Raw genomic sequence first — 54,999 nt, 5'->3', positions numbered from 1 at the left:
GTTTATTCACATCCAACAACACAAGGACCAAATCTCTCTGTACTTTCTAAGAAAAAGAATGTTCAGAGTAGAAATAGTAAAGCTACTAACAATGCTTCTCATTCTTCATTAACAAATGTAAGTATTTTTTTAAAAAATATTTTAATTGTCTTTTTTGAACTGTTTTGTATTATATATGTTTAATTTCATTTTTCTTTCTTTTAGGTTTTTGGTGATGGGTTCAAAACTGGTTCTCAAGCTTCAAATGGAAAAGGATTCAAAAATAGTAATCCTTCAACTAAATCTACTCAGCAATCTTCAGCTAATGTAATTTTTATTCTGTTTTGAACTTAAACTGTCGTTGTTTTGAACTTTCTATGTTATATTTTGAACCTTTTAATTTTGTAGTTGTTTGAAGGTGAATCATCCAACAATTTTGCAAGACCTAATTCTTCTCAGCCTTCCTCATCAAAAGCTTCAAATACAACTAATGTTCAGCCTTCCTCTGGAAATATTTCAAGAGCTACTCATCCATCTTTTTCAAATGTAATTTTTTTTGTTGAATTTTTTTAATTTTTTCTTGAATTTTTGTTTTATTATTCAAAATTAACTTGAATTTTTTGTAGGTTTTTGGTCAACAAGGTTCAACTAATTCTTTTCAGCCATCCTCATCAAAAGCTTCAAATTCTTTCCCAACAACTAAGCCACCTTTATCAAATGTAATGTTTTTTTTCTGAACTTTTTGACATTATTTTTGAACTTTTCTTTTCAGTTTCTGAATTATTTTTAATTTCTTGTAGGTTTTTGGTCAACAAGGTTCAACTAATTCTTCTCAGCCATCCTCATCAAAAGCTTCAAATTCTTTCCCAACAACTAAGCCACCTTTATCAAATGTAATATTTTTTGCTGAACTTTTTCACATTATTTTTGAACTTTTGTTTTCAGATTCTGAACTATTTTTAATTTCCTGTAGGTTTTTGGTCATCAAGCTTCAACTAATTCTACTCAGCCATCCTCATCTAAAGCTTCAAATTCTTTTCCAACAACTAAGCCACCTTTATCAAATGTAATTTTTTTTGTTGAACTTTTCGAGATTATTTTTGAACTTTTGTTTTTAGATTCTGAACTATATTTTGAACTGACAAATGTTTTTTTTGAACTATTAACTTTAAGTTCTGAACTAACCTTATTTTTCTTTAGGTTCATGGTCATCATGTTTCAACTAATTTTCCTGCAACTGGTTCTCAGTCTTCTGCAAGAAATGTAACTTTTTTGTTCTGAACTTTCTTTCATTTAATTTGAACTTAAGGCATTGTTTGAAGGTGAATCATCCAACAATTTTGCAAGACCTAATTCTTCTCAGCCATCCTCATCAAAAGCTTCAAATACAACTAATGTTCAGCCTTCCTCTGGAAATATTTCAAGAGCTACTCATCCATCTTTTTCAAATGTAATTTTTTTTGTTGAATTTTTTTAATTTTTTCTTGAATTTTTGTTTTATTATTCAAAATTAACTTGAATTTTTTGTAGGTTTTTGGTCAACAAGGTTCAACTAATTCTTTTCAGCCATCCTCATCAAAAGCTTCAAATTCTTTCCCAACAACTAAGCCACCTTTAACAAATGTAATGTTTTTTTTCTGAACTTTTTGACATTATTTTTGAACTTTTGTTTTCAGTTTCTGAACTATTTTTAATTTCTTGTAGGTTTTTGGTCAACAAGGTTCAACTAATTCTTCTCAGCCATCCTCATCAAAAGCTTCAAATTCTTTCCCAACAACTAAGCCACCTTTATCAAATGTAATATTTTTTGCTGAACTTTTTCACATTATTTTTGAACTTTTGTTTTCAGATTCTGAACTATTTTTAATTTCCTGTAGGTTTTTGGTCATCAAGCTTCAACTAATTCTACTCAGCCATCCTCATCTAAAGCTTCAAATTCTTTTCCAACAACTAAGCCACCTTTATCAAATGTAATTTTTTTTGTTGAACTTTTCGAGATTATTTTTGAACTTTTGTTTTTAGATTCTGAACTATATTTTGAACTGACAAATGTTTTTTTTGAACTATTAACTTTAAGTTCTGAACTAACCTTATTTTTCTTTAGGTTCATGGTCATCATGTTTCAACTAATTTTCCTGCAACTGGTTCTCAGTCTTCTGCAAGAAATGTAACTTTTTTGTTCTGAACTTTCTTTCATTTAATTTGAACTTAAGGCATTATAATCTGAACTATATATTTCTTTTTAGGTTTCAAGTGGTTCTCAGGCTAAAAAAAGGAAGGTATCTGAAGTGAATCATAACAAAAGTTTTCGATATGAAACTAGTAAATGGGCTCAAGTAAGTGTGAACATTTTTATTCTGTATTATTGTTTTTTTGTATAAATTTTTTTTTTTTTTATTATTGTTCTTTTAATTTTTGTGTTTTTAGTATTTTGATGCCGGTCGCAATGCAAGGAATGAAGGGTCTCATGCTTCTGGATCTTCGAATGTTTCAAGTTATGATGCAATGTTATCAATTTTTGACAAGACAAGTAATTCATAATTTTTCAATATATGTAATAATATTCAAATTCTTATATATTTTCAATATATTTGAAAATTTTTGCATGATAAAGTTTTTGTTATTATTTTTTAATCAAATTTTATATTGACAAACATGTTTTATAAAATGAACTACTAAGAATTAATTTTTGAACACAATGTTAATGTCAACATTTACTACAAATTTTACATATTTATGTCAATTTCAATCCAAATTAAAAATTCAAACAACATTTGTCTTCATCAAACATCAAATTCAAACAAATTACATAAAATCACTGTCTTTTGAAATGTCAATAAATCTAAATTTTAATTCTCCTCCATTCTTCTTCTTGCTGCCATTTTCACTCTGTATCCTTCTTTGTTGGTGGGGCTTAATATTATTTCTGAACAATATTGAACTCTAAGCTTCCTTATTTGATCAACCTGAACATTAAACCCGAAATTATATAGTTTTGAACAATATATGAAATTCGTTGAACATAACAAGAAAACATTTGAACAGTATTTTTGATACTCACATTATTTGCTTTCAAATCACAATTCCATTCTACCAAAGGCTCTGTTGTGTATGTTCCCATATGATTCATCAAGTAAACACCACAATTTTTAGAATCCAAATTGCTTCTCCATTTCATCTTGATTAAATCAGTCTTGAAACTTAAGACTTTAGCAACATCGCTTCCTGTATAATCCTTTGTTCGCATAAAATATGCAAAAGCTTCTAGCTGTAAAATATAAAAATATACTTTTTGAACATCTCAACTGAATATACTGAACACAGTCTAAGAAGAAATTGAACAAAAAATAATTTAGTACTTTACCATTTTTTGAGGATTATCTTCATATTTGGTAGATGCTTTGATATTCATTGGAAGCTTCCTGTTATCAATCAAATCCACTGTGCTATTGTACATGTTGATACATAGCAAGTAGAAGTGACCAAATGCAGCCACGGGAAAGAAGAATTCCCTATATTTTTTTGTGTTGGAGATACCACTGTTTGCCAATTCATAATTCAGTCTCTCAACAAACTTCTCATGTCTTACTTCTTTTGTGGTGTTCACACTTTCACCCTTGTTTGTGCAGACAATCAACTGCAATTAACCATTAAAATAATGAACAGTTATTATAAATATAATGAACACTTGTCAAAATATACTGAACAGTTTGTAGCAAAATATTAAATAAGGTTCATTTAAGAATATTGAATATATTTTTTCTTACGTATGGCATTGTGGAGAAGTAAATGCTATGTTTTTTGTCTTTGGTGTTCAGAATATGAGCCCAAGCATCGATAACTGCAGTGTCCACCTCTTCATCTGTTCCAAGTGTCCTCATTTCTTCCCTATTGACACTAATTTCTCCATCATGGTACAGTACTTCACTGCCAATACAAGAAAAAAAAAACAAATTAAGTTAAGCTTCAATTTATTATTTGAATTATATAAATAAATATTTGAACAAAGTAAATTAATTTTTGAACAACGAAATTATTTTAGAAAACTTACTCTTTAGGACCTTCACTGAATGCATAATCAGATAAAGTTGCTTGCATTGCACTAACATTTTTGAACAAATCCACATATTTAATCATGAATGGGGATTTTAGGCAAGCTGGCAATTTTGTAACTTCTCTTCGTGGTCTTTTGTTTGCATCCACAACCTGTTTTGTTTTTGGTCTATTGTAACAATATAAAAGTATTGTTAGTTTTTTTGAACTATACGTTTATAAAAATGAACTGTATGTGAATTGCTAATGAACTTCTATTGAATATATATGCTCTTATACAGTTACCCCTTTGATTTTTCAGAAACTTGTTTTTCTTTTCCTGCTTCTTCTTTAGATCTGTAGATTTGAACATACAACAAAGACATATGAGCATCTCATACAATTATTTGAACACAGAAAAATAATATAGTAAATATATCATTCAATAATTCATAAATACATATGTATTTGTACTTGTTCTGATTTCATCCAAAATATTTATGCTGACTTTTTCAGCTTCTATCCTAGTTGTCCAAAAAATTACAGATTCGTTACATTACTTCCAAAATATTTACATATGTTTTTCTTTTTCTTTACTACCCTACTGCCCAAAAAATTACACTTAGATGTTCAGATAGAATTACATTACCCTTGATAGTGAAAGTCCTTTGAAAGTGGGTTCCTCAAAATATCATCAAGTGTTGCATCATTGGTTTCAAATATATTGGTAAAGTCAGTGGGATCATCAAATATGTCTTCAAAAGGCACATCTGTTGACTTTCCAGGTGCATCAGCTGCTGCCATTTCAAAAGGCACCTCCTTTGCCTTTCCCTTTCCACCAATATCAGGCACTTTTTTCTCATGACCTTTCTCTCCTCTGCCTATGGTAAGTGTTAGGTCAAGAGTACTTTTCCCAACAACAGTACTCTCTTCCCCTTGATCTGCACTTTCCATAGAAAAAGGAGCAGTTGGTGTTGGAGGAGTTTGAAGTTCCAAATTAAAAGCACTTTCCATGTTATAATCCTCCCCCATCTTCTCTTTTGCTCTTTCTCTTCTTTTCTCCTTTTCTGTTTTTTTCTCAGCTTCTCTTCTTTCTGTTTCTTTTTTCTCAGCTTCCTTCTTCTCCAAATACTCTCTTTCAATCTGATCAATAGCCTTCAAGAAAGCCTCAGTTCCAAAGAAAGCCTCATCTTCACTCAAATTGGAAGCATCACTCATTCTTTTCCCAATAAGACCTTCAACACTTTTGATTATCATGTTGTTAGGGAACAGATTTTTCCCTAGCTTCAGCTTCTCAGACATTTTTGAAACACAAGTTCCCAAAGTCTTGACAATCTCCATCAAATCATCCATAAATTCCTCCTGTTTTCAATATAAAATCATTCACTTAAGTTTACAGTGTTTTGAACATGCATTATAAGTTGATGAACATCAGAAATATAAAGAATGAATATGTAACTGATCTGATTATCAAGTATTAAAGTGTCCTTTATTATTTGAACTTTATACTAAATCATTTGAACATTTATCATAACAATCTGAACAATTATAAATAAAATTTGAACAGAAAAGTAAATGGACTTAATTTAAAGTATTCTTTAATGATGTTATGACTGATTTTATAATTCATTATAAGTTGACGAAAGCATTTGAACATGTTTCATAACAATCAGAACTACTGGAAAAGAATTTTGAACTGAAAATAAAATGAACCTTGGTTGGCAAATTCTCATATGATTCAGCACTTTCTTGTTGTTGAACTTTTGGTTGTTGCTGTCCAGGTATTTGTATTCTTTCTAGCACACTTCCCAATCTAAATGTAGACTTTCCCTCTAATTTCATTCTCTCTTGAATCATATCTCTATTCCAAGTTGAAATTATTGGGTATGTCCTTGGTTGCTCAATACCTCTTTTTTGCACTCGATCACAATACAACAACTGTGCCATGACAAAAGCATACCAAAACATTATTTCCATTACGAATTTTTAAAAAAATGAAACCAAGATATGCAATAACATCTTGAACAAACATAATTAAAAACCTTGAATTTTTAACATATTAATATATTGCATTAAAATTTTGAACACTCATAAGAAAAAACCTTTAAACAAACACAGGAAAATAAGAAATTAAATTTTGAACAGTCATACAAAAACTTTTGAACATAAGAATAAAAGTTATAATTTAAATTCTTTAATAAGGCAAACACATTTTGATCATATGCGTTTTTTAATTTTGAACTAATAGGTATAACTTTTGAACATTATGCAATACAATATGAACAAAAAATTTTAAATAACAAAAGTCAGAAGCATACCAACAGGAAAGGCAGTGGTCCCTTGAAAAAACCCTTGGTGTTTTGTTTCCACTCAGGCACTGTGGAAATCAGACTTTGTAGAACATATTTGCACCAATTCAATTCCTTTATTTCATCACAATCTTGAATTGAGTGTAGGAATTTGTAGTGGCAGTGAAGGTTTTGGCTTGTTTTCATCATTGAGTTCACAGCAAGCACAAGGAAATCTATTTTGAACATTTCAGTTGCTTCCCCTGTGTTCTTCTCTTTCGACTCTATGTCTGCCGCGACATATTTCCTCCTGTGCAAAGCTTGCTGATCCCTCTTGTTCTTCTTTTCTTCCTCACTTTCATACTTCTCAAATATCCACTGTGTTCTAGGGCTTCCAGTTTTGCACCCCCACATTTCCCTCCACCTCATCAATGGTGTCACTAACTCCAAATCTTCATCTTCTTCTTCTGTCTTCTTTGGCTCTTTTTCTGTAACAACTTTGTTACCTCTAGGTACTCCATATACAATCTGAACATCTTGTTCAGTGATCTCCACTGTTTTGTTAAGTGGAAAGTAAAGAGTGCTGCTGTTTTCTTCAAAATGTTTTAACAGCCAAGCACAAAATACTGCATCATTTTGAGGCAAATTCACAGAAAGAAATGCCCCAAATCCCATATCCTCAACTGCTTGTTTTTGTAGTGGGGTTAAGTTACTTACAAACTTCATAAACTTAACATGACCCACTCTAACAGTTAGCTTATCATCTTCAACCTCCTCATCATCACTCAAGTTCACTACATTATCATCAATCAGCTCATCTTCATCAACTTTTCTCTTTCTCTTTTTCTCAATCTTCTCAACTTGTTTTCCTTTGTCCTTTTTTTGAACTTCTTCAGCCTTTTTCTGAACTTCTTTTCCCTTCTTCTGAACTCCCTTTTTAACAACCTTTCCTGAAGGTTGTCCTCCTTCCTTTCCACCAGTTTTTTCTCTGATCTGAACCCCCTTCTGTGTTTTTTGAACCCCCTTTCTAATGTTTTGAACTCTATTAAACTCTGATTCTGGAATAACCTCTGCTTCAACAGGACTTTTTGGCCCTTCTAGGGTACTTTGGCTGCGCAACACTCTTGTTGTTGTAGGTGTTGTAGGTGTTGTGTTCTTCCTTTTTTTGTAGCTACGTGCTTCCTTCTCCTATTTAAATTATTTATATAAGTTAAAAAAATATTTACATTTATGTATTTAAATGAACATTACAATATAATAAAATGATCAAAAACATATTAATAATTTACCTAGGCTTTGGCTGACTATTATTGTCACCATTGCTTCCATCTGGTTCAGAATTTCCTGTAGGTTGGTCACTATTGGGCTGACCATTATTGTCACCATTGCTTTCTTCTGGTTCAGGATTTCCTATAGGTTGTTCAATATGTCCTGTAGGTTCTTCAGGAATTCCTGGTTCTTCAGTTGGGACCATAGAACTTGTTTGAGGTTGAACAGGATTTCCTTGTTCTTCATTTGGGACCACAGCACTTGTTTGAGGTTGAACAGGATTTCCTTGTTCTTCATTTGGGACCACAGCACCTGTTTGAGGTTGAACAGGATTTTCAGAATTTGGTTGAGGTTTTTCAGAAATTTCAGGTTGGAGTTCAGAAGTTCCTTTTTGTAGTTCAGAAATTGTTGATGAGGGTACAGAAGTTTCTAGTTGATTTTCTGATGGGATTTCAGTCATTTGTGGAGGTAAATCAGAAGATTTTTTTGGTTCTTGGTGTTCAGTGGGTTGGTATGGTAGTTCAGATGCTTTAGGATGTTGTTCAGATGCTTCAGGATGCTGTTCAGTGGGTTCTCCAGCATTTGGACTGTTAATAAAGTAAAATTAATTATTATCTATAATTCCATTACAAAGTTAAATGAAATATGTTCAGTGGCTATTCATTGTTGTTCAAAAGATTTTTCTGGGTTGTTCAAAAATATATCAATACATAATTAAAATTGATAAACATGCATGCATATATACAAACATAAATGCAAAATTCTGGGTTGTTCAATGTTTGTTTTTTATTGTTCAAAATTTTTTAAAGGGTATTCATCTGAAAACTTAATAATTAATTATTATCTATAATTCCATTACAAAGTGAAATGAAATATGTTCAGTGGCTATTTATTGTTGTTCAAAAGATTTTTGTGGGTTGTTCAAAAATATATCAATACATAATTTAAATTGATAAACATGCATGCATATATACAAACATAAATGCAAAATTCTGGGTTTTTCAGTTGAGTATTTATAATTCTTCTTCAAAAAAATAACATATATTCACATTGAACAGGAATCATATGAATTAAAAGTTCAAAATATACCTGTTTGATGGACTTTCTAAAATTACTTTGTTTAATTCTTGCAAAATTTTGTGATCAACAATTGGACTTGCTTTTATATCTTCCAATTTCTTCGTTTTTGGTGTTTTCGTTTTGAACATCTTAATTAATGTCCTGTTCAACAAAATTTTGTACCAAATTATTTTTCAATTTCAAAAATTAGGGTTTAAATTGCTCGTTTTGTTAGTAATTAGAACAAAATATTACTTACATATTATCGTCTTCATCATCAGACGAACTTTGTTGCGATTTTCTACAAAAAAAAAAAAACAAAATTATATCTATTATTTAACATTTCAAAAAATTAAACAATAAAAACTTAACAAATTGATCAAAATCGAGTAAAAATCAAAGTTATTGGAGATATGTTCACCTTTTTGAAGGTGTTTTCGGTGAATCTTCTTCGTTCGCCATGGAATTGCAGTAGTTTTTAGAGAGAGAAATTTAGAGTTGAGTGAGAAAAATGAAATGAGGAGAGAGAATTGCAAATGAATTTATTAGATGAAGCTTTATAATTTATGAGAAGAGAGAGAATGATTTAAAATGATTAAAAAAATAAAGTGGCGGTTATTTTAAAAAAAAAAACTGAAAAACGGAACTCCATTCAATCAGCTGAAAAAACTGAAAAATAAAGTGGGTTGGGCGTGTTTTTTGTTTGGGCTGTGTTTATTGGGCCGCGTGTGGGCTGGAGCATGTAGTTTACTGTGCACCATGGTGCATAGAATACCAATTGGACCCGAAGTATCACGTGACAAAACAACCAAGCAAAAGGCGCTCAAATTTTCCAGCCCAACCCACTAACCCTTAAACCCCAAATTAAACAAAAGAACGAAAAACACGTTGAAATCTTTTCCTGCAACTTCAGCATTGATGCCATTTACAACTAGAGCTCGATTTTTTTTTTCTGTCTCCTTTAAATCAATTCTAGGGTTTATAATTTCTCCATAATTTAATCAACCAATTTCTGCAAAAATCATGGCGAATTCTTCTATACACATTCAATTGAAATTGATTTAAATCGAAATATGCTGGACAATACAGAAAACTTTGATATTAACACAATCAATCTCATACATCACCAGCAAAGGCAGGAATCAATGAAGACATTGGTGGTCGTTTATTTGGTGAAACTAGATAAACTTTGAAGGAAATAAAAAAACATGATTATATCACAAGAATCATGTTAATATTAATATAATAAAAAAAATATAATGATTTTCAGTTCATAAACATAAGGCACTTACATCTTTTTACTTGAGCCATATATCTTCATCGGTGAGACTATTGTCAGATAATTCAAACTTGATGTAAATCTTTCCCTTTGAAGGACGCTTGATAGAGTCATTGAATGATTGAATGATTTCAACTCCAATCTTCTGACTCATATTAACGTGTCCAAAATTCTTAGAAACAGGATAAGTACAATCCAAAATGCCATTTCCATAACAATTTGAATCACGTTCCAATTTTATTCTTTTAAGAACTTTATCAAGATCCCAATGTTGAATCAATGGTAGCGAGAAAGGAATAGTTGAATTTTTCAGGAGGAGAGAGAAGGAAAAAAAAAAAAAAAAAAAAGAGGGAGAGCTTCCAAAAAAAAAAAAAATGCCTCACGTGATTTTACTCGGTCCACAATAATATTAATGTGGACCGGGTTTATTATACTCTTTGTCCTTCTCATTCTACCAAAAGAATTACAAGTAACAAAAACTTGTACAACATTTTGGCAAAACAAATTAAACCCATCATTAAGCTTTAAAATTAACAAAGACCCAACTTATAATAGTTTCATCAAAGACAAAAGGGTGTACTACTAATTACAGCAATAAAAAAAAAATTTTTTTTTTACTCGATCAAGATCAAAATTATTTTTTTTACTACCGACAGATAAACCCAGTGAAAACGCTCCTTTGAAAGACGCATATTATCGAATCTGCCATCGGATTTTCATTTCAGACCGTAAAAATTGAGAAATTCCAGATGTTGATCGTTGCTCTTTGTGTTCCAACCACATACACAAGCACAACATGAGCCAAATTTGGGTCTTGAATAGCGTAAAGCTAAAAGTCATTATATTCAGAAAGACCAGAATCATCAACATTGTAGTAACACCGGAGATGGATCTAAAGTAGTGAACACTAAAAACACCGGAGGTGGACACTAAAAACTTATATTTTTTTGTAGTGAACACTAAAAACTTTAAAAATATATTAATGTCCTTCATTGGAAGTTCTGCTTTAGCAACACCGGAAGTAGATCTAAAGTTAAAGTTTTGGGTCAAATAATCTCATTTAATTTTTTTTTCTTTTTTTAAAAAATTTGTTAAAATATTTTTTAAAAAAATAAATTAATTTAACATTGAATTATTTAATATGAAAAAGATTATATAAAAATTATGAGTAATCTAAAATCTAATGTGTATTAGTACACAAAATTTTATATATATTAACAATGTATAATATAATATATGTGTAGTTTTACGTAATTTGTTAATTTATGAATAATTTAATGTAATTTTTTTATGATATTTGAATCCACTTATATAAAATGCCTCTCGGAAGCTTCTTCAGCTTATAAAGAATAAACTCATGAGATATTTCCACAGCCATTTCACCAGAATAATAGGCAATTAAATTAACTTGAGCTAATATTAAGTTGAAATAATTACATTAGTCGCATAAGTACAAACCCTTCATTAATAGCAAGAAGACGATGAGAAACTCCGGCGGTGGCGCACTGAAGAAACGGCAGTGGCTAGGGAGGTTGTTACGGCAGAGAGACTTGATCTTGCCATAAACGTGGCCATTTACTGAGCTTAAAGTACACGATAACTCATTCTCAAATGTAATAATGGTGTAGTGAAAGAAAGTGCAAAATGGGTGATGAGAAGATAAATAGAGTAGAGAAAATGAAATTAAACCCATGGTTAAAGAGTTGGGGTTTATGATTTGACTAGAGTTAAGAGATGAGTTAAGGCATGTTTGTTATGGTTAGTGAGGTGGCGCCATTGGATTGGTTAGTGGTTAGTGATGATACTTTGGACGTTGCAGAGAGAGAGAGGGGGTGGAACTTGGATGTTGGTAGGGGTGTGTAGTGCAGGAGATCATAGTACAACTTTTTTCATGCAAATCTCTTCTTTTTTTGGACGGATGTGAATTGTGATGTGGCAATTGATGAATGCAACTTTTGAGTCACTTTTTTCACACTTTTGAATTCTGATGCAACATGAGCTTGGCTACAATTGGGGTTGAACAATTTGAGTCACTTTGTCTCCACACATTTTTAATTTAAGTATACGTTTACTTTAGTTTAGTACATTTGCGATATGAGATCTGTTTTGGTCAATTGCATTTTGATTATTAGGTCAACTCCATTTTTGGGTTTCGGGTCCTTAGGGTCTGTTCGGGTCAAGTCATTTTGATATCGAGTCAACTCTGTTTTCGGGGCCTTAGGATCATGTGCGGGTCATGATTGACAGGTTTACGATATTACATTCTTATACTTCGTATTTAATTACACAACCCCCTCAATTCAAACATATTAATTCAAAGTATTAAATTTTTTCTCCCTCAATTTCAAAGCTTCCTCTGTTTTGTCATTTCACGCTTGCCGGGTGCAATATTTCAGCTACTAATATTTTTAATTACAATTAAATAAAAATTATAAAAATTGATATAAATCACAAAATATGGTCAAAGAAGGTTGTTAAAAAAAAAATTCCTCGTTAAGGTGGGTATTAATTGGTATTCGTCCGGCTAGACAAGCAAATTTCACCTTCCTCACTAAGTAAATCATGTCACCACTTGTCAAATGTTATTGGTTTTCTTCACTTAAAAATGTTTGAGAAATCACCAACATCGATATCATTTTGAAAAATGTTTCAATGAATATAATGAAATGAGAGGTAAAAACCCTCTAAGAAAAGTACGTAAACCCAATACAATTTTTTTCTTTTGAAAACAAGGAAGGATTGGCGAGTCCATGTGATCAAATGTTGATCAAATGACAATGTGATCAAACATGGATACTACTCCGTATGATGCAAATGAGTTGCTACTTTATAAAAAGTAAAAAGTTGTTATGGGGAAATTCCCTGTTTCTCATGGTGAGAAACGAAATTTGTTTCTCATGGGGCATTTTCGTGAATAAATCAACAACTTTTTCATTATTGTGGGCTCCACAGTTGAATAAAGTTATTGGTTTATTTACGAAAATACCATGTGAGAAATAAAATTTGTTTCTCACCATGAGAAAATAGGGCATCCTCTTTGTTATGAACACATGTTTCTAAAATAAATGGACTAGCTCCAATTAAATTAGATCCCTCACCTGACCACCACCTCACCTCACCGACCTCACCAGGAAACCCAGCTAACCCAGCCCCGAACACTCGACCACCACAACCCCAATGACCAATACCACCCCAAAACCCCACCAATGAATCAAACCCCCACCAATGGTAATCGAACCCCCCCCCCCCCCCCCTAAACCATAAGATGGGAATAAATATCCATAAGCGGAATATTTCAGAAAGAATAGCTTAGAAATGAGATGTTTGATAATAAATAAATAAATCAACAAATCAAGGAACATTGGGGCTTATAGGTTCCAACTGAGAATGAGGAATATCTAAATTGATATTAAACTGATATATTAATACATAATTCAGGCATATAATCATCAATAAACAAAAGTCTCTCAAGGTAGGGGTTTTCACTTTTCAATACAGATTTTGATATGGTAGACAAGATAGTTGACAGCAGCATCAACCTCTTGAGCAACCTAATGGTTTGCTTGAATTGCATTGCAGAATGTCGTGGATTAATCAGTAATCATCCCCATGAATTCCCGATTTTTGGGGAGACGGACGTAATAGCATATCTCGCAGTCATTACATTCCTCGGGCTCATCTGCAAGAGATCAAACACAACCAAAGTTGGCCAAGTATAATGTCATAGTCATCAGTTCCATTCCAATCAACAAAAACAAAGAACTAAAAAAGATACACACAACAGAATTTGGCAACAGTCTAAATATAATCACAAGTAAAGAGTCGTACCAGAAAAGGATCTGGTGATCCCCAGGCTTTCACAAATGTCAGCGGAAACCGCAATATCTTTATCCCAAGGAACCAACACCTGGGCGAAAAACAGCTCGGCTGGAGCTTGAGGATCATCAACCCGCTTAGCTTCAAAGTTTTTATGTAAGAAAATCTAACCACCACTCAGCCTCCCCCTTTTCTACGACCACCACCAGCCACCCCCTCGTCGGCTACCGGCGAGCGCCCTTCCGTCGCCGGCACCAATTCTTCTCTTGCCGGTGACCCAATCTAACGTTCCGACCATCACCGGAGCTCCAAAAACTCGTAATCCTTACTGCTTTGGCTCGAGCATTGCCGATTTCCTCTACTTCGGCGCCGACACTGGACATTGACTTGCTCCCTCCCCCACGATTGACGTCGCATGCATGTCATCCCTTGGACTTTTGGTCTATCTCTCTTCCACTTAAACAACCATCCTGAAACCCTAAATCCCCAAAATTGAAAATTCTAGGGTTTTGAATTTTTGATTTTGGGGTTTTAGGATGGTGGTTTATGGGGGTAAAAGGGTGGAGATGGTTGGGGGAGGGGAGAATTACCTTCGTACCGGTGCAGGGGGTGGGGTTTGGGTGTCGTCTAGGCGCTGACCATAGGGGAGAGAGTTGTTTTGCAAGTGGAGGGAGGGGTTTTAGGGTGGGGGGGAAGGTGGTTTTGGGAAGGAGTGGGTGGTGACGGCATAGGGTTAGGGGGGAGGGTGGCCGCCGGGGCCGAAGAGGACGTTGGTCGCCGGTGGGGGTGGGGGCAAGGGGTTGGGCTGGCGTAGGGGTGGTGGTGCGATGGGGAGAGTGGTTGGGGTTTGGTTTTTTTTGTTTTTATTTTTTTGTTATAAAATAATAATAAAATGAACTAATTAGAATATTCCATGTGGCATAATTAGCCTTGATGACTGACGGAGTTGACGCCCGTTAGTCATTTGGGTATTTGATGACATTTTTAAGAAAGTGATGAGTATTTGGTGAATTTGAAAATTTTCATGGGTATATGGTGAATAAAAAAATAACTCAAAGGCATTTGATGAAATAACCGTAAAATTAAAGAAGCTAATATGCAATAGGATTCCTATTATTATCATAAATTTCCTATTTTACCCCTGTTTTTAATGTCCTTTTAGTTTTGTTTTGGGGTTTTGACTAGCGTTGTTTTGGGCTTCTCCGTATCACTAGAAATAAAAGTTTCGATGCTTTTATTTCTAGTCAAAAGGCCAATAAAAACTCGAAACTTCAAGACCGTCATACATCAATTTCAACACGTTGTCATCATAAAAAAAAAAAAAAGAAAATATAATATCCAGGAGAAAACTCTAGGGAAGAGACCCGCGAAATCAATTTTTTATTTTTAGCAAAAAGTTGATTAGGGAGCAAAGTATAGTAGGGAAGTCAAAGCGTTGCCAAAAAATGTTACCATTAGGGTCCTTAAGAACAAGGTTTCCGGAATCGAGTAGCTCAGCTCTATCAACTGCAGTTGCGTAAGTATTAGTATCTCACACATTTGAGCCACCATAGTCTATCAACACCAACACACCATATTTCCTTAGGGTGAGCATCGAGCCTCGACTGTTGACAGGATTGTCGCGATTAGCCGTCCAAACAAGGGTTTTTTCCTTAGAGTTGGTGAACCAAATTGCGAAATAATAAGCATTGATGGTGTCACTAAAAGTATAGAAGCCACAAAGTTAAGGTTTTGTCAGGAGAAATGTGAAAATTTGAAGCAGCATTTTTAGTAGTTAAGGAAGAATCTCTAGGAAGATAATTTGAAAATTTTGTTGCTGATACTAAATTTAAGAAAAAGGTGTCAAGAATAGGTAGATTATGGTTTGGGTTTTCATTGAGATAGTTTACTGCATTAATGAGAAAGTGAAGATTATGTTTATGGTATTGAATATTGTTATATCTAGTGGTTTAATTTATACGAGTAGACAAAGTTAAGGAATCTTATAAATTTGACTTTATTTTTTCGTGACAACCACGATCCACTATTTAGAATAGTTATTGACTTGTATTATTTTCCAAATTTTATTTCGCATGTAGGGATAGTAGATTAACCAACCGAGGTGATAATAGGGTTGTTTGAGTCTATTTTAGATGAGGTTAAAAATGACTAATGGAATGCCGAGTGTAATATGTGGTCGGGTTATTGGGTGTTGATCAATTTTGATGAAGTGGTATTTACACAAATCACGCTACAACTCATGCATCTAAGTTTCGAATAATGATCTTTGCAAAAGTCAATTAACCAAATCAATCACTTTTTTTTTTTTTTAATTTTTTATTATACAAGATGGATAGCTAACTCGCATTTGATATTATCTTGTTTATGTCAACCTGTTAAAATAAACAAGAATAGCAGGTCAAGTCTAACCTAGCTACTTGTAACTATTCGAATGATTTCATAAATTGCTGTGCAAACCCGCCTTTCTCGTGGCCATGAGGCAAAATTAGTTGGTGGCCTGGTCAGGGACGAGCATCTTTACTCACCACTCAATTTGTATTTCCTGTTTCTTTTGTGTGTAAATTGACCAATATGGTCTCTTAAAATGACCACAAAAACAAAAGAAAGAGTGTCATACTCATGCTTCGAAAGTGTGAAAAAGAAATTAAGTGGATGGGTTCTACTTCATAGTTTCTACATGTATGGAAGAATTCTATTAGAGCCTACATATATTGTGTATATTGTATAGCTAACCGGCCTATCTCATGAGCCCTAATCTTTTGTTAATTAGGTTGTATAAATATACTTCTCATACTCTAATAGAAACTACGGAAAACCATTTCGTGACATGGTATCGGAACCAATTAAATTCTAATCCCTAAAATTCTAAATTCTAATCCCTATTATTAAATTCTAAATTCTAATCCCTAAATTTCTGAATTTTTAATTCCTAAATTTCTGATTTTTTTTTTCTACTACTTCTCCTACTTGATCACTAATGGTGATTGACAACAACATGATGTCTTCTTCTATCACTACCGCACACACTGATGATTTGCCCACTAATTTTCTACATAAGGAACGACCCAAGTCGAATTTATATTGCACTCATTGTAATCGTACGGGTCATGCACTAGTGGAAAAAAGGCCATCCGTAACGGGTAAAAAGGGCCCATCCGTAAGGGGCAGCGGTCGTTACGGATGGCCATTATTATTCGTAACGGGCATTGTCCGTTACAAATAATAACTTATTCGTAACGGACATTTCAAATGTCCGTTACGAATAATGAGTTATTCGTAACGGGCGTTTCAGATGCCCGTTACGAATAACTCATTATTCGTAACAGACACCTTAAATGCCCGTTACAAATAAGGTTTTATAGTAATAATTAAGTACTTATTTGTAACGGGCAAAAAAAATGTCCGTTACGAATAAGTGCTTATTTGTAACTGGACAAATCTCCTGCCCGTTACAAATAGTCATTAAATTAAATTTTTTTTTGATTAAATTTCGGCATCATGTATTTATATATAATTAATATATATTAATTAAAACCTGTTATAATAAACCTGTTCCTGTAAATAAACAATTATAAAGAACAAAATTTCGTAAAAATTAATACGACATAATATAAAAATTTAAGTAGTAAAATATTACAAAAAAAAACTTGTATAAATTTATCCAACACATACAACAACACTAATAATATTACTTTGTTCCACCTAAACTAATACTTATGCATTCAATAAATATTTAGTTCGAAAGTATTGCGCCCACTGTTCTCGAACAACATTCAACTCGTCAACATCATACGGGGCTTTCCTTGGACAAAATCCTTTAAAAAAAACATATGAATGAGGTTAGAAAATAAAAACAATCCATAATAAAAACAATCATTAGAATAAATGTGATGGTCCAAATTATAGAAATAAAACTCAAAATATAGAAATAAAACACATAACATCCATAATTAACTTACATTTTGGTTTCTATGAATTGAAATCAATGAAATAAGACCATTTACTCACTTTTGGGAGCATATGAAGCCAAAAAGGTTTCAAAATTGCCTAATGGACTTCTATCTTTCCCATCTTTCATGTTTTGGTCCAAATTATAGAAATAAAACACATAACATCCATAATTAACTTATATTTTGGTTTCTATGAATTGAAATCAATTAAATAGGACCATTTACTCACTTTTGGGAGCATATAGAGCCAAAAAGGCTTCAAAATTGCCTAAAAGACTAATTTTGATTACGAAGAATGTGATTTTGATACTATTTTGATTTTAAATGTTTAATTTTAATTACTATTGAGAGATATTCTTCCTCTTCTAGCCTAGGTTGTCTGAGTCCTAAGTCTACCATACAAAGAGATCAATTGTTAGAATACAGGAAAAACAATAATAAACACAGATTTCAAACAATAAAAAATTTCAAATGTACAATGATATTTATTAAAGAGATAGAACACATCATTCAGTAAGTAGGGCAATTTTACAAGACCAAAAGTCCCAGGTATTCACTAGGTTAGTGACTATTAGCTGCATATGTGTTGTCATGTACTCTGTAAACTTTACCAAAGAAGTAATACATCACTATTCCAAAATATAATATTGAGAAAAATTTTGTGTAACATTGCAAAAACACAACAGAACACTACACCACTGAACCTTCCAGCTGAAAATAACTGAGAATAAAGTAGACACTGCATGCAACATGATATCTATATAAAGAAGATCATAGAGAACAGAGTCTATTGGTTATTACTTACAGAGAGGGTCTCCCAGAAGCTTTTGGTTGTTAGTACCCACATCGAGCATAACTGGAAGTACCTGTTAAAAATGAAAGTTAAAAGTGTAAAATTGACTTATACACAAATCAAGATGTGGTATAAAACAGGATATGGAGAAGATATAATTGAACAGAAGTATCATAGTCATACCCTCTGTGGGTTCATTCCTGCAGCAGCAACATATACATCAAGTTTACCAATAGGTATGCCAATTCCCTGAACTCCAAGATCTCCAAAACCGAGAATTCGGCTGCCATCTGTGACGACTATCATATCAACCTGCAATTGCATGAGTAATTAGGGCTATCAATTTCATTCACAACTAGATATAAGTTTAGATTAGTTCTAAAGAGGGCTAGATAAGTCTTGATAGGGGGTCTTCAGGTGAAAAGAATGAAGCCTTAATGGGACTGACCCTTGAAGAGATATAGGGAATGTAAATTGCAGAACTTTTCACAAAATTTTCATTACTCAGTTGCTCTAATGAACCAATGTTACAATAATAGCATATCATCCTCTTGTAGCAAATCAAGTACCAGGATCAATAGGTTTAAAAAAAAAAATCATGGCAAGGTAGATGACAAAGGCTACAAAATTAATTAAGCTATAATTTTATAATGGTGATCAAAGCCAAAGAGCTAATCACCTTCCATTGTAGCCATTGAATATCCTTGCCCTCATACACATAGGCCATTCTAGTGCACTATTATACGAAGATTGGTACAAGTTTAAGGCAACTCACAAGTAATACATGTATTCCACTCGAATTTTTACATCAACAAGACAAATTACTTTCCACATTTTCCAGAAATTATTCACTACTGAAAAACGACATCAAATCAATCACATTCTTCGTAATCAAAATTATTACAATCAATCAATCAAAAAATTTAACAACAAAATTATAAGACTACTAAATGTTTAATTTTAATTACTAATTTTGATTTCCCAGCAAAATCAAATAATCAAATTAAACATGTAAAATCAATCAATTAATTTGGGGAAAAAAAACCTATAATTAAGTAATTGCAATTAAGCAAATTGAAACAAGGGTTACGAAATTGGGGGAGGAGAGAGAAGGATAGCATCAAATTGAGCTTACAGGAAGCTATTGATGGGAATTTCTTGAGCAGGACCGAGCTTACAAGACCGAGAACTTGAGAGCTTGAGCTGCTTCAATGGAGAGAGCTTGGGAGTGAGAGAGGGAGTCGCGACGAGAGGGGCCACCGGAGTTTGGAGAAGACCGAGAACTCAGAGTGCGCTTCAATGGAGAACTCAAAGTGCGCTTCAATGGAGGATGCTTAGGAGAAGAGTAAGGATGAAAGGAGCAAATTAAAAGTAGGAGAGAGAAATAGGCGACCCGAAAAGACCGAACTGAGCTTGGAGCTGCTTTGATGGAGTTGAGGGAGGTAAGGACGACGCGGGAGCTGGTTCAATATTGGAGAAAGAAAGGGGAAATATTTTGAGAGAGAGTGAGTGAGAAAGGGAAAATTAAAAATTTAGGGTTTACTTTGAAACCTTATTCGTAACGGACACTCCTTGTTGGTTACAAATAACTAGGTCAAAATTTTGTTGACTTTTCTATTTGTAACGGGCAAGACTTGTTGGTTACGAGTAGTCGGTTATTCGTAACGGGCAGAATAACGCTCGTTACGAATAACAACTTATTCGTAACGGGCACCAATTTGTCCGTTACAAATATCTCTTTTCCTGCACAAGTCACAACTTTTTTGTAACGGACATTGAATTTACCCGTTACAAATGATGTAATTATAATAGGAATTCATATGCCCATTACGAATAGCTTGTTAAAATAAGATTTTTTCCACTAGTGATGATTATGATGGTTGTTTTCTTCTTCATAGCCTACCCGAATGGTGGCTGAACAGATATGGACACCACGGACGATCGGCTGTTGCTCCATCTAAGAACGTTGCTGCTGCATCATCTGAGAACGCTGCTACTGCTATACCTTCGCCTGATGTGTTGCTTCTGTGTCGCAAGGTCTGCCAGGCCGCGGGGACATCCCGTGACCCTGTCCCGCGGCTGCTGCCTCCTTCTCGCAGCTTCTGCCAGGCCGCGGGGATATCCTGCGCCTTTGCCCCGCGGCTGCTACCTCCTCTACCTTACCGCTGCTCCCTGTTTCTGCCATTACCCTTATTTTGGGTGGTATGTTCGGTCCACCTATAGATTATATTGATGATGATTATTTATCATCGTCAAGGATTATTGACACCGGTGCATCCCATCATGTTACCGGCAATGAGAAATTTCTACAAGATGCTCACTCAATCATTTCTTGTCCTGTTGGTCTTCCCGATGGTGCTAAGGCCATGGCTACTAAGGAGGGTCGTGTTGTCTTGGCAGATGGCATTACTCTTCAACATGTTCTATTTGTTCCGCAATTGAATTGCAGTTTGATTTCGGTGTCTAAGTTGATTGATGATTCTAATGGTTTTGTCCGATTCACTAATTCTCTTTGTGCTATACAGGATCAACCCTCGGGGAGCTTAATTGAAGGCGGTGAACAAATAGATGGCCTATATTATTTCCGCCATAACCCAAAAGTATGTGCAATCACGGGTCCAGAGATATCTACTTTTGAGTTGTGGCATCGTCGTTATGGGCATCCGTCGGAGAAAATTTTCAAATTGCTTCCTGCTATTCGAGGTAGTACTGGTACTAAGTTTTTACATAAAGCATGTGAAATTTGTCTTCTAGCTAAACAAACCCGAGACAGTTTCCCTGATAATGATAGTCATGCTAGTCGTATTCTTGAAATGATACATTGTGATTTGTGGGGACCGTATAAGACGACTTCTACTTGTGGTACTCATTATTTTTTAACTATAGTGGATGATTTTTCAAGGGGTGTTTGTGTTTATTTGCTGAATAATAAAACTGAAGTTTATTCTTCTTTCTGCTGTTTCTTTACTATGGTTAAAAATCAATTTGATGTTACTGTTAAGTGTGTCCGGAGTGATAATGGAACCGAATTCAAACACATGCTTCCCTATTTTGATGAACATGACATTCTTTTTCTAACCTCTTGTGTCGGTACCCCTCAACAAAATGGTCGGGTAGAGCGTAGACACCAACATATATTGAATGTTAGTAGAGCATTGATGTTTCAAGGCAATTTGCCAATTGGTTTGTGGGGAGAGTGTGTTCTTGGGGCGGTTTATGTTATTAATCGCACTCCTTCTATTTTACTTGATAAGAAAACTCCATATGAAATGTTTTTTTGGTAAACCACCTAATTTTGATGCATTGTGTGTCTTTGGGTGTCTTTGCTTTGCTCATAACCAAAAAGCTAAGGGTGATAAATTTGCTCCTAGGAGTAGGAAATATGTGTTTGTGGGTTATCGTCATGGCAAGAAGGGTTGGAAGATAAAGACTACAAAGACTTTGAAAATACAAGGAGTCATACAAAGACTTTGAAAATACAAGGAGTCATACATTGATACATGTATAGTTCATTTTATTTTTCTTTCTTAGAATTTTTCTTGTCTTTCCTAAGAAGGGGAGATTCATAGATCTTTCGTTTCATAAAAATTTCAATATAATGTGAATTTTAGATATTTACCAAAAAAAAATTAAAAATAAATAAAATAAATAATAATAATAATAATATTATTATTATTATTATTATTATTTTATTTTTGAAAAAAAAAAATTATTGTTAGATTGTTGGATTGGTCTAAATTTTTATTTTTCACTAAAAGATATTAGAGATCCAGTTAAACTGCTAAAGGTGAGTGTTAGCACAGGTAAAAGTCAAATTGATGTAATTTTATGAAATGGATGAAGTATGTAAAGCTAGCACATGATAATATAACAATCATTATATTGTACTCTGCAAATCTCCTTACTCCGAGTGAGGCAATGATCGATGTCCACCTAAATTACTATTAATTAATAATTACTAAATTACTTTTAATTAATAATCATGTGCATGTAGATGTAGTGTACTACTAGGATAAGTTAATTACACATTAATTTATATTTGGAATTAGAGGAAAAATCATAGGAAGTATAGATCTTTTAACCCTACATGTAATCACAACACCTTGCACACAACTGATTATATGACACAGTACCATTAGTACTTGCTTGTTAGAATTGAATTTGATTGCATGATTGAGTACTAGTTACAAAACAGAGCAATGCACAACTAAACTAAAGTTACATAGTTGCTGCTTTATCTTCACACTCGGCAAGAACTTGGCCAACCGTATCCATTATTGGGCGCTTCAACCGGACGTTCTTCGCACATGGAACGATCATTATCTGATGAGTGTTGCTAATACTAATTTACGTAATACTCTGTATTCATTAGTATAAGTTTCAAAATTATTCTTTAATTTAAAAATTAAATCCTATAATTTACACAACTTTTTATTACTCCGTATTATGTATGTAATTATAAAAAGTTGTGTAAAATGAGTAGAAAATTAAACTTTAGTACTACTGAAAATGCAAGTACATTATTAGAAGTTGCATTTAAATTAAATGAGTACTACAAATATAAGTCACACATAGCCTGGAGTATCTACTGTTGCAGTTTCATCTTGACAGTCTGCAAGAATTTGTGTAACTGCTTCCATTGTTGGCCTCTTATTCCTGTCGTCGTCCACGCACAAAAGTCCTATCTCGATCAACTTAGCAGCTTGATTCTTGCTGAATTTTCCTTCCAACCTTGGATCGACCATGTCTTCCATCCACAAGTCCTCTCCATCTTGCAATTTTGTTTTCGCCAAGCTTACAAAGGTTGAAAATTCTGTAACCTCTTCTTCACCAAGGTTATCATCAACTGCACAACTCGTTAGACGAGTTCCTTTCACAAGCTCTAGTACCACAACCCCATAACTGTATACATCAATCTTTGCGGTGAGTGGCAGGTTCGTTGTCCATTCAGGAGCCATATAGCCTTTTGTGCCTCGGATTTGTGACAAATTTGATAGTCCATGACCTCCTCGTTGACATAATTTTACAAGGCCAAAGTCCGAGATTTTAGGCTCAAAATTGGAGTCTAAAAGTATGTTTCCGGGCTTCACATCACAATGGATAACCCATTCGAGGCACTCATGATGAAGGTAAGCCAAACCTTTCGCCGTGCCTAATGCAATTTTAAACCTCTTATCCCATTCAAGAACAACAGAGTTGTTAGAGGACGAGAACAAGTGGTTGTCCAAAGATCTATTCGCCACGTACTCATAAACCAAGAGCCTGTGTTTCCCTTCGGAACAAAAGCCCCAAATTCTTGCTAAGTTCATGTGGCTGATCCTGCCAAAAATGCTCACTTCTGCCCAAAATTCTTCCTCTCCTTGAACGACGTTTTCCAATTTCTTTACTGCAACCACCCTTTCATCGGCTAAAACACCCTTGTAAACGGCTCCAAACCCTCCTTTTCCTAGAACTTGATTAAATTTTTCGGTTGCCCTCTTGAGCTCGTCGTAGCTAAAATTCCTAAACTGAGTAGTAAGTATATGATACCCCTCCTCCAAAGAAGCCGAAATTACATGTTTTCTAAAAAAGAAACACCAACTTGCAACCAAAATCATGACTTCGATTGTCCCAATAGCTCCACCAAATGAGTATACATACACCCACTTAAAGCTTCGAGTTGAGGCATCATTATACGAATTAGGCAAGAGTACTACCTTCGAATCCCCACAAGCCAAACGCGACACATTAAGAATAATTCCATTAACCTCTAATATTTTTACCCTTGTTGGAATTCTAAGGTACAAACTATCATCTGCCATATTATACCCATTAAAAAGATCACCTTTCGTGTAACAAGACCATGACTCACCTCTTGTTACATGTTTAAATGCTCGACAATGACAATCCCCTAAGCATAATTGTTGACAATCATTAAATATAACGTTTCTTCTATAATTGAGATCAAATCCATAGTAATCGACATGGGGTAACTTAAGAAATTGAGAATCGTTACACCCCCTTTCGAATTTAGGCTTGCATCCCCTGCTCCAATCACTCGAATTTACGGGTTCATAGTATGGAGGGCACGCACATTTTGTGTCCGGTGTATAAATACAAATCCCATTCCTACCACATAAACCATGAACATTACATTGTTTAGCAATAGCCTGCCATGTTACCACCCATAATCCCGACGAATTATTCAAGCTATATAACCTCAAATTACCATCATAATCCATTGTTAACCTTCTTTTAACCCCCAAACTCGAATCCAAACTACGAAATTCTAGCGAATCACTAGAAACAAAGGTTCCTATATCATTAAAACTTGCAACCCTACTACTATAGTAACTAGTCCTACCATTACCCCATATAGTATCATCAGGATTAGGCCAATATATGCTCGTAAATTCGGGGCCATCATAAACCATTTTAAGCACATTATCATTATCAAAAAAGAAACTATAATATCCGGGATTAAAAACAAAGGGTGATATTCGAGAAATCAATTTATTGTTCTTAGTAAAAGGTTGATTAGGGAGCAAAGTATCAGTAGGAAAATCAAAGCTTTGCCAAAGAATATTACCACTTTTGTTCTTAAGGACAAGGTTCCCGGAGTCTAGTAGCTCGACTCGGTCAACACTTGTTGAGGAAGTGTTTGTTTGCCAAACATTTGAGCCATCGAGGTCAGTTAAGACTAATGCACCATCTTTCCTTAGGGTGAACCTCGAGCCTCGGCCATTGACGGGTTTTACGGGATTAGCCGTCCAAATGACGGTTTTATCCTTGGCGTTGGTGTACCAAATTGAGAGATAGTAAGCATGGGTGGTTTCATTGAAAGTGTAGAAGCCACAAGTGAAGGTTTTATCAGGGGAGAAGAGAAGGTTTGAAACCGATCGCGAATTTTCGACTAATAAGGAAGATCCTCTTGAGATATAGCTTGAAGATGTTGCTAAAATGAAGAAAAAAAGTGGTGTTAATTGTGAAGATGAAGATAGTTAGGAGGCCCATGTAAGAGATTTCTTTTTTTCCCAAAAAAGGAAATAAGCTAGCTAGTGTTTATAATGCCCAAAATAGCAAGTACTTCATATTTATAAGTTATTTCATTTTAACGGTTCACATTTGGTCATTCTCCAACATAAAACCAACTCAAACTTCGTAAATTAAATCTTAATATTGTAGTTAATTTTCAACTCGTATGAGCAAAAATTATAAAGAATTAATACAATGAAACATTGAAACTAATGAAATTAATGTAATAAAATCTAATGCAACTGTGTTTATTATTATTGTATTTGTATATGTAAATAACGTGGAATATGCGAGTAATGTTACGAATAAATAAATAAATAAATAGATAAATTCACATAAAAATACAAAGGAAGTATGTATGTATGTGGTTGCTTATGAGTGGTATATGAAAAGTCTTGTATGTGGTGCAAGCATATACAACTGACACGTTAGTGAAGTTAGCCAAGTAAATAAAACTCATCGAAAGTCATGGTAAGAAATCGAAGTCGGTCTATTCAACAATTGCAAGCACTATAGTATTAATAGTAGCACACCAAATACGAAACTTCAAACTTCATTTGTTAGATTGATTTTGTATATTGTATATTTATTTGTCTCATTTAAAAAATATTCTATTCACATATAGAGTAAATGTAATTTTGATCATGAAATTATTCATCAATTTTAACCAAAAAAAAAAAAGGACGAAACATGATAAACGGACCTGGGTCACACCCGTCACAACTGTTCACTTTACAAGACCAAAGAGGTTCCACCGCAAAATCATACGGCAATGAGGCGAGTAGCCCCTTAGTGGACACAATTATCTTCTTCTGGGATACACATTCCAATACAAATTCTCACTTATAAATTCAACCGATATGGGACAACACACCACTCACATGTGGGTAAGCTCATGGGCTCAACAAAACATGCTAATTTCCCTAAATTCAAAATGTTTAATTTAACACTATTTTGTTAGCCTATATGTGCAGAAATTACGTCAATAAATCTAATACAGTACTACTATACACTTCGTATAATGTAGTGTATCTGTGTATATTACTTTTTTTTTTTTTTTTGACAATTCTGTGTATATTACTTGAAATGAGTAATAATGCTTCTGTCTTCAAAATAAAAATAAAAATAAAAAAAGAAAAAAAAAAGTACTAATGCTTCTAGATTCAGAGGACGAATGACGACGTTGAAAAGGCCACGCACCGAATATGCTGTTGTCATTTATCAACCAAATATTTTTGGTCCATAATAAGTTGATAGTCTTCCCAAAATCTCATATAGAAATCCTTTTTAATAAGATTTTTTTAAAAAATTATATTTTTGTCATTATACTTGAAGTTAGATTGGAAAAAACCATATTTAAGTCTTGTTCTCTTCACCTTTAAAGGAATAACTAGATTAAAATCCCGTGCAATGCACGGTTGTTAATAAATATTTTTGACAATAGTAGTATAAAATAATACTCCTTATAAAGTTATGAAAGATATGCAAAAATATTTCATTTATGTATATATAGAATATGATTGTTGCTATTGTCCAAAAAAAAAAAAAAAAAAAAAAAAAGAATGTGATTGTTAAAGTGGAAAGAAAATATCATGATGTACGATTAGTTTACTTAAAGATTTTGCAAAAAAAAAAAAAAAAAAAAAAAAAAAAAAAAAAAGTGGCGGGAAATTTTTTTACCAATTAATGACAAGTGTCATTGGTTATTCGCTTTTAGTATAAGTTAATAGATATTTAGTAAATAATTTCAATTCAGTAAAAAAAAAAAAAAAAAAAAAAAGTAAAATTCGGGAATAATTATTTTAGTTCAAATTTTGAAAATTGTAAAGAAAAAATATAATAAGAAATCGAAAAATAATTTAAATTCAACAAATTTTAATTTGGAAATAAGGTGAAGCAAATAAGGCCTTAATTACAATATTATTTTACATTATGAAGGTAAAAATATCATATCCTAGAAGCTAGGATAACACGTTTGGAGTACATATTATTGTCAAACAATTTATAATTTTAAACAATTTATAATTTTAAACAATTTTTTGAATTTTTTACAAGAATTACTTCTTTGATTTATGTTTTTAATTTATATGCATACAATAACACATTAACATACATACAAGCATTCTCGGCAAAAAACGAAAAACCAAAAAAAAAAAACTTACATCCAAGCATTTTGCTCAAAAATAAATAGAATAAATATCCAAGCATTATTTTTAAGGAGTATTTGTCACATAGTTGCAACTTCATCTTCACACTCGGCAAGAGCTTGGGCAACTGATTCCATAGTTGGACGCTTGTTCCTGTCATCCTCGACACACAAAAGACCTATCTCGATCATTTTAACTGCTTGGTTTCGACAGAATTTTCCTTCCAATCTCGAATCCACCAAGTCATCGATCCATGAATTCCCTCCATCTTGCATCTTACCTTGTGCAAATCTCACAAAACTTTTCAATTCAAGCATCTCCTCTTCTTTAACATTATCATCGACTACCCAACTCGATAGTCGAAGCCCTCTCACTAGCTCTAGTATCACCACTCCGTAGCTGTAAACATCAACCTTTGATGTAAGAGGAAGGTTTGTTGTCCACTCGGGAGCCATATACCCTTTCGTGCCTCTCATCATGGACAACTGGGATAACCCTTGGCTATCGCGTTGGCATAACTTTGCTAACCCAAAGTCTGATATTTTAGGCTCAAAATCACTGTCCAAGAGTATGTTTTCAGGCTTTACATCACAATGGATAACCCATTCTAGGCACTCGTGATGAAGGTATTGTAAGCCTTTCGCGGTACCTAGTGCAATCTTGTACCTCTTTTCCCACTCAAGAAGGATGCTTGTAGTGGAGGAAGAGAACAAGTGTTTGTCTAAGGATCCATTCTCGACGTACTCATAAACCAAGAGCCTTTGTATCCGTTCTGAACAAAACCCCCACATTCGAGCTAAGTTCATATGATTGATCCTACCAAATGTGCTCACTTCTGCCCAAAATTCCTCCTCCCCTTGGACTACATTTTCGAGTTTCTTCACAGCTACCACCCTTTCATCCGCCAAAACACCCTTGTAAACAGCTCCAAACCCTCCTTCTCCTAGAACTTGCTTGAAATTCTCCGTTGCCCTCTTGAGTTCGCCGTAGCTAAAGCTCCTAAATTGACTAGAAATAGTCCGATACCCTTCTTCCAAAGAACCTAAAGCCCCATGTTTCCTGAAAAAGAAACACCAACTTGATACGAAAAGAAGGACTTCAATGGCTCCAATAGCCACACCAAATGAGTATAAATATGCCCACTTAAAGCTTCGAGCTGAGGCATCATTATACAACATGGGTAGCTGTACTATCTTCGGATCACCACCTCCACAAGCCAAACGCGATACACTAAGGATATTATTGGACTCCAATGTTTTCACTCTTGTAGGAATTCTAAGGTACAAACTCTCATCATACATGTGCCCATTGAAAAGGTCACCTTTCGTGTAACAAGTCCATAACCCGCCTCTTATGGCATGTTTAAATGCTGCGCAACGACAATCCCCTAAGCAAATTTGTCGACAATCATGAAAAGAAATGTTTTGAGTATAATTGAGATCGAAACCATCGTAATCGACATTAGGTATCTCAATAAATTGAGTTTCATTACATCCCCTTTTAAATTTAGGCTTGCATCCCTTGCTCCAATCATTCGAATTCACGGGTTCATGGTACGGAGGGCATGAACATTTAGGGTCCGGTGTATAAATACAAATCCCATTCCTACCACATAAACCATGTACATCACATTGTTGAATAATAGCTTGCCATGTTACGGTCCATAACCCGGACGTATCATTCAAACTAAAAAGCCTCAAATTCCCATCATAATCCATTGTTAACCTTCTCTTAACCCCTATACCAACATCGGAAGCACTAAATTGTAGTCTATCACTTGATACAAGAGCGCCTGTATCATCAAGAACTGCAACCCTAGTACTATTGTAACTTGTTCTACCATTTTGAAAGACACCGTTATCAGGATTAGGCCAATATATGCTTGAAAATTCAGGGCCGTCGTAAACCATTTTAAGCACATTATCACTATCAAAGTAAAAAATAAAATAGCCAGGACTAAAAACTTGCGGAGATATTCGAGAAATTAATTTTTTGGTTCTTTGTAAAAAATTGATTAGGTAACAAAGTATCAGTTGGAAAATCAAAACTTTTCCAAAGTACTTTACCACTTTTGTTCTTAAGAACAAGGTTCCCGGAGTTAAGAAGCTCGACTCTATCAACCGCGACTGAGGAAGTATTTGTTGCCCACACAAATGAACCACCACGGTCAGCTAAGACTAGTGCACCATCTTTCCTTAGGGTAAACCTCGAGCCATGGCCGTTTACGGGTTTATCTCGATTAGCCGTCCAAACAACGGTTTTTTCCTTAGAGTTGGTGTACCAAATTGAGAAGTAATAGGCATGGGTGGTGTCATTGAATGTATAGAAGCCACAAGTGAAGGTTTTGTCCGGCGAAACGAGATGTTTCGATGAAGCATCTTCGACAGTCAATGAAGAGCCTCTAGGTAGATAATTTGAAGGTTTGGAAGATGTTACAAAAAAGTTAAAATTGCAAATAATTAAGAGGAAGAAGATTATTTGAGCACTCATGATGATGGTTTAGTGGGCGATACAGGCAATATTATTTTATTAGTGAATAGAAATCGTAATATTTACAATTCCTTCCATCCCTCTAAATTTGTCTAAAGTTTTGGTGTTGTGTTGAGTTTGCCTCATACGACCTCTTTTATAGGGAAAGCGAATGAAAATAAAGATAAGAAATGACAATAAATAAATAAATAAAATCCACATGCGAAAGTTTCAATCAAGTTTTTAAACATTTGAAAATTATTCTTTGGAGGGAATAGAGAAAGAAGGATTGGAGGGAATAGTTGCTTTCCGATTGGCAAGAGTTTCGTTTGTTGAATAGTTGTGACTTGAGACTAGTTAGTGAATGGATAAACGAATGTTATAATTTTGTAAAATTTTACGATTGCGTGATTAATACGGTCCGAAGTAATAACAAACCAAATATAGTACAATTTTGTGACATTGAACATGATTTATACGTAGTACATACAATCATCCACAAAAAATAAATAAAGAAATTCTGCGTGAAAATAATGGTTGGCTCTAATAGTGTCGTAAAAAAAAAAAAAAAAAACAAAAATCCCACTTGATTTCATTATTAGCCTTACCTTGATGTCTTGAACTTTTCGAAAATATTTGGGTCTTAATATTTTGCACTAGAGAAGACATGGAGCACATTATTCTATACGATAGAATTATATAAGAATGTATTTCTTTTTAAGTTATTTATTTTTACTTAAAAGTTTTGCTCTAGATTGAATTACATTGGGTTGATCCTTATAATTCAGCATTCTTGTAGAGTTGTAAGACCTGGGTTACATTGTTAGGGAGGCTTAACCTTCAAAATAATGTCAAAATAGTTGTCTGACTGATTATATCTTGAGTAAATTGTTGTTGTGTGTTTAAATGCCACGACATCCAACACATCTATACAACAACATGCGTAATAACAACAGTGTAGCATTCTCACTATAATTTACAGTGGAGTTTGATTTTACACTTTTATTCCCAAATTCTACTTTTGACTAGCTTTTGTAATTCATTGTTATGATATAACATAAAATTAATTTCTATCGTTTTATTTGTTTATAATTTGGCTTATTAAGTGTTAAGCGTTGGAAGTTCATTGTGTGTTCATTCGAAAACATGATTAAAGAAACATGCCAATAAAAAAAGAATGAAGGAAGACGTAGTATAAGTATAAGTATAAAGTATACTCCCTCCGCTCCTTATTATTTTCATGCATGTATTCATTCTTTTGTGTCCCAAAATGTATTGCATGTTTCTAAAATATCACATTTTTAAAAACCTTCTAAAACATCACATAATTTTATCATAAATTCATAATTCATACAACTTTTTACCTTTTACGTACACAAAATACACATATACCAAAAATCATTACTTACTTTTTAGTATTCCCATACAATATTATCTACTTTTTATTATTTCCATACAATATTATCTATTTTTTATTTTTTAATTTCCATACAATATTTCTCTACTCTATTCAAACTCCTTATTTCCCGTGTTTTTTCAAAGATAAGCACGAAAATGTAGGATGGATGGAGTATATATTTTTTAAAACCACTAATTTACCAATTGGGTGTATATTAGTTAAAGAAGGCCTGGGCATGGGCTACTGAGCCATGTAGACTCATGTGTTGTGCACTCGTGCTAGCATAACTCATATTTGAGTGGATCATGCCAAGAGTGGGCAAAGAAAAAGTCGTGTTGTGCTAGGCTGATGTGTGTCTATCATTCAAAACAAAATTAATCCATACATGTCCCGGTTCACGTGTCGTATTTGTGGTCCATAGCATGTCTGGCTTGTGCTAACTTTCAAAAATGAATTTCATGAATGGGCCTCTAGCCCATAGAATGCCTCTAGTGTTGTGTCACGCTTGTGACAAACTCGTGTCGAATTGGCTTGTGACCGACTTGTGTCAAGTCAGACCATTTTTGAAATTTGTGTTGGTTTTGTGACGGACTCATGTCGAGTCCAACTATTTCGTGCCAGAGGGCTTCATGCACTTTTACTACCAATTCCTATTATGTTACTAGATCCACCTTGTTTTGACTATTAAGAGTCTTACTGGCATGTTCTTTGAATCTTTAGGTAAGACAAAGGGTCAAACTGAGGAAGACTTTTGAACTTTTCAGTCCTACTTTTCATACCGAAGGACCAAAAAACCATAGAGAATCGAGTAATGATAATACTAACAATTGTGTATAGATCAACCTTCTTTGAATTGATAATTAAATACTTCAATTTTGAGTAACTCATACGTTTAAATTATAGTATGTGCACTTGTGCAGCTTCCTTTTAAATTGATTACTGTAAAATCATTTTCCAAAACTTTTTGAAGTGTTACTTATATGTAGACCTGGCAATTCTGACTAGACCCGATGATCCGACCCGAAGGACCCGACTCATGACCTGAAATCGACCCGACAATAGTGACCCGAAATTGACCCAAAACCCGAATCAACCGGACCCGACCCATACCGACCCGAAGTGAAATTGACCCGACCTTAACCCGAAACCCGAAATGACCTGACCCAAAACGACCCGACCCGAAGTTGACCCGAGACTCGAAATGACCCGACCCGAAGTGACCCGAGACCCGAAGTTGACCCGATACCCAAAGTGACCCGACCTTTAACTTGAATTAACTGACCCAAATAGACTCGAAACCCAAAGTGACCCGAACTAAAATTATCTTATACCTTAAATGACCAAAATCTATTTAAGCTAAAGACTTGACCTGAGCAAACCGAAATAGAATAAAACCGCAATCAAACTGACTTAATTTTTTTTATTAATTTGTAATGTGTAACAGTGCAAGTAATTTACATATTTTGAGCATTACTTTTCTCGATTTTTTCGGCCTTTTATCTCTATAAATTATTAAAAAATCGTAAAAAGATTAAAATTTAAGGACTATTCTAAGAAGTTTGTCCATAAGATTAAAAAAATTAACTAAAGCTTGAAATAAAAGTCACAAGTCTAGAAAAAAAAATAGTACAATAATAATGTGTACATAACATAATGTTCAATACCAAATGAAATTACAAAATAATTTTAAGTCAAACAATTACTGTATTCCATGAAAAAAGTAGCCTTAATAAATATAGTGAGTTTTTCGTCAAAAAATATATAAATGTATACTGCCTTCGTTTCATATTATTTTCAACGATTAGACATTTTTCCTCTTTACTTTATGTCAAATCGTTGCAAATAATATGAAATGGAGGTAGTATATAGAGTTGAATTTAACCTAATGCATCGACCCGAATATGACCCGACCCAAAGTTGACCCGAAAATTGGACCCAAAGATTGACCCGACCCGAACTGACTTGACCCGATAATTGACCCGAACCGACCCGATCCGACCCAAACTTGACCCAACCCGAACTCGACCTGAAATGTTGACCCGAAACCCGACCCGACCAGATTATCAGTTGACCCGAAATGACCCGACCCGACCCAAAATGACCCGATAACTTTTTGACTCGACCCATACCTGACCCGAATGACCCATTTGCCAGGTCTACTTATATATAACCTTTAAAAATGTATTTAAAAAGTAAATATGTGTCACTAAAAGTAGCATTATTAATAAAGCATATCCAGCACGAAAATACTGCTACTATAAACTATGTACCCCTGGCCTTATACTGTGTGCGTTCATATAACATAAATACTCGGTCCATAGTAGGTACATTAAATTAATACGAAGTATAAATTAGGATACACTACTGCTGGCAAATGGATTACATTAATTAAATACGTATTTATAAAAGAAAACAATGCAACACTTGAAAGTTATGGGAATGAAGTTATAAGACATCATAGAAATTGATAATTAAGGACCCGAAAGTTTGTACTTTGAAAATTGGCAAAGTGACATTTTTGTTAGTACTGTATTATATACCGTCAAAGCATTTTGTACGCATAAAAATTCAAAAATATTAATCATCTCGAGCATACATGCATTAATAGTAAAACAATTCTTCCTAAAATGTTACTTGTGTCATTTTTTTATACTCCCTCTGTCTCCCAAACTTTGACCCTTTTGGGTTGATTTTGCGGTTATTAAGAAACTTAAATAAAAAGAAATAAAAACATATTGGAAAGATAAATTTACATGGGGTTTGTAAAAAAGTAAAGAGATAAAGTATTAAAAATAAATGAAAAAACAAAATTTTATATGAAGAAGCTAATTTTGCACAAATATTGTTGTAAATTAGTGGGTATTTTAATGCAAATAGATCAACCATTTTGGGACTAAAATTAAGTCAAAAGGGTCAAAGTTTTGGGGACGAAGAGAGTACATATGTGGTAGATGATGTTTTGTAATTAAATTAAAGCACATCTAAATTTTTAAAGGATGAAAGAAATACAAAACTTAATATCACTCTAATAAGTCTAAACTTATCAATTCTCCAAGATTATTAAACCCAATATCAAATTAATAAATACCAAGTTGTCAATAAATAATGTAATCTATGCCATTATTGAAAAGAGTCAATGGTCAAATACATACCAATAATTCAAATGATAGCCGCCATAAAAACACCTTCTACCACTCACACCTCAAACACCTCCAAAATCCCAAACAATCCCTCCCAAAAATAAAAACAAAAAACAATGAAATTCCATTTAATTCTCTTTAATTTCCTAATAATCAACCTTCTAACATCTTCACCATCTTCCTCTGCTCAATCTCTCTCCTCTTTCACCACCTCAAACTCCCCATGGCATCCTTCTCAGAACAAAACCCTTGTCTCCCCTAGCTCGGCTTTCGCAGCCGGCTTTCGACATTTCCCGGGTTCTTCAAACCTGTACACATTTTCGATATGGTATAACAACATATCTGATCAAACCATAGTTTGGTCTGCCAACTGGGCTATCCCTCTTCAAGCTTCGGCTTCCTTGAACATCACTTCTAATGGTCAGCTTCGGCTAACCAACGGCTCTTCTGGGCCCACAATATGGTCAACCCCAACTTCGGTGAGCTCCAATTCCACCGGATTGATTCTCACGGATGATGGAAATTTGGTGTTTGGTTCTTGGCACAGTTTTGATCATCCAACTGATACTTTTCTTCCTAATCAAACTTTCGGAAATGACACCGTTTTGGTTTCTAGAAATGAAAAGTTTAGCTTTAACGGGTCAAGTAATTTGGTTTTTAACGGGTCGGATTCGTATTGGACTGCGGCTAATCCGTTTGTGAGTTTCGGTGTTGATGGGCTAGTCCAGCAAAATGGTGGGAACCCGATTATTTTGTCGGATTTCGGGCAGAATCGAACCCGAAGACTTACCTTGGGTGATGATGGGAACCTTCGTTTCTTTAGTTTTGACCCGGATAAAACACTCATGGGCTATTGTTTGGGTGGCTGTGCTTGAGATTTGTCAAATACATGGTTTATGTGGGCCGGGTTATATTTGTTATAGTAATGGGTTAACTTTATCGGTTATGAATGCGTGTGCCCACCGGGTTTTAGGCGGAGCACCGGGTTGGACTCGTGTGTGAGAAAGAATCCGATTATTGATATGGGTAAAAGCAAGTTTTTAAGGCTTGATTATGTTAATTACTCGGGCGGGTCGAATCAAACTAGCATAAATACACTTAACTTGGCTAATTGTAGGTCCAAGTGTAGGGTAAATCAAAGATGCCTCGGGTTCGGGTTTAAGTATGATAGGTTTGGCTATTGTGTGCTCCAACTCGATAGACTCTTAAATGGGTATTGGTCTCCCGGTACGGAGATGACCTTTTATCTTAAAGTGGACTACTCAGAAACCGACCCAAGTAATTTTACGGGTATGTCGGAGGTACTGAATACTACGTGCCCGATCCAATTTAGTTTGCCGGATCCTTCTGCAGAGTCCGATAGGACGACCCGAAACATAATAATCATAACCATCTTATTTACCACTGAAATTGCTGGTGCAGGACTCTTGTTTTAGGCCTTCTTGAAGAGGTATGTGAAGTATCGAGATATGGCCCAAACCCTTGGGCTTGGGCTATTGCCCACATCTGGGCCCAAAAGGTTTAGTTATGCTGAAATAAAATTAGCAACAAAGGATTTCTCTGAGGAAAACATCATAGGAAAAGGTGGTTTTAGTGATGTTTACATAGGAAAGTTGCAAGATGGTCGTCCGGTGGCTGTTAAGTGCTTGAAAAATGTCACCGGTGGTGACGCGGAGTTTTGGGGTGAGGTGACTATCATAGCGCGTATGCACCACCTTAATTTGATTCGTTTATGGGGCTTTTGTAACGAGAAAGGTCGTAGGATTTTGGTCTATGAACATGTTCCTAATGGATCACTCGATAAGTATCTCTTTAGATCAAGTCACGATGTGTCAGATGGTAGAGACAATACAAATGAGACAGAAGCAATGATCGGTCTCAAACAAAAGCCGATACTTGATTGGAACATCAGGTATAGGATTGCTCTAGGAGTGGCAAGAGCAATTGCTTACCTACATGAAGAGTGTTTAGAATGGGTCTTACATTGTGATATCAAGCCAGAGAATATACTTTTAGGGGATGATTTTTGCCCCAAGGTTGCGGATTTTGGGCTGTCTAAACTGAAGAAGGAGCAGATTGTAACCAAGTCAAGGATTCGTGGCACACGAGGTTACCTAGCGCCTGAATGGGTGAAAAATGACTCAATCACATCTAAAGTTGATGTGTTTAGTTTTGGCATGGTACTTTTGGAAATTGTGACTGGGGCAAGGAATCTAATTCAAGGACCTTCCGCTGTTGCAAGTGAAGAATGGTATTTGCCACATTGGGCATTTGAAATGGCAATCGAAGAAAGGAGGATGGAGGAAATTTTGGATGGTCAAATTAAACATGCTTATGATGATAAGGTGCACTTCAAATTGATCGATCGAATGGTGAAGACAGCAATGTGGTGCGTTCAAGAGAGGGCGGAGATGAGACCGTCCATGGGAAAGGTTGCTAAAATGCTCGAAGGCACTGTGGAAATCATGGAACCACCAAAACCAACAATTTTCTTCATAGCAGGGGATAATTGAGCAATGAAAATAACTATGTAAATACTATTTCCAAAGATCTTGTAAGATCATTATTTTGGTTAAGCACAGCTTTAATTGTTTGTTTGTATTATCTTAATGTATGAATCAAATGGCACATTTTGCAAATAGTATTTCCTGAAAAATGGATCAATTTCACCAACTAGCAAAAGGACTTCAACAAAAAAAAAAAAATAGTTTCAGATGTTGAACACTGAATTTCTCCGGCAGATTAACTCTAAAACACATTTATCTATATATAAGCATTAAGGTTCAAAATCAAGTATTTATATGAATACCAAAAAAATATTCATCAAAATTACCAAGCAGTTTGTTCATTTATCTTAGATGCAATGGATTTTCACCTGACAGGCACCGGAGATGGCAACATGACTTGCCTCTAAACAAGAGAAAAATGATGAAATCATTGAATTACAGTTAAATTTAAGCATACCACAAAACTATCTACAAAAGCTACGTGTTGTAGCCCTGTTGTTCATTTCTCAGATATTCCGGGGTTTCATTTATATTCATTCATATGGATTTCTAAAATTCTTGAGTAACTCTGGAATATCATAGCCAAGCATGTCATCAACAGCTTGAATCATCTTAGGTTTCAACTTTTCAAATTTGTCAATACTATAGCCACCTAGAACTTCCCTGAAATGCTCCACATATGGAAAATCGCCTGCTGGCAAATGGAATTCCCTCTGAACCTGTTTCAGAAAGTTTCAACATACATAGCATGTGAGAGGACAGAAATGGAGAATTGAGAAAAGACAGGAAAGAGAGATACACAGAAATGAATATGAACTTGTTTCAAAAAAGAAATGAATATGAACCTTAAGAAATTCATCTTCAAGATTATCAATTAATCGTTGTTGAGTTTTAGCTTTCCCCATCATTGAAGGCATCTCTTTCTTCAGGTGACTGATAATGTAAGCGTGAATCTTAGCTGCTCGGGCACGTTTCACAAATTCATTTATCTGTATCATAAGACAGTAAAATTAGTCACCAGTCAAGAAAGGGGAAAAAGGTATGAGCAAATATTTAAAAAAAAAAACTAGGGGCATACTCTTCTATCACAAGCTTTCTTTGGAATGTCCTTCAGATCAGTAAGAAGGTCATTCTGCTCTCTCTCAAAAAGATCCTTTCCCATGGGACCAACTGCTTCAGCGTCGATAGGCTTGTCATTGAATGAACTGAAAAAGATGAATCATGGCTTGATGATATTGATTTAGCAAATATTAACATTTCCAATGTTTAATTGCAGCAAATCATAATTTAAAACTTAGCTCACAAAACCTCAAACCACCAAAAGAAAGAGAATAAACAAATATAGAGGACTCAGCTCTGAGGAAAGTATAATTTAAGGCTTTAAGCACTAGGAGGGAGTAAAAGGCATGAGCTGAAGCCTAAAAAGTCAGTTAAATAAACGAAGAAAGCTAGTCTAAGCAACAATGATTAACAGTATTAGTATACAATGGATCACCATAGATTCAGACGCAAGTTAAATATGCAAATCTGATTAGCCAATAGGTTAGAACCAAAAGGCAATACTTACCCAATATAAACACGAGAGACCTCAGGGGTATTTAGGACCTTTCCAAGCGACCACATCAATGCGCCATATACTCTCATCAACTGCAATATATATATACATTAGACCACAATCATTAAATTCTTTTTAAAAAAATCTTCAAGACCAAGTATAAACCATAGCCTCTAAAGGTATTTGTAAATCAAGATCTTACCTGCTGGGTATCGACTTGGTCAGCTTTATTCAGAACAACACGGATTTTGTCATCATGACCGCGCAGAGATGAAATTACCCTCTTGAATTCATCACTTATGTCAAGCTTGTGAGGATCAAACAACAAAAGGATAAGGTCACACTTTGCAGCAAACCATGAGATCACTCCAGTAAAGTCATAGCTTCTCTGAGTTCTCTGCTTCTCTCCAGACAGAACTCCAGGCGTGTCAACAAAAGTTATGTGCTCCAACAGCTGATAAAAAGCCAGAAATTTTTGAAATTAGCAAAATGCAAATTAACAAGCTTGAGTGCTTGACAGTAAAAATGAACTGTAGATTAATCCCTTACAGGATGTGGCATTTGCGAACACTGGAATTTTGATAAGAATGCCCCGCCAAAGTTTGTGAGACCACTGAATGGCATGTCTGCTTGGACAGCAATCGTGTTTCCAGGAATGCTCCTCTCATCAGGTCCAGACTGAACATATGATAAGACTTAGAAAACCAAAAGGAAGAAGAAAGAAACAGACTTTGATTTTGATAAGCAGGATCACACAAAAAAAAATATAATGCAAGCTGGAGAATACCATGACGACAACAAAACGATCTGTAGTAGGCTCTGGTCCAATATGAGCTCCTGTTGGAAGTCAGCAAGAGAACATCAAATAACCAAAATAATAGGTCTGAACACGACTGGATACATGTGCAAGCAATGCAAATGACCTGGATATTCACATTTCAGCAAATGTTTTATGAAGGTAGTTTTCCCAGTAGAATATTGTCCCAACAGCATAACCATAGGTTTGGCATCAAAATCACTGTTTGTCTGTAAAGAAAAAATATTTCACTAACTTAAATGACACAAGCAAACATAGTATTCATATAACAACATTGCGCTTACAAAAAAAATTGACTTCTAACTCACCAGTGGAGGTGAAACAAAGTCATGAAATCGGTAGGTAGTCTCCAGTGGCTTCAGCTTTTCAATGTATAATCTCTTCAAACCATCAACTATAGAAGTTACTGCACTAAGCGGTATCTGGCACAAAATATATTGGGGGAAATGAAACAATCAAAATCAATAAATCTTATATGGAGTATGTAGATAATTTTAAAAAATTCCCACAAGTATATTACCTAAGAAAACAAGAAATGCCTACCAAGTAAAAAAGAAAATCAAAAAAGAAGCTTATTAGTCTATTACAAAGATTCATTTCTAATGATTCTGCAGAATATTCAAAACAGACAGTCCTGGAAACACAATTTTAAAAAATAACACTCACATTGCAAAACAAAACTAGTGGGTAATTTAAAGAAAATAAGATGTTAAAAGTATAACAAGAAAACAAATGGTAGCAAATGCATTGTTGCAAGCCTTCTCTTAAAACACAAATGCAGACATGCTCCAAGTTCCTCAAGCAGACAAAAACAGCAACTGAAACCAGAAAATATAGAGGAAATAGTGAAATTTCTGCTACAACTAAGCATGTCATTACCTTCTTTGAGGGTTTGGAACTAAACCAATTTGATGTAGGTGGTGACTGTTGAGGAGATCCTTCAGCATTAACAATAAAATGATTAGTAATAACTTAGATGCAGCCTATTTACAACTTGTGCCAAATGAGCAGTCCTAACCATTTAATTCAGGTTCAACATATGTTGTCGTGGTCTTCTTCTTTTTCTAATAACAGAACAAGTATATTAGCTATATATTGATAATAGATAAGAGTTAAATCAGTTATAATTCCAAGAGATAATACTCACAGCAAGTAACGCATCCAGCCCTTCCATTATAGGGAGTTGAATGTCCTCCATAGCTAAAAATCACCGCCAATAAAATATAATAAATTAATTATATAATAGGAATAAAGTATGACACAAGAGCATACAAATTTGCAGTTTATCAGGCAAATATTGCTACAATAGAAGTATGAAGGTTGTCCTACTTATAATGCTTTCTTTTAGTGCAAGAGCAATGGATAACAAACCATGACAAAAGAAAAAAAAAAACAAGTTCCAACTGCAGGAAACATGCCCATGAATTCACTGCCATTAATGACTTGTCAACAGGACAATGCATATCATTAATAACTACACATTTTTTCACGCTCCCAAATCTGTTGAACCCTTTTCAAGGGCAGCTGCCTCAGCCAGGTCTGGGAATCTAGAACTCTGGATCATGGGTTTGAAGATGGTTTCTTAGGCATGTAAAGGGGAAGACAGAAGAATTCAGGATGCTATTGTAGTAGAACATGTATATTAGTTCTATACATTTAAGGTTTCTTTTTCTGCCTGCATGAAGATTTTTGAACAGTGGAATTTCGCAGCAATTCTATGCACTGCCACACAAAAGTATATTCATACCCCACTCCCTCCCCCAAAGATAGTAAAAAAAACAATTGAAACTTCTAACTTGAGCTTGTCTTTCTATGGATTAAAAATCATTCATTCATCCATAACACATTTAATAAATTAAAATTAAAATATAAAAAAGAAATTATTGGAGCAAACCAATCAGTACATCCATGGTCTGATATGTAACATGATGCAACAAAATCAGGCTTGTAATGGTATGTATAATGCAATCATTTAATAAAGCCAATTACATTCTTACCAAAATAAGTCAATATTCAAAACATCTTGATGTATCAAAAATGGGGGGGAGGGTGGCTGAGCATAGAAAACAAGTAGGAAAGAATGGTAAAACTACTTTGCAATGACATAATACTTGTTGCTAAATCTGCAACTTAATGAGTGAAAACAAAATATTCACTTAGACACTTACCTGCATTACTCAGAAGATCAGAAGTCAGCTCCTTTCCCGCTTGAGCCAAAGATATAAGCTGTAAAGATATAATCAAACGCATTCATCTAAAAATATAGAATCACCATAACAGTAAATAATCTACATAGCATCTGCCATATATGACTTAAACTACGCTACACAAAATAATTATTGAATTCAACCAATATATACCAACCTGCATTGCAGCAACAAACTCTTTAAAGCCCAAGTAACCTTGTCTCTTGGTATCTGCTAGTGCCCATACCTTAAAAATGATATATGTTAGAACCATGTAAAAAAGCAATCACTTACCAATTATGACAGTAATAAATGCGTTGATCACCAAAATTTTAAAGCCTAAAAATTGAGCTGATTAACATCTACTCCATAGACAATAAGTTGACTAACAAATATACAATATAACACCTATTGTATATTTGTAGCTTGTAGGTAACTTGAGAAATCCCCATCTACATCATGTTGTCACCCTAGGTGAGCACATAATTACAGCATTTGAAATACAACGAATGGAATAACTGAATGATCTTCCGAGATAATTTTATGGAGAAAACACAAAATCCAACCCCCCACCCCCACCAGATTCCGCATTAAGAAGCCATAACATCACAGCTCATGGCACAAGTAAATATTTCGAAGGAGATTACATAGTCATATCACATGAACCGTAATCAAGCTTCATCGAGCTCAAATCCTATCAAAATACGCAATGATCACTAAAACACTCATCAGTCAAGTTAAGTAAGTGAATGAATGTTAAGTACATACACAACAAAACACCACCACCGTCCACTAATTTGCCTACATCGAATTCGGAACAATCCCATTATCAACAATTTAACATTCCAAACCATTAGAGATTGTTACCAAATTCCTAGTGATATGCTCAAAATTAAACAGGCAATAAAATTCTACAATTCTCAAAATTAAAGAATTGAGCAAATATCAAAGTACCCATTTCACCAAAAATAAAACATAAAATTCCATCTGAAAACTTCAGCTGAAATAAGAACCCTAGAAATGTATTATTTAATAAATAATCGACAAATTGTGAAAAATTACCTGCTTGAGGTCAGATCGAGACAAATTAGACATGGAAAAAAACTTGGTTGCATCATTTCCAGTAATTCGACCATCTCCATCTACCCAGGGAAAAGAAAAAAAAAAACAGTTAATTCATAGCAATAATTCAAAATAACAAAACCCAAATTCAAAAATTAAAAAATAAAAAATGGGGAAATTGATTAAAAAAAAAAAAAAGTACCTGAATCAGCAACAGGAAACCATTGCTGATAAATTTTCTGGTGTTCTTTAGAACATGTAGAAATTGGGCCAGTAGATATCTCCATATTTTTTGGGTTTTTTTTCGAATTTTTTCAAAAAAAAATCAATGAAATTAATTGTTTTACTAGAATATACAATGCAAAAATTCAACGAGAAAAATTTAAATAAATTGGAAAAAAATACAAAAAAAATTGGGGAAGCTCCACTAATAGTGTGATTTGGAAGAAGAGCTAACTTCAAAATTTTGAAATGGAGGAAGAGACAAAGAGGTGAGGCGGAAATTTTCAGAGGCTTTATAATTTTTAAATATTAATTAATGGAAAAAGTGCCACTGTTTACTTCATTTTTACTGTATTTTTCATTTTTTTTTTTTAAGGATGAACTCATGTAAACGACGTCGTTCATGGCTTTTTTTTTTCTCGTGTTGTAATTTTTTAAAATTTTGGGTTGCATTTGTAGTTTAAAAAAATTATCATTTTGAAAGTTATTGGGTAAGTATGAATTTAAATCTAATCATCTCAACTATAATTTAAATCTAATTATTATTTGGTGAATTGAGAAGATTGATGTAAACTAGTATGGAATGGGCAGTGGGTTCGTGATAGACATGGCGTTTAGTCATATGTATTTTATTGTTACCTTTATCGGCATATATCATGCATGTTTGATACAATAACATTGGATTATGATATGAATTCTGTTAAAGATTTTTGACTATGTCAGTTATTTTGTGACAGAGGGAATTATAATTTAGTACTCCAAGTCTCAAAGAGTCTAAGTAAATATCATTACTCCTGCTTAAGTTCTAGCATACATAATCTAAAGAGTAAACAAATACTTCGTATACCATGCTAATAAAATTACATTGCAAGTCTTGCTAACAGAAAACTGCATAATCCGATCCAACTAATTTTCCCATCTGCATACAGTTGATTTCTGCTTAGATTCAGTAAATTGATGACCTGAAGAAAATACAACTATTAAAGCAACGAGACTTCATTACATGATCTGATCATCATTGTCCCAAAGAACAGCAGAAGGGGTAACAAAACCGTTTTCCAATACATCGACAAACTTGCTCTCTAATAACAAGCCTGTAAAATTTTCTCATGGCTAAAGATTGATCAACCAGTACATCCATGAGAGATTTCATAGCCAGAATTTGGCAAAAATTTACCTTCAACTTATAGGTAAACTCCACTGATGTACAGAATTCTAATAACCATTCATAAGACTTTAACGACACAAGCGTCTGACAAGTGCAAGAATTATTTGCTGAAGTATAACAAGAAACCAAAAAAAGAAGCTTCCTTAAACAGGTAGTTGGAACAATTTGGTCTCAACAAAAGCTACAAAGAGATCTGAAATCAAGAATTTAACCAATAAAATTGAGAGCTCCATACACTGAGATGGCAGCAGAAAAGATACTAAGGCTTTCTTTGCGGGAGAGGCAAAAGCTTAGGGTCTAGACGAGTCTTAGAAAACACTTGGACTTCCATTTGACCTCCAAACATACGATGACGTGCTAACCAAAACAGCTTGTGGCGCAATTCATGCCTCTCAGCTTTTATGTCCAGTACACATTTCTGGACCCTTGTCTCAAATTGTTCTCGGGACTTTTTGTCAATGTGAGGTGACCGTAGAACAGTATATAATACTCTAGTTTCAGGCAGTGAAATCTTCCGTGTATGAGGTGGAAGGCTTTCCAAAAATGGACGGCCAAAAGAGCTAACCACTACACGGATCTTTGTACTCATGGCTTAGCCTGCTTTACAAATTGCAGAACAATTGATACAGTATACAGTAAGTATAAGCACACCATACAGCTATAAAGATATATCATTTCCACATATAACTATCAACAAAAAAAACATGAAGCTTTGCTTTCAAATTAGTGAACTGTGAACAGAGCCTGTGATGAGATCACTTCTCAAAAACTTCACAACTTCCCCCAAACACCAAATTAGCATAATTATCGTAGCACTTTCCCCAAAATAGCTATATTGAGATTTTATAGCTTGAATATCGTTACAGGTGAAAAATTAATAGCAAAAATAATGCCAAGATAAGCAAACAAATTATCTAGAGTACAAAATTTTCAACCAGAGGCCATTGGTGTAGTCTGGGAAGGGAGCTTGGATAAATAGGTTGGTTCTTCTTAACAAGGATGAATCTGCGTACAACCCAAAATTTAAGACAACTCCGCACTTTCCAGAAATGATCCTCAGGCAATTCTGATCATTTAGGCTTTCCAACAAATCGCTGCCTTCACAGCAAACCTTAAACGACTTACTAATGAATTCTCTTGACCTCTGGCACAATGAAAACCTGACAGGCCTTTAAAGCATATTCGTGGTATATATATAAACTGCAAAGGAATCACTTAAGTTTCAATCATATCATAAACCCAAAAATATTTCCCAGCTCACTATATTTCCATATTAAATTCCATAGTTCCACAAGAGCCTTTCAGGTATCCTAGTGTAAAGATCACAAAAAAATAAGTTCAAAGAAGAATGAGAAAGTATTTGTCATTTTATCTTAGGCTAATTATAACAATAACCCCTCCCCCCCCCCCCCCCCCCCCCCCCGCCTCACCCCAAGGCCCGAACAAATTCGATCTCAGCGAAATAAAGGGTAGCACATCAAAAGTCAGCCTATAAAAGGGAAACTAAACTTGACAATCTTGGCACTCAGAAGGTCCAACAACTTTTACGTTAGCCAGCATGTGAACAACGAAATAGCTTTCACACAATAAAGATCCAAACTCCAAAAGACCAAAAGCAAGGCAAATCGCTAAAGACTGGAGTAAATTTATCACATCCCTCCCTTAACATTACAAAAAACTTTCATTCCACAAGGACTGCAGCTCAGTATCCTTAATGTTACACACAAAAAAGTCTAAGTCTTCAATGTTCATATCCAACGAGTTAAGGAGTGAGTATATAAGTTTCCTAATGCAAGTAACACGACCTTATCCTCAATCTAGTCACAAAGCTAGTATAAGACAAAGCATACAGTAGAAAAGAGTGGAAATGATAAGCATGGAGAGCCAATGACACAAAACTCTTTGCCAATCCTGAACAAATACATCCGATTCACCATCATCTCTACCCCTTTGTCAATCCTAAACAAATACATCCTGAACAAAACAGTTTCTTCTCTTGCACACTTAGACTTGAAAGAGTTTGAAAAAACAGAAAAAAGAAGTTTAGTTGATTTGATGTGATGTGAGGAGAGATTGAAGAAAGATTACAATGCAATTTGCTCTAACTTTGAAATACCAAATAAAACTTTCACTCTTCCTTCCTTCTTTTCTCGCTTAAATATTATACAAACATAGAGTAATCAAATGTAAGTGCTTAGTTTTCTTCCCATTCCATAAATGATCATCATAGAAATATTTGAAAATGAAAATTATTATGCTTCACCTAAGCTCTATTGGGGTAACACTAAAAAAGATGTTCAAGGAGATTGTATGAATAATAAAGGCTATTGGTTTATTCTTGTTCGTAAACTTAGGAAAATTGATTAGTTTTCTGTTTTTCACTCCACATTCCAAAAAACAGACAAATCCTCATTAAAAAGATTCAAACTTGAATCAACAAATCACTTAGTATAAACCAGAAATAAGCTAATGGGATCAAGAAATAATCTTAAAAAACTCCATTTTCATAATTCTGTCCTAAAATTAAAGGGTTCTACAACACATTAGCAACCAAATTGGATTCAATTGTTAAATTAAATTGCTTCTCTCTTAATAATATGAATAGCAAAAAAAAAACTAGCATTGTGATAATCTTTCAGTGATTGAATAATAAAGCAATAGTTTAATAATCCACCTTAGAAGAACCCTAAATTGAAGTAAATTAGCGATAAACCCTAGATCGCGTAAATTGATATTCGATGATTGAAACAGAAAAACATATTACCTCAAAAGCTGCTCCAATGGAGGAATAAAAGCTCACAAGCCGCGTCAATGGAGAATTCAGTGGAGGAGAGAGTGAGGAGTGGGGGCGGCTCCTTGTGAACAGTCCGAGTGAGTAGTTGTACAGCGGCTCCCAACGTAGGAGGAAATTTTTTTACCTCTCAAGTCTCAAAGCGTTTTGTTTGCAAAGCTAAGGTCTTCTTCAATCTACTTTAGAAAAATAATACAAGTATTCCCGAGTATTTATTAAAAAAAATATATATATATTTTAGTAAAAATAAATTCAGTTTTTGTAAATTAAAAAAAAAAATTAATTCTGTTAAAATTGATAACTTTCAAAAATATTATAATAGGAAATTAGTAAAGATAATTTCAGTTCAACAAAAATAGGGTGGAGTGAATCAGGCCTAATTAAGGCCTCGTTCTCTTCACCTTATTTTTGCTGAACTGAAATTATTTTTACTGAAACAAAATTATATTTGCTGAACTTAAATTATTTTTACTGAACTTAAATTAATTTTTCCGAACTGAAATTATTTTTGCCGAACTGAAATTATTTTTACTGATTTTCTGTTATAATTCTTCTTTAAGAAAACTTAAATTCTACTGAATTGAAATTATTTTTACTGAACTGAAATTAATTTTACTAAACTGAAACTATTTTTACTTAATATTATTTTTTTAAGGTGAAGAGAATAGGGTCTAAGAGTACTCAATACTCATGACTCGTGTCTAATACATTCCTCCTAGGTTTAAATTAAATTCAAATTAAATCAAGCAAATAATTCATTTTTTTTAATGGATGAACTTTGGATTTAAGTGAATCAAATCAAAGTGACATTATTCGGATCTAAAGGCCCGCCTGGATTGAGGGTACTGGGCTGTAAAAATTAATGGGGTAATGAGTATGGACTTAAAGGGCCCGCCTGGAATGAGGTTAATCAATTAGCCCAATAAAAGTTCCTCCCATAATTTTACACTACACCCCAGTGTAGCTTCTGCTACCTACACCCCCCTCCCCAAGTGACGTCATTTTGAACATATAATATTTCAAAACTGAACATATTTTATTAATAGTTGTAAATGAACATACAATTATTTATAATTGAACATTTAATTAAGGAGCATTATTATAGATGAAAAATGTATAAAATTTATAATTTTGTACTTGTTATTGAAAATTTTTGAAGGTAGCACGACACACACTCCTTATTGTAATTGTAAAAATCATTTCCATGAAAACTACAACATAGCACACACTCTTATTGAAATTCCTTATTAAATTTGTTAAAATAACTAATTCATGATATAATTGGGTGCTTTAATTAGTAGTATAAAAATGAACTTTTAAATATATGCACATATTCATTTTAAAATTAATGCATTTACTTGTTGATCATGAATAAGAACGAAAATGAACATTTATCAATACGTAAATTAACATTTGTATATAATGAAAATGCACATTTATCAATACGTAAATTAACATTTATCATCTATTAAAATGTGAATGACGTTATACTAACATATAAATGAACATTTTACAAAATGAAAATGAACATTCATAAAAATAAAAAAAATTAAAGAAACAATAATAATAAAAAAAATAACTACGAACTATAATATTTGTTTCTCTTCTCTGAAACGGTTTCCTTCGCTCTGCAAACAAAACTGAAGAATGTACAGATTTAATTTATTAGTTCTTCAATAAAAATTGCTAAGATTATAGTATAATACTTACATTGATTTACATTACTATATATGTAAATGAACATTATGAATTTCATATATGATCAAAAGATTTCATAGTATGCATAAGTCAGTTTCTCAACTCACATGAATGAATATTTATGCATTTCATAAATGTGCATAACGTATCATAAAAATGAACATTTTTTATTTTGGCATATAAAGAAATATAAAGTCAAATATATTCAAATATACAAATGAACATTTATAATTCAGTATATGTTCATATATTACCTCGGAATTGTAGAATTGTTCATTTTTTCAATTTTTCTAGTCTTGACTGAAGAGGTACATCATCATCTTCATCGTCTCTGTTTTATTTAAGAAATTGTTAATGTTTTAATTGATTTGTTAATTTTCAGTAAAATTTTACTACAATCGCAATAATATGAACAAAAATTAGGGTTCATACATAAAATTGAACAAAAAATTGATCAAAAATGAACAAAAATTAGGGTACATACATTTCTTCAGAATTTTTCACTGATTTACTCGTCTCTGAAGTGTTCTTCTCCAAAGTCATACTATAATTGCAAAAAATTGAACAAAAATTAGGTTTCACATATAAATTCGCTCTATAATTTTCATCGCAAGAAAATGAACAAAATTACTTACTCTTTGGACACATTTTGCTCCGTTTTTCCAGATTCTTCTTGCATGTTCTTCTCTAAAGTGTTTTTTTCCAAAATCACTCTACAATCACAAGAAAATGAACCAAAATTAGGTTTCATACAAAAAATTGTACTAAAATCGCAAGTAAAATGAACAAAATTACTTACTCTTTATCAAAATGTTGCTTCGATTGTTTAATTTCATCTCGAATATTAGACATTTGAAGCAATTATGTAGTGTTTTGAAGCAATTTTGCAATAATTTGAAGCGAATTTCGTCCGATTCGACGGTGTGATGAGAGAGAAACTCTAGAGAAATGAAGAAGATGGTTTTTAGAGAGAGAAAATGATTTGAAATGGATTTTTTTTTTTAATATATATATATATGTGAGTGGGAGCAGTTACTGATTTGTAGGGGTAGGGGAAACATGTGAAACGATGTGTTTTGATGGGGGTGTAGGTTGTGGTACCTACACTAGGGTGTAGTGTATACCAACTACCCATTTTGAGGGTAATACATTACCCACACTCCCCCTAGTGTAACAATTCACCCACTAATAAAGCCCAACCTATTTTTCATCTCTTTCTTTCCTCCTTTTACCGTTCATCATTTTCATTGAAATTTACTCCAACCTTCTTTCCTCCATGACATTAATCTGCATGCAATCTTCCAAATCCAAATAAATTATTCATTGTTTTTTAATTAGGTATTCAATTTTGTTTTTAATTTCAATTGAACTCCTGTTTTTTTTTTTTTTTTTTTTTTTTTTTTGGGGGGGGGGGGGGGGAAATCAATCATCCTCTGATCTTTGATTTGAAATCATAGTTTTTCCTTTTTTTTTTCCTTCTAATTTTCGTGTTTGTATTTCAATAATAAAAAAATATATTAAATTCATTTTTTTTTGGATCATAAATTCAATTTTTGTGTTTGTATTTCTATATTGATTTACCCATTTTCTATGTTTCCCTCTTTTTGCAACCTGTTCCTAGATTCACTTTCTTCCTCCTTCAATACCCATGAATTTTTTTTTCAGATTGCAATATGAACCATGAAATTGCAATATGAATTCGATTTGTTTTAAGATTTGGTATGTAAAATGATTTTTTTTTTTAATTCAATAATTTATTAAATCCAATTTTCCTTTATTATGAGTTTACCCCAATTTTGACCTTGATTTTCTAAGTGATTTTGTTGAAAAAAATGTAAAGATGTGATTTGTTTGTTTTGACTACTTCATAATATTGTGATGAATTTTATGTTTGTAAATCAGATTTTAATTTTATGATTTTATTGGATTTTAGATTCAAATGATTTTTTTAAGGAAAAAAAATTATAACAGAAGGAGAATGTACAGAGCAGGACTAGCAGTGTGAGTGCTCTGTATAATAACAAACACAAGAATAAGTTACCCTTGTAATGCGTTATCTTGTGCGAAACCTACTATAAATGAGTCCCCTTAAGAGTTTTCCTCTAAGTGGCTATTATGTACTTCGTAATAAGTATGATAGCAAAGGTACTCTCATAATTCTAGTAGAGGAAGGTAATTGCCATCAACCAATTTAGGCCGAAAATATAACACAGTTAAAAAGAAAAAAAGAGCAAGGGTATGACCAAAACATTCTGAACATTTCAACTATATCAAACATGTTAGAAAAGCTGCACGGTTCAAGAGTAAACAGCAAGTATGTGTTGCCAAAGTTGAAAATTTGTGAATTGTGAGCATAGTCTTTCTTCAATGTGTGATAAGGTGGTGTACAAACGTATGATTCAGTCACTTATACATAATGCAACAAAAGTGCCAAATGAAGATCAGCAAATCCGATAAATCACTGTGATGGTGTATCTTCGTCTTTCTTTTGTGACAAGTACCTAGCACAATAGATCAACAATATATAAGATTGAAGTATTGAACCAAGAAAAAGGAGAAATATAACAAATTGACATGTAACCACTGTCCACTGCTGGTGGCCCTAGAGCTGGCACGTTCAGTATAAATGTAAGTCAAAAATAATGACCAGTTATTTTTCTAAAATTTTCCCATATTCATAAGACGAGTGTTAATTCTTAAGATCTCCCAGTCAGGATATCTTTATATTCGGAGATAGTTTCAGCTTATAAATTATCTAGCAATTTCAAGACCGTATACAAAAACCCCCACTATAATATATCCACTCTTTATGCGATCCCTCTTTATGATCAAGAGGTTACTAAAAACAAGTACTCCGTCCTTTACTACAGTTTGGTCAACCGGTCAAGACCCAAGTAGATACTCCATATCACAAAATTTGGCCGATCTGAATTAATTGGGCATACTTTATTAGTTAACTAATTGTACTTTTGATGTGGTTTGCATTTCCTAAAATCGAGCTAAAACAATGAGCAATCCACACCTTTGATTAGAGCTTCCAACACCAAGGGGATGAACTTTCAAGTCTAACAATCTAGGTCCAAAATCATAGCCATTGAAATGTTGCTACTTACAAATTCAATGACTCCCTAGACTGATAGGAAATAATATGAGACTGAATCTGTTTTTCAACTGAACTTTTCATATAGATCATACCACAATTTTCAACTGGACTTCTAACTTCTAAAGTTCTGAGCTATTGGGGAAAGCAGGAGATTGGTTAGACTCCCCAACCCACCTCAGGTACATTGACTTTTTATCAAAAACTGGGCAATAATGTGTTTTTGAGCCTACTAATGTTTCACATATATTCACTAAATCAGTCTAATTCCCACAACCTATTCCCTCTTCTTAAAAAATGGGATATAGAAGATTAAAAGAGGGCAACTGAGGAGGCAGGTTGGAAAACACACAGCTAAAATAAAAAAAGCAAGCATTTACAATCGAAGTCGAACATGGTAAACATAGAGTTATAAAACAACGAAATTCTTCAAAACCCTTACCCATTAGCCCTTGCCCACCGGGAAAATTGGTATAGTTGAACAGTCTCATTTGAAGCATGACAAGCTAGAAGTAGGTAGTTACGAGGCTGAACCATCCATGCAAACCTCATGAATAATCCTGAATAAACGCACATTGCTGAAACACCAACAAACAGTGTTGATCAGTTGTCTATCAAAGCATGCTTAAAAGCGTAGACTTGCTTTGCAACAACAAATATGAACCTGCACTCATGTTGCCAGATATCATTTCAGGAGGTTTATTCATGTCCACAAGCCCCTGTCAACTCCATCAGAAACACAGATGATAAGTTGCAAAATCTAGTCAACAAAAGTAATTTATATGTTTTCAAGTAAAGAAGCATACAGCAACAACAAATCCCCAGTTGGCAACAGGGCCCCAAAAATGAGTTGTTTTAGGACCCACAGGACTGTTCAAAAAAGCACGGAAAGTAGAAGCCATTTATCCCCTGTAAAGAGTAATACAAAGTTAGATGCTGGAAAATAATCCATAAATAAAATCATTTCCAATGCAAGTAAGCAATAGGCAGATTCTCAGTAACATATTTATTAGAGTATGAGGAACAAAAATTATGCCACATACACTCAATAAGGATGAAACAAATCAAACCAAGAGACCGTTTATGCACTTAGCCCCCAGGTAAACACCTACACCTTAGACATAATACTAAAAAATACAATCCCAAGTCCCAACCAGTAAAGCAATAGTTTATACGAAGTATGAAAGATTGATCCTTCGGCAAAACATCTTAATGTCAACATACAATGCTTTTCCAAATTGTCATCCTTGCAAACCAAGTTGGTGCTTCAAAGAATTGACCTATAGATGACCTAAAAGCCTATAACAATCTGCCAGAAAAAGTAATGTTCATACACTTCAAGACTATAAATAAATGCCCTCTTTATGTTATGTATCATCAACACTTACAAGCTGATCTACACTCTTGAGAGAAGATTGTCCTAATTTCTTAGGTACCATTCCTTTGAAAAAAAAAAGAACACTTACAAGTTGATAGATGGGAAGATGACATCAGAACCCAAATATCAACTAAGCCAGCTCAAAAACCAATCATAATGACTCTCAAAAGGAAACATGTTGAGACTACAAGTGTGTTACAAATGAGGATAGTGAGGAAAGAAAACATGCATATCTATCCCACATAGAAGAGGGTCAACAAAATGAAATAAAGTTAAAAGGACCATAAGACGTGATTTCGAATATCTGAACCTAGAGGCCAAAATGATATAATGTGTATGTAGCATATTTAATAACAACACAGAAAGAACCTTTTTCGACACTCTTAGGCCTTCTTAGCATACTTTTTTCTTCCCCAATTACTTTCCCTATTTTTACATATGTTACTGCATCTAATAAAAAATACCTATTTTTATGCATTTCCTTCTTTTGGCCTATGTTTTCTCACGTTAAAGATCGTCTTTCCTTCCCTGACATCTCAAACAACTCATCCTAGTTCATCTATACGGCACTGGGCTGTCAATACTTCAGCTTAGAAAGTAAAAAACACGAGTACAAAATAGACAATCCTTAGCGAGCCAATACAAACACATCATGTCCAAGGGTGTGTAATTGTGTAAATTGAGTAAGATGATCCAACCTCTGAAATTGTATAAAGTCACCCACTCACATAAGGAATCCTCCCCAGAATCTAAACATATCCTTCATGAAGAACATCTATCATTCCTTGTATAATTCATTATCCACAGAGGAATACAATAAACACTAGAAAAATTACAGGTCAAAGTATTCCAACACCGAAACAATCACGCGCAATAAGGATTAGCTTGGTTTAGTTTATGCTCGCTTCCTTAGATAAGTTGGACTTTAATTAAGGGATTGGTTCACTTTTGGCTAACAAATATTTCATGATAAAATAAAACCATTTTAATTTCACTAAGTTTACACTATTTTAAATTTCTATTGCATACAAATATAAATTCAACCATAGACCAAACTCATCCAATATAACATCTTTCTTCCAGATAGTACATATTCCAAGATAAGACCTTGACAAGTTTTGATACTTTGAGACGAATTAAATACGATAAATTAGCATCAAATTAAAGAATCAAATACAAATGTTCGCCCAGTAATCGACATCGTTCAATTGCAATCCCTAAATAATAAACACTTCGAAAAAACTAAAACAAAATCGAGGATAACGGAGCTATGGATGTTATTCTAATCAAACTAATACAAGAAATTGAAAGAAAATACACAAATCCCAAAAAAATTATCAATAATCAACATCAACTCTGATGAAATTATACAAGGTTGCGTAATTTGAGAGTATTTTGACAAAATAATCACAATAACTTGTGAAAATGGAAGGATTCTAATTTGCAAAAAAATGAAGATTTTAAGAGAATAATACCTTTAAATAATGATTGAAATCTGGAATTGATCCGGAGTTGTTGACCCCCTAATAAGGTTCTAGTCGCCGGTGAAGGGTGGGAATGTTTATTTATCTCAGGCGGGGCGGGACTCCCCTTTCTTAAAAAATAATTTGACAACCGATCCCCAAAGTCCCAAACCTCACCTTTTGACTTTCAAGAGTTTCAAGTTCTAGGGCCGAGCAAAAACTACCCGAAAAATCGAAAATTTAAAAAATCGATTCGTAACCATTTCGAAAATTAGGATACCCGCTCCTATAACTATAATGGTTCGAGTATCCGTTCCGATAATTTGTTATCAAGTATTGGTTATTGGTTATTATTTTAAAATTAACGGTTACCCGATCCGATCCGATAAGCATTTGTTATCGGGTACCGAAATGTAAT

At 33.9% G+C, this 54,999-nt stretch overlaps 3 protein-coding genes and 2 pseudogenes across 4 annotated transcripts; 1 reads left to right on the top strand and 4 right to left on the bottom strand.

Moving 5' to 3' along the window:
* Positions 1-23,030: 23,030 nt before the first annotated feature.
* Positions 23,031-25,412, bottom strand: LOC145578380 (putative receptor protein kinase ZmPK1; the record flags this gene model as incomplete). Its single annotated transcript, XM_081635708.1, has 1 exon — positions 23,031-25,412. A coding segment is annotated over one exon (2,382 nt), but the record flags the coding sequence as incomplete, so codon positions are not given.
* A 1,894-nt stretch (positions 25,413-27,306) lies between these two features.
* On the bottom strand, positions 27,307-30,116 carry LOC145578379 (putative receptor protein kinase ZmPK1; annotated as a pseudogene).
* A 4,608-nt stretch (positions 30,117-34,724) lies between these two features.
* Positions 34,725-37,273, top strand: LOC145577572 (G-type lectin S-receptor-like serine/threonine-protein kinase At2g19130; annotated as a pseudogene).
* Positions 37,274-37,410: 137 nt separating this feature from the next.
* On the bottom strand, positions 37,411-43,256 carry LOC145577573 (EH domain-containing protein 1-like). The gene is made up of 16 exons (XM_081635066.1): positions 42,964-43,256; positions 42,762-42,841; positions 41,878-41,946; positions 41,682-41,739; positions 40,661-40,713; positions 40,532-40,577; positions 40,393-40,451; positions 39,822-39,935; positions 39,620-39,722; positions 39,484-39,533; positions 39,246-39,374; positions 38,899-39,150; positions 38,709-38,788; positions 38,220-38,346; positions 37,987-38,130; positions 37,411-37,860 (listed from the first exon to the last, which is right to left on the bottom strand). The coding sequence occupies exons 1-16, from the start codon at positions 43,046-43,048 to the stop codon at positions 37,675-37,677; spliced, it is 1,635 nt and encodes a 544-aa protein (XP_081491192.1). The 5' UTR covers positions 43,049-43,256; the 3' UTR covers positions 37,411-37,674.
* Positions 43,257-50,797: 7,541 nt separating this feature from the next.
* On the bottom strand, positions 50,798-54,749 carry LOC145579600 (mitochondrial pyruvate carrier 1-like). Of its 2 annotated transcripts, none has more exons than XM_081636836.1 (5): positions 54,594-54,749; positions 52,547-52,649; positions 52,405-52,459; positions 52,183-52,318; positions 50,798-51,141 (listed from the first exon to the last, which is right to left on the bottom strand). In XM_081636836.1, the coding sequence occupies exons 2-5, from the start codon at positions 52,640-52,642 to the stop codon at positions 51,099-51,101; spliced, it is 330 nt and encodes a 109-aa protein (XP_081492962.1). In that variant the 5' UTR covers positions 52,643-52,649; positions 54,594-54,749; the 3' UTR covers positions 50,798-51,098. The 2 variants fall into 2 exon arrangements, with proteins under 2 accessions (XP_081492962.1, XP_081492961.1); XM_081636835.1 differs by lacking the exon at positions 54,594-54,749 and adding an exon at positions 53,817-53,895.
* Between the last annotated feature and the right edge of the window lie 250 nt (positions 54,750-54,999).

This window comes from Chenopodium album, chromosome 14 (genome assembly GCF_948465745.1).
Source record: "Chenopodium album chromosome 14, dcCheAlbu1.1, whole genome shotgun sequence".
In the NCBI taxonomy this organism is placed as follows: Eukaryota; Viridiplantae; Streptophyta; class Magnoliopsida; order Caryophyllales; family Amaranthaceae; genus Chenopodium; species Chenopodium album.
The sequence above is the reverse complement of the archived record's forward strand: the minus strand, read 5'-3'. Positions and strand labels throughout refer to the sequence as shown.

Bases quoted from the DNA above. Each gene is read 5' to 3' on its own strand.
- LOC145579600 (XM_081636836.1), bottom strand. From the start codon at position 52,642: ATGGCTTCTACTTTCCGTGCTTTTTTGAACAGTCCTGTGGGTCCTAAA. The intron at 52,460-52,546 runs GTATGCTTCTTT...TGGAGTTGACAG, and splicing joins ACTGGGGATTTGTTGTTGCT to GGGCTTGTGGACATGAATAA. The intron at 52,319-52,404 runs GTTCATATTTGT...TTGGTGTTTCAG, and splicing joins ATCTGGCAACATGAGTGCAG to CAATGTGCGTTTATTCAGGA.
- LOC145577573 (XM_081635066.1), bottom strand. From the start codon at position 43,048: ATGGAGATATCTACTGGCCCAATTTCTACATGTTCTAAAGAACACCAG. The intron at 42,842-42,963 runs GTACTTTTTTTT...TTCCCTGGGTAG, and splicing joins GTTTCCTGTTGCTGATTCAG to ATGGAGATGGTCGAATTACT. The intron at 39,534-39,619 runs GTCATTTGCATT...GACTTCCAACAG, and splicing joins GCTGAAATGTGAATATCCAG to GAGCTCATATTGGACCAGAG.